Consider the following 71,819-nt stretch of genomic DNA (forward strand, 5'->3'; position numbering starts at 1 on the left):
TGAGCCCAAGGCAGATGCTTAATGACTGAGCCACCCAGGCGCCCCTAAATTGGCTTTTTAAAAGGATTTTCCTGGGACGCCTGGGTGGCTCAGTCATTGGGCGTCTGCCTTCGGCTCAGGTCATGATCCCGGGGTCCTGGGATCGAGTCCTGGATCGGGCTCCTTGCTCGGTGAGGAGCCTGCTTCTCCCTCTCCCTCTGCTGCTCCCCCTGCTTGTGCTCTCTCTCTCTCTGACAAATAAATAAATAAAAATCTTTAAATAAAAATAAATAAATAAATAAAAGGATTTTCCGTCATTATCCCCCTGGGTCTGCACCTTCCCATGAGTAAGGGTTGTTAATTATCAGGTGCCATGCACATAAGTTAGGCTTCCTGATATGCACAATTCTCTGTCCCTTAGCTATGAGCAAAACCTTCTGCTGCTGCCCTACTGTGTGACAGATCAGTATGTCCTTTCAGGCAATTCAAACTTGTTGCCTTCTTGGAATGACCATATCACTGATTAAATCTGGATACTGAAGGTTACAACAGATCACTAAGGAGATGGGAGAAAAGGCCCATTATTTGTCTCCGTAGTCAGCTAGTGGCCACTTAGTGGATACATCTCTACTCAGAATAAAAGCTTTAATTTCCTTGGATCAAATAAACTTTAAAAAATTAGCCTTTGGGGGTGCCTGGGTGGCTCAGTTGTTAAGCGTCTGCCTTCGGCTCAGGTCATGATCCCAGGGTCCCGGGATCGAGTCCCGCATCGGGCTCCCTGCTCCTTGGGAGTCTGCTTCTCCCTCTGCTTCTCTCTCTCTCTCTCTGTCTGTCATGAATAAATAAAATCTTTAAAAAAAAAAATTAGCCTTTGGTCCTAGTCTTACTATAAACCAAGTGGTGATTTAGGTGTAAACATTTGGCTCACATCAAGACAAATAACGGGAACACCAAAGCATACCCTAATTTCTTCCTTTTTTTTAAATTAATTAATTTTTTTTAAGATTTTATTTATTTGTTTGACCGAGAGAGACACAGTGAGAGAGTGAACACAAGCAGGGGGAGTGGGAGAGGGAGAAGCAGGCTCCCCGCCGAGCAGGGAGCCCAATGTGGGGCTCGATCCCAGGACCCTGGGATCATGACCTGAGCCGAAGGCAGACGCTTAACAACTGAGCCACACAGGCGCCCCCACAATAAGTATAGTCTTAATCACGCATTCCCCCCCACCTCCCCTCTGGTGACCACCAGTTTATTCTCTATATTTAAGAGTCTGGTTGGAACACCTTGGTGGCTCAGTCGATTAAACATCTCCCTTCAGCTCAGCTCATGATCCCGGGATCCTGGGATCGAGTCCCACATCAGGACTCCTTGCTCAGCCGGAAGCCTGCTTCTCCCTCTGCCTCATACTCCCCGTGGTTGTGCTTTCCCTCTCTCTCTGACAAATAAATAAATAAAATTTTTTTTAAAAAGATGTTTGGGGCGCCTGGGTGGCTCAGTTGGTTAAGCGACTGCCTTCGACTCAAGTCATGATCCTGGAGTCCTGGGATCAAGTTCCGCATCGGACACCCTGCTCAGCAGGGAGTATGCTTCTCCCTCTGACCCTACCCCTCTCATGTGCTCTCTCTCTCTCTCATTCTCTCTCTCTCTCTCAAATAAATAAATAAAATCTTTTTTAAAAAAGTTTGTTTTTTTGTCTCTTTTTATCTTTTTTTTGTTTCTTAAATTCCACATATGAGTGAAATCATATGGTTTTTGTTTTTCTCTGACTTATTTCATGTAGCATTATATCCTCTAGATCTATCCATGTTGTTGCAAATGGCAAGGTTTCTTTCTTTTTTATGGCTGAGTACTATTCCACTATTTTATATATATATATATATATATATATATATATATACACACACACACATATATATACATACACTACATCTTGTTTATAAATTCATTAATCAATGGATACTTGAACTGCTTCCATAATTTGGCTATTGTAAATAATGCTGCAATAAACACAGTGTTTTGAATCAGTGTTTTCATATTCTTTGGGTAAATAGCAAGTAGTGGAATTACTGGATCATAGCATAGTTGTATTTTTTATTTTTTTGAGGAACCTCCATACTGTTTTCCATAGTAGCTACACCAATTTGCATTCTCACCAACAGTGCACACGTGTCTCTATTTCTCCATATCCTTGTCACTTGTTGTTTCTTGTGTTTTTTATTTTAGCCATTCTGATAGATGTGAAGTGATATCTCATTGTGGTTTTGATTTGCATTTCCCTGATGATAAGTGATGTTGAGAATCTTTTCATGTGTCTGTTGGCCATATCTATGTCTTCGGCAAAATGTTTATCCAAGTTCTCTGCCCACTTCTTCATCAGATTTGTGTGTGTGTGTGTGTGTGTGTGTGTGTTGAGTTGTATAAGTTCTTTATAACATTTTTGATAATTAACCTCTTACCAGATACATCATTTGCAAATATCTTCTCCCATTCAGTAGGTTTTGTGTTGTTGATTGTTTCCTTTGCTGTGCAGAAGCTTTTTTTCGTTAAGTCATCTCCACAGCCAACATGGGGGCTTGAATTTGTGACCCTGAGATTAAGAGTCATGCACTCCACCAACTTGAGCCAACCAAGCACCCCTGTGCAATAGCTTCTTATTTTTATTTTTTATACCGCTTTTTAAAAATTTTTATTTTAATTCCAGTATAGTTAAATTAGAGTGTTTATTAGTTTCAGGTGTACAACATAGTGTTTCAACACTTCCATACAACACCTGGTGCTCCTCACAAGTGCTCCATTTAATCCCCATCACCTATTTCCCCCATCCCCCACCCACCTCCCCTCTGGTAACCATTGGTTTGTTCCCAATAGTGAAGTGTGTTTCCTGGCTTGTCTGTCTCTCTCTCTTTTGTTTTCCTTTGCTTGTTCGTTTTGTTTCTTAAATTCCACATATGAGTGAAATCATATGGTATTTGTCTTTCTCTGACAGACTCATTTCACTTAGCATGATATTTTCTAGCTGCATCCATGTTGTTCCAGATGGGAACCTTTTTATCTTGATGTAGTCCCAATAGTTTATTCTTGCTTTTGTTTCCCTTGTTTTGGAAGACATATCTAGAAAAATATTAGTATGGCCAATGTCAGAGAAATTACTGCCTGTGCTCTCTTCCAGGATGTTTATGGTTTCAGGTCTTCCAGTTAGGTCTTTAATCCATTTTGAGTTTATTTTTGTGTACGGTATAAAGAAGTGATCCAGTTTCATTCTTTTGCATGCATACCCTGGTCTCTTAATTACCTTTATGCCTTGGCTTCACCAAATATTAATATTTTGAGGAATATTAATATTTTCTCTCAACTCTGTTGTACCACAAGGTCCATGTCTACTAGATGAGAAGTTTTAACTAGCTAAAATATTCTAAGTTTTATACATCCCAAACAAGTATGGCTTTAGTGAGTAATGTCCTTTGAGTTGCATTTTTTTTCTTTAAACGTTTAAATATAATTTTCCTAATACTTTTTTTTAAGATTTTATTTATTTATTCATGAGAGACAGAGGGAGAGAGGGGCAGAGGGAGAATTTTTCCTCCTTCGTGTGGAAATTGATTTCCCATCTGTTAAACTCTCCTTTTTCAAAAGTACTCATTTCTAGTAACAAAGACAAGAATTCTATAAATAGCCACACCCTTTTTGCAAAACATTATTATGCCACAAGGAAGACTTTTTGAAAATCCACTGTAAGGAAAAATAAAATCAATTTTGGAGAGTTGCTATAAGTTTTCTTTTAATAGTTAAGGGTGAGCAGAACAAATTCTTATTATCTTCCCATATAATTGTGTCCAATTGTATAAAAGTGTAATGTGGTGCTCACTTCAGCAGCACATATATCACTCCAGCCTGCTTATTTCATGTTTATTCTGGGCTGAAAAACACTTTGCCAAAACATTAAAGACCATTCTTTTCACTAAAGAAAGAAAAAAGTATAATGTGTAACACTGTACAAGAATTGGTATTTTGAAAAATAGATTAGGGGCGCCTAGATGGCTCAGTTGGTTAAGTGTCTGACTCCTGATTTTGGCTCAGGTCATGATCTCAGGGTCGTTCCATGCTGAGTGTGGAGGCTGCTTAAGATTCTCTCTCCCTCTCTCTCTCTCTGCCTCTCTCTGCCCCTCCCAACACCCCCGTTCCCCACTCACACTCGCTCTCTCTAAAGAAAAAAAATAGATTAAATCACAGAACTTGGCTAATATGACTCTCTAAAATATTTATCATAAGTCTACATCTTGCCCTATGAAGATTTGGATTCTGTCCCTCATTCTGCCATATTCTATGAGATCTTAGCTAAGATATTTTCCCCGGGCCTTTGTTTCCACATCTGAAAAGTGAAGAATCTAAATTAGATGCCCCATTAATGGCTTATACGCCTATAACTCTATGTCAGGTAGTTCTTGGACTATTCTTCAGAAGTCTCCAATTGTTAGAAGAACAGGGCGCCTGGGTGGCTCAGTTGGTTAAGCGACTGCCTTTGGCTCAGGTCATGATCCCGGAGTCCCGGGATCGAGTCCCGCATCGGGCTCCCTGCTCGGCGAAGAGCCTGCTTCTCCCTCTGACCCTCCCCCCTCTCATGTGCTCTCTCTCTCTTATTCTCGCTCTCTCAAATAAATAGATAAATCTTTTTTAAAAAATTGTTAGAAGAACTAATTTCTGATTTACAGATGAAGAAACTGGGATTCAAACAACCTAAACAACTTGCCCGAAGTCAGAAAGCTAAACCATGGACTGGCAGATCCCTCACCCAGGTCTTTCTGATTCTAAAGCTCGTGCTTTTAGTTCTACCTCCAATGCAATTCTCCCCTTTCAGAAGTCCCAGAGGAGAAGAACCTCTGGTTTCTATAATGTTAGCATGAAATCTATACCCTGTAGAAGAGCCTCCCTGGAGAAAGTACTGGACTGCTTAAGCATCGGCCTCTATACCTTGTCCTTCAATTAACTGAGACAGTGCTTTTCACACTGGGGTCCCTGGACCAGAAGCATCAAAAATGCCAAAAATGTGAATTCTCAGGCCCCATCCTATACATCAGAGACTGAATCAGAAACTCTGGGAATGGAACCCAGCAATCTGTGTTTTAACAAGCCCTCCCAGTGATTCTGTTACACACGGCAGTTTGAGAACCACTGCACTAAGATATGACCTTGGGAAAATGCATGTAAGAACTCTGAGCTCCAGCTGCTAGCTCTGAAATCCCAGGGTCTTCCTAAGAACTAACTTCTTAATTAACAGGGGGATAGATCATATTCATACCCCTAATTTTAAGAACTGATACCCAATAAAGTGAAGGAGAAGGCAAATGAGGAAGATGAAGAGAACAGCTTTTCATATATCCCCCAATTAGCCAGAGTAGCAATTGTTGTTCTGATGATGTATGGGCAGTGATGCCTTTGACATCCCAAATTAGAACAACTCTTTTGGAGTCACTCTGGATGCAACTAGCTCTTTGGGAATTTAAAAATGTATTAGGCAACTTGGAACTTGGCTCAAAGAAAGAATCAATTAAAAATATGCATTCTGTTTCTTTAGCCCTGCTTTAAGTCATTCAGGAGAGTTTCTGGGAATGGAGTCTAATAGATCTGTTTTGCAAACTGCAGCAGAGTAATATCTCACTTCCCAGGAGTTAAGCCCCCTCCCCCCAGGAGATGACATATATCTCGGGATCCATTTCAACCAGAGATGACATAACCAGCCTTCCAGGTAGCTTCAGGAACTCATGTTTCCCAAGCTTAGCAATGACTCAGCGGATGGCAAGGGAGTATGAATGGCCTTAAGTACCATACTGGCGCCAAGGGTCATATTTTCATTATTTATTAAACATTGTTTTGGCCCATCGCCTAAGTCCCTCTGTTCTTACGTAGTGCACAACTTGGGTCAGAAATCTCTTCATTAGGCCTACTCCTGAGGCTAGAAAGATGCCATTTTTCACTTGCATGATCAAAACTATCCATTCATTATCAGAATGCCTGTCAAATGAGAGTTTACTGAAGGAGTGACATTTTATTTATTTTTTATTTTATTTTAATTTTTATTTTCTGCGGGGGAGAAGGTAGAGGGAGAGGGAAAGAGAGAATCTGAAGCAGGCTCCACACCCAGCACAGAGACCTCCACAGGGCTCAATCTCATGACCCTCAGATCATGACCTGAGCCAAAATCAAGAGTCAGATGCTTCACTGACTGAGCTACCCAGGTGCCCCTAAACTCATACATTTGTTGATTTGTTCTATCAAATATTTTAGACATATAAAATCACCTATGGATATGTCATTCATATATCTTTAATGTATATAAAATAGAAATGTCATAAAGACTATAATAAAATAAACACTCATGTATCTATAACCCAGTTCTGTGTCTTGTTTCTTCACTGTATCTTTGACCCACAAATAACCACTGTCCTGAATTTTTTGTTTAGCTTTTTCTTGCTTTTCTTCATGGCTTTATTACATATTTTTGTATATGTATATACAAAATATATTATTAACCTTGTTTTTAAACATTATATGTAAGGTATTATACTGAAAGTATTCTTCTGCAATATGCTTTTTTTTTTTTAAGTTAAGAGACATCTAGTTCTTTTTTTAAAAGATTTTATTTATTTATTCATTTGAGAGAGCAAGAATGAGAAAGAGAGAGCACATGAGGGGGGGGAGGGTCAGAGGGAGAAGCAGACTCTCTGCTGAGCAGGGAGCCCGATGCGGGACTCGATCCTGGGACTCCAGGACCATGACCTGAGCCGAAGGCAGTCGCTTAACCAACTGAGCCACCCAGGTGCCCCTGCAATATGCTTTTTTTAATTTAACATTATACTCCTGGATTTATCTATTTTGTCACATAGAGCTATAATTCATTCATTTTCTCTGCTGTATTGTGTCCCATCATATGAACATCCCATAATCTACTGCCCATTCTATCAATAGACATGTGGATTGTTTCCACTTTTTCATCATCACAGCACTACCATGAACATTCTTATACATGTCTCTTGATCACATGTATGTTTCTCTAGGTACATACTACCTAGAAGTAAATTGCTGAGTTTTAGGGTATGCACATGTTCACCTTGATAAGACAATGTTAAATTGTTTTCTGAAGAGTTTGGACCTCTTTACACTGCTACCAGCAATAGTGAAGCATTTGTATATCCCAACGTTTGATATTGTCACACTTTTTCATTTCATTTGCTAGTTTGGTGGATGGAAAACGGTAGCCTATAGTTTCAATTTGTAGCTTCTCCATAATTGATTTGGTGAATATCTTGTCATAGTTTCATTGGCTTTTCTGATTTCCTCATCTATGAAATATATCCTTGGCTCACAAATCCTCTTTATCTTTACTCTCTCAACCCTCCTATTTCCACAGTGTGAAGGAGGAATTGCAGATACATGAGAAGTGGTGAAGCAAATGAGGAGGAATGGGGCATTGTGTGTGTCCCAAGAAGAGGAGACAACCATGTTTAAAAGCCAAGAAGTCAATGAGAACGTTGTGTTCAAGAAACCAACTGAATCCCACGCAACACAATGATAAAAGGAAAGCTTTGACTTTAAGGTGAGAGAGTTCTGAAACTGAAGCCCATTTCAAGACAGACCACCCTGTAGTAATTTCCAAGTCGATATCCAGACATTGGTTATATGACTCTGGAATCCCTTAGCCACATAAGGACATAAAACAGTTGAGAGAGTGGAAACACAGGAATGATTTGTGGAGATGAGTTTTTGAAGGGAGAACTGTTTCCTTCAACTCATCCAAGGGGAAGGGTGGGTGCTACCCTTTCAGCTCAAGATTGGAGAGAAGGACTCCGGTTGGACCAGGAAGAGAATTTGATATGTATCCTGAGGGACATGGCATTTGGAGGACATGGTAGATGATGTCAAGTCATGCTTTAAAAAGTGCACAGGTGAAATGACTGTAGTTGTTCACGGTTACACACTAAGAGACCAGAAGTGGGAACAGCTTGACTTCTACATTTGATGTGGCATCTTTCCAGAACACTGGCCAGGGAAAAAAAAACTTGAATCCTCTCCTTACCTCTCTCATTGCTTCAACCGCCTGGTGGAGTCAGAGATTGAGCACAATGTAGGCAGTGGAGGAGGTGGGAGTACCGTGTGGGAGAGAAAGCACCATGGCCTCGCCCCTTCCTCCGCACAAGCAGCCAGCCCATGTGGGGCTCCAGCCTGGGGATGAGCACAATTTCATTTTAAATTGAATTTGGTGTTTTCCGTGTTATATGGGACTAGATATTTTGAAATGTTGAAGTGAGAATGTGTTTGACGCTGAAAGTTGACCATAATCTTTTCTATTACCCAGTAGGAAACCAAAAAGTCATTGCAACTGCGGATGTCTTCATCCAAGCGTGAAAAAAGAGACGGGAAAGGTTAAAGGAATAGTGGGAAACAGATACAAAGTTGTTTCCTGATAAAGTTCTACGAGTTCTGATTTTTTCTTTCTTTTTCTTCTTTTTTTAAGATTTTATTTATTTATCTGACAGACAAACACAGCGAGAGAGAGGGAACACAAGCAGGGGGAGTGGGAGAGGGAGAAGCAGGCTTCCTGCGGATCAAGGAGTGCGATGCGGGGCTCGATCCCAGGACCCTGGGACCATGACCTGAGCCAAAGGCAGACGCTTAACGACTGAGTCACCCAGGCGCCCTGAGTTGTGATTTTCCAAAATCAATGTAATTAGAGAGCAGCAAGAGAGGAGACTGTAGAGAAGGTGGCCAGATGAATGAGTCACATGGGGATTTGGGAACCAAAGCCTTGAAAGCCACTGAAGAGTTCTACGTAGGGGAATTTTGTGATCAAAATTGTGCTTAAAAAAGGGCGCCTGGGTGGCTCAGTTGGTTAAGCGACTGCCTTCAGCTCAGGTCATGATCCTGGAGTCCCGGGATCGAGTCCCACATCGGGCTCCCTGCTCAGCAGGGAGTCTGCTTCTCCCTCTGACCCTCTTCCCTCTCATGCTTCCTATCTCTCATTCTCTCTCTCTCTCAAATAAATAAATAAAATCTTAAAAAAAAAAATTGTGCTTAAAAAAAAATGCCTCTAGTTCAGGGTATATGATGATTTGAGGGGCAGTAGAGGTCGGGGTTCCCCAAAGGAGGCCCTCATTTAGGTGAAATATGATAGTGGCTCGAGTCCAGAGTAGTGGCAGTGAAGATAAAAGAAATGGAAGGTTTTGAGAGATGTGATAAGCTTGCTACTCATTGATGATGGACCTGATGTGGTAAGTTAAGACTGGTTCCTACATTTCTTTTTTTTTTTTTAAAGATTTTATTTATTTATTTGAGAGAGAGAATGAGATAGAGAGAGAGCATGAGAGGGGGGAGGGTCCGGGGGAGAAGCAGACTCCCTGCTGAGCAGGGAGCCCGATGTGGGACTCGATCCCAGGACTCCAGGATCATGACCTGAGCGGAAGACAGTCGCTTAACCAACTGAGCTACCCAGGCGCCCTGGTTCCTACATTTCTGATTTGAGCCATGAAGTAATCAGCAGTGCCATTTCCAGAGACGAGGAATTCTTTTGATCCTTAAATATTCTAGGGAGATACCCAGGGTAGACAGTAGCATCTGCATTTTACTGCTGTGGTGACTAATGCTCAAGAAAGCCAGTTAATTTGCTGAAGTCCACACAACTCATTACATGCTGGGAGCTCCTACTTCAAATGACAATGCTTGAACTATTTCCCTTTGATTCCATTTAGAAACAAATGCCCAACCATAGATGGAGTTAAGTGTGTAATTAAAGGAAGAGAGAGAGAGGCACCTGGCTGGCTCAGTCAGAAGAGTGTGCAATTCATCATCTCAGGGTCATGAGTTAAAGCCCCACTTTGTGTCTAGAGATTATTTTTTTATTTTTATTTTTTTAAAGATTTTATTTAGGGGCGCCTGGGTGGCTCAGTCGGTTAAGCGTCTGCCTTCGGCTCAGGTCATGATCCCGGGGTCCTGAGATCAAGCCCTGCATTGGGCTCGCTGCTCTGCGGGAAGCCTGCTTCTCCCTCTCCCACTCCCCCTCTCATGCTATGTTTCTCTCTGTCAAATAAATAAATAAAATATTTAAAAATAAGTAAATAAAATATTTTATTTATTTATTTGACAGAGGGGGAGGGCACACAAATAGAGCGGCAGGCAGACGGAGAGGGAGAAGCAGGCTCCCCACTGAGCAGGGAGCCCAATGTGGGGTTCGATCCCAGGACCCCGGGATCATGACCTGAGCCGAAGGCAGACGCTTAACGACTGAGCCACCCAGACGCCCCTAGAGATTTTTTTTTTTTAAAGATATACTTAAAAAAATAAATAAAGAGAGAAAGAAACTGGGTCACAATGTAGTCCTCAAGCTTAAAATATTTATACATTCAACAATTTCAGCAAAAGATAATTATGCTTCTTGGAATCATGGAAACATTCCATGAAACCCTCGATTTCAATACAGTTGAGAAAACTCTGAACTGGCCTAGGTAACCTTTTGCTTCTCTCTCAGCCACAGGATTCTTGCATTTTTTTTTTTTTTTTTTTTTAGAGCACCATTTCTCAATCCTTAATGTGCGTATGAATCACATGGGGATCTCGTTAAAATGCCAATTCTGCTTCAGTAGGTTTGGGGTGGGGCTCAAGATTCTGCATTTTTAACTGGCTCCCAGGGTATGCCCAAACTGCTAGTCTGACTTTTGGGAAAGCAAGGTTTGAGATGAGCCCAGAACTTCTCAGAGTAGTTGTGGGCACTGAGAAAGATCAAAGGGAAAGAACCCAAAGGAATCCCAGAAATGTAATTATGTTGGGGATAAACAGTGCTACACCTTGCAAAATGACAAGGCAGACAAATTTTCCCAGGCCTGTTTCCACTTTCCAAATTCCTTTCCTCATTCAGCACCTTGCCCTTGCTGTAGTCCCTTTCTGCGGATTAACTAACTAATCCTTGTCTGGGGTCAGACTGGAAAGCGGGTTTTTCCTGTTACCCTCCTGCCTACTCTGCCCAGAAGGCTGCATTTGCAACTGCACTTTCAAGTTTCAAGACCCAAAGGAATAAAATTTTAAATGTGGAACAACAGGCAAAACATGTTAAATATCTGACATAGACAAACCCTGGAAAAGAGGAGAGACTCTGCCCATTCACGTGGCTTTTCCTGTAGGGAACATTTTATCCTGCTTCATTCCCCATGCCTCCTTAAAAATCAATCTTTAAGACATGCCAAATATTAAGAAGGAAAGTATTTCTCTCCAAAGGATATCTGTTGGCATTTTTGCCTTTACTCTCCTCAGTCTGAAGTGATGTGAGGTGTAAGGTCTTTGAAAGCTCTCAGTGAGTTGAGGGATAAACGTGGAGATGGTTGGGACGACAGAATTGTTCGGATTAACCTTGCTGAGTTTAGAGCCAGCAGGAGATGTCAGACTTGGCTCTGGCTTTTGCCATTTACATCCTCTGTGACCTTGGGCAAGGCCTTTCTCAATTTTAGTTTCAGTTTTTTCACATGTAAAGTGAAACAATGAGACAAAATGCGCTCTTTCTCTCTGGCTCTAAAAACTTTGTTTCTGAATTTGTTTCAAGTGAAATTGCAAAGGGAAATTTTTAAGCGGCCAGTTTTTACAGTGGCTGGTCATCAAAATCACTTTGGAGAGCTTTAAAAAGATTACATATACAGATAGGTCTCCTTCTACCCTGTTCTGATCACTTGTGGATGCAGCCTTGGAAACTATTTTCATAAAGTTCTCCAGGTAGATTCTGCCCATCAGATAAATTTGGGAGTCACTAAGCCAAGCCACGAGGGGGCGCCTAGGAGATACCGATTGCCGTCTCAATTGTTTAAAACCATTTTGAATATTAAAATAGAAATAAAATTGATTTGTCATTTCCATATCTAATTTTGCCTCATATAACCTGAAATAGATTTGTGGTTGAAAGTATCTTTTACTCTTTGGTATTTGGGGTTTAATTTTCTTCTGCGTGAGCTAAAACCATATTTATGTAATATGTATTGTTAAATAACAAAAATTCAACAGATTAAGTTTGCAAAAGTCTAATGGGCTTCATTAAATGATTCAGGAATCAGGCAGCATCCCATCTAGCAAGTCGTCTTTTCATCGAAGGAGGGTGGGGCAAGAATGTTATTAGCAAAAGAAAAGGACTATCTGGGGCAAGCTGGCTTTCCCTTAGGGAAAAAGCAAGGGGTCTTATGCAGATTTACCTTATCTTTAGGAGATGCAGAGGGCCCTCCTGGCACTCACTGCTGCTGACTCATTGGCTACAGTTAAGGGGAGGTTGACACTAAGCTAAGGTTGACACTAAGCTAAGTAGGGAGTAAGGTCTGAGGATACCATTAAGAGGAAGAAAGATGTTTGGAAAACAAAGGTTGCCCTATTATGTAGATAAGTGTCTTAGGTAAAGAGGAATCTCTATTAATAGCTGTCTTCCTGGGGTAAGCAAGCAGTTGAGGGGGAAGTAAAGAGCTTTTCCTGAACCTGCTGGGTTTTGATTGCTTTTAACTCAAAATAATGTTCCTGCCAAAGTGGCCCCTGTTGGGGTGGTCTGCTCTTGGCCCCTATAATCTAAAGCTTTTACCAAAATGCTTAGTATATAATTAGCATCTAATATATGCCAATGATTCGTGTTGCTGTGTTATCATCATCATTCTCTTGTCTTGGGAGGACTTTTACCACTCAGTTACCCAGTCTGAAATCCCAGGTTCCACCCTTGCCTTCTCTGTTTCTCAGATACTGCCTCCAGATGGTAATACTTACTTCTCTCTTGAATCTACTCCCTCTTCCTCATCTCCATAGATGCATCCTTCATTTAATCACTCATTATTTTACTTCCAGAACCCCACAAGGTCTTCCTGAAAGTCTCTCTCCCTCCATGAGTGATTGTCTTAAAATACAAATCCGATTATGTTCTCCCTTAAAATCACATCACTGGCTTTAATGCAATTTACTCTCAAAGGGTGCTAAAAAGTGTTACGTGTGTATATAAAGAGAGAACGATAAAATGGACAAAATGGAGACAAAACATTAACAATAGACGAATCTGGGGGTGCCTGGGTAGCTCAGTTGGTTAAGCCTATGTCTAACTTTGGCTCAGGTCATGATCTCAGGGTCCTGGGATAGAGCCCTAAGGGCGGGGTCTGCACTCAGGGGGAGTCTGCTTGTCCCTCTGCCCCTCCCACAGCTCATGCATGTGCATGTGCTCTCTCTCTCTCTCTCTCTCTCTCAAATAAAAAAGAAAAAAGAATCTTAAAAAAAAAAATAGACGAACCTGGATAAACGGTATGCCAGTGTTTTACGTACTCTTTTTTTATTGTTGCAACTTCCTGTAAATTTGAAATGATTTTCAAAACAAACAGAACTCTTTACAGGCTTACCTACTTCTTCAGACACATCTACTATTTTTCCTCTTTGATGTTTAGGCTGCAGCCATAATACATGATTGTAGTTCTTTACTTTTGCACTTGTGTGTTCACTAATTTGGAATGCTATGGTCTTTACCACTTGTCTACCTGGAAAACTCCTATTTATACTTCAGTATCCAGCATATAATCCCTCCTGTATGATGCCTATGTTTTTTGACAGAATTAGTCACCTGACTCCCTTGGGCTGTGTTTCTCATTTTGACTCCTGTGCCCTTTTCTCACATAGTACAATTAGTCTCTTATACTAAACTCAGAAGACCTTGAAGAACAGAATCCCCCAAGTCTTATTCATTATTGCACCCTGGAGCCTAAAATCCCAGTTTCTGTCCTCTTGCACTCCTAGATACATTTGTATTTGCCAGGCCACGCTGGTTCCTCACCTTTTGCCATTTGCAGTGGCCACAATGACACTGAGTTTGCTGTGGCTTCCTGTTGTTCCCAGCTGAAGCTTGGTTCCTGGCTGCTCTCTCCAATGTTTTTTTTAAACTTCCTCCACATGTGGAGGAAGTGAGCCATTACTGATGAGAAGCTGAAATCCAGTGGTCATCATTGTCTTATAGACCTCCTCCAACCCCAGGGACCTCCTTCCCTTACTCTATTTTTTTTAAAGATTTTATTTATTTATTTGAGAGAGAGAGAGAGAGAGTGTGCGTGAGTGGGGGTGGGCGTGACAGAGGAAGAGGGAGAAGCAGAATCCCTGCTAAGCGGGGAGCCCGATGTGGGGCTCAGTCCAAGGACCCCCTGGGATCATGACCTGAGCCAAAGGCAGATGCTTAACTGACTGAGCCACCCAGGTGCCCCTCCTTCCCTTACTCTAATTCTCTGTTTTGGAACCAGTTACTTTACCTCTTAGAAGGCTTAGTTTCGTCATTTATAAAAAAGATACACTTTAGGGGCGCCTGGGTGGCTCAGTCGTTAAGCAGCTGCCTTTGGCTCAGGTCATGATCTCAGGGTCCTGGGATCAAGCCACGCATCAGGCTCCCTGCTCAGCGGGAAGCCTGCTTCTCCCTCTGCCATTCCCCCTGCTTGTGCTCCCTCTCTTACTGTGTCTCTCTCTGTCAAATAAAGAAAGAAAATCTTAAAAAAAATAAAAGATAACACTTTAGTTCAGTATCCTTTATAAGAGTTTTGGCTAGGGGAGGAAAAATATTTTTTCACTACTGTTCTAGGTTCCTGGCTGAGTTTTTTTTTTTTTTTTTTTTTTTTTAAGATTTCACTTATTTATTTGACAGAGAGACACACAGCGAGAAAGGGAACACAAGCAGGGGGAGTGGGAGAGGGAGAAGCAGGCTTCCCTCTGAGCAGTGAGCACAATGTGGGGCTCCATCCCAGGACCCTGTGATCATGACCTGAGCTGAAGGCAGATGCTTAACGACTGAGCCACCCAGGTGGCCCCCTGGCTGAGACTCCTGAAGAGGAATAAATATGCCACCCTAAAATATGCCTCTTTGGCATAAGCATTATCTTCAGCTGGGTATGCTTAAGAAACAACAGACGCAAGATAAACTCTGAAAACAAGTAGAAGTTACCCTTTTTTAAGGGACATTTACATTTATATATATACATATATAAGGAACATCACCATTTGTGAGGGTGTCTCCCTCTGTACCAGGGAAGGGATGACTATAAAATTCTGTAAATTTTCATCAATGGAGAAGACATCACTTAAATCTGCATAACAACCCTACCCTTGTTTACCATGCTTTTTCTGGTAACCTCCCATTACTGGCTTCCTACCTCCTACATCTTTCTTTTGTCTTAAGCTGAAGATGGTATTAAGGTTGGGCAGGGGCTGGGGGTTGGGGGGGTGGTCTCAGCCAAGAACCTAGAAGGATAAAGGGAAAATTATTTTTCCTCCCCAGTACCTCCTTGTAATATAAGACAGATGAACAAAGGAAAAACAAACGGAAGTATAATAACATATATACCTCCTGTATACATGCAGAGACCAGGAAGACTGGGTAATTCCCTGAAATGGCTCAAGCCACCACCTTAAAAACCATCATCAGCTAATGACAAAGAAAGATGTTTGGGTAGGGCAAGGAAACTAATTATGGGAGGTCACCAGGAAAAGCACAGTAAACAAAGGGTAAGGTTGTTATATAGATTTAAGTCAGAACTTCTCCACTGATAACTTTCTAGAGATTTGGATACTGTCTTCTCTTCCTGATACAGAGAGGGCGACACCCTTATAAATGGAGATATTCCTTATACATGTAAATGTCCCTCAGAAAAGGGCAATTTCTGCTTCTTTGTCTGCAGCCTCTCAAAACTAATCAGCCTAAAATAGTCTTTATGGCAAAGAGGCATATTTTGAGGTAGCATATTCTTCTGCTCCCCTTTTGTTGCATTTTCTTTTTTCTTCCTTTTGCTTTAGCTTCCTGTTGAGACAGGTCATTTCATTGAATCCTTTGTGTTAATTTGTCAAAATTCATGAAATGTTAATAGAAACTAACAAGTTATTTCTTGAGAGTTGTTTAAGTCAAAGACCAGTATGCCCCACTGGTGTATATCTCTTTGGATTCTTATGTTTTCTTTTTTCTTTTTCTTTTTTTCTTTTTTTAATTAATTTATTTTATTTATTTATTTATTTTGAGAAAGTGAGAATGAAAGAGAGAGAGAGAGAGAGTACATGAGAGGGGAGAGGGTTAGAGGGAGAAGCAGACTCCCCACTGAGCAGGGAGCCCGATGTGGGACTCGATCCCGGGACTCCAGGATCATGACCTGAGCCGAAGGCAGTTGCTTAACCAACTGAGCCACCCAGGCGCCCTTATGTTTTCTTTTTTAAATAGATTTATATTATATTTTATAAAAGATTTTATTTATTTATTTGACAGAGAGAGCACAAGTAGGGGGAGTGGCAGAGGGAGAGGGAGAAGCAGGCTCCCAGCCAAGCAGGAAGCTGGATGTGGGACTTGATCCCAGAACCCTGGGATCACAACCCGAGCCAAAGGCAGATGCCCAACCTACTGAGCCACTCAGGCACTCCTCTTATGTTTTCATTCTGTGGAGATTTTAGAGTAGGGTAAGCCTAGCACTGTGTATAGTAATAAATGACCCTTCTAAAAGTTCCAAGTTCTCATTGCTTGTTTTTACTGCCATTTAAGACCATATGTTCTGTGGCTTAAAAAATGAAGGGATCCCTTGAAGAAGAAAAATTATTGGCAGTACAACATAATTCACTTTGAAATACCACTTTCTTTTTCTTTTAAGATTATTTATTTATTTATTTAACAGAGACACGGCGAGAGAGGGAACACAAGCAGGGGGAATGAGAGAGGGAGAAGCAGACTCCCCACTGAGCAGGGAGCCTGATGCGGGGCTCGATCCCAGGACCCTGGGATCATGACCTGAGCCGGAGGCAGACACTTAACGACTGAGCCACCCAGGCGCCCCTGAAATACCACTTTCAAAGAGAACATCAACTACCTCCATCTTGACCTCAGTCTGTACTTTCTAATTGATTAAGTTCTTTCCAGCTTATCTCTTAACTCAGGCAAAAGACCCTGAGGGCAAAACATCCCGTGATGGAAACTGAAACTACCCCCTCAAGCAACAAGGACTGCCCTGAACCAGCAAGACCCTGCGTGATTGACCCCAAGACAAAGATCCACCTGACGTTTACTGCCCACCTGCACGTACCCGCTGACCTTTGTCCCACATTTTCCTTATATAAACCTAGAAGTATTTTTGGCACTTTGGAGACTCTTTGAGATGCTGGTCTACTGTCTTCCTGGTGTTGGCCTTACAGGCAGGCCAACTGTAGGCCAAAATTCTTTTCTTTCTTCATCGCCACTGTCTCTCCACCTTTGGATTTTGTCAGCAGCAAGTGGCTGAACCCTGTCTGTTTGGGGCCCCGGGTCCAGATGCTTTTGCACCCCTTGGCCCCAGCTACAACTTGAGGGGACTGAGTATTTTCTACAGTGATGAAATAGGTCACCTGCTTAAAATTTGCTTGTTGGATACATAAGAAGTGTTGAGTCTGGAATGAATGCTTCACAATAGCAGGGACCTGGTCTTTCTTATTCAATACTCCATTCCAGTGCCTCAGACAATGCCTGACCCTACTAGGAGCTCAACCCATGTTTGGTGAAAGAATAAATGAATGAGGTCAGGAAGCCTGTTTGGGGAAATGTCAGAGCTCTAAAAACCTAAATATATTAGGGGCGCCTGGGTGACTCAGTGGTTAAGTGTCTGCCTTCAGCTCAGTTCATGGTCCCAGGGTCCTGGGTCCAGCCCCGAGTTGGGCTCCCCGCTCGGTGGGAAGTCTGCTTCTCCCTCTCCCACTCCCCCTGCTTGTGTTCCCTCTCTCGCTGTCTCTCTCTCTCTCTTTCAAATAAATAAAATCGTTAAAAAAAAAAACAAAAAAACCCCCTAAATATATTAAAGCAAGTGAAAAAGGGAACCCTGTAGAGACAGGTTTTTTTAAGTCCCCAAATTTGTCATCAGGATACCAGTTGGTACTTCTACTTGATCCATAATGAAGATGTTCAGCTACACCTAGTCAAGGCCTTTCCATGGTGGATATTCACATGTTTCCGGAATTGAGAATTGTAACAGTACTTTTTGGTCCCTTTGTGTTCCACTATTATCTGCATGCTGCAGTTTTTTGAGCCCAGGGTTTTCCGGAGTAGTTTTGCCTTAAGAAAGGGCTTAAGTTACTGATAGCTGTTCCTTTTCTCATCTGCTCTCTATCAACATAGTACAGTTCCCTGTACCCATCGGTGATGGGGAAATGATAAAACTGACATTATTACATGTGAGTAACCCCAAGTTATCTTGTAGTAATCTTCCGGGTCATATCCTCTTACTTTATTCATATTTTAAATGATTTGCAGTTTTTTGGGCTTTTTTTTTTTTAAGAGATCCATTTTAATTTCTTGAGTTCCTGTTCATCTGCTTATCTCTGATATTCTGAAGACTTTGCTTTTTTTTTTTTTTTTCCTGCTCTTCTAGTCTGGGGAATTGACAAATGATAACGTTGGGGCCATAGGGGAGAGACAGGCCTTAAGATGTACTGTATAAATCATCAAAATGTGATGTGCTATACCTTCTCGGCATAAACTGGAAATTAAAAAAAAAATGCTGCAAATAGAATTGCTTCCTTTGGGCTTAAACCAGATTGGCAGCAACACAGATTCTGCTGTGGGTTGAAGTCATTTTCTACTTTGGCACTACTCAGTCCATGGGGAATGGTGGAGTCATGATTTAGCAGCAAGATTCTGGGAGTGGGCCAGCAACTACATCTGTTCTTAACTGTAAGTGGACTGGAAAAATGCTTGAAAAAAAGCCAGAGGAGGGAGGTGAAAGACAACACAAAACCTTTAACCTCAAAAAGGCCACAAAAAAATGGCTTGATCAGTCATAAGGAGATTGGATTTAGAGAGAAGTTTTTATGGAAATAAAATCTATACAACTCTTCTTTGTCTTCATCCATTAAGTCCCTCTGTCTTGTGATACAAGAATCGTAACATATAATGATATAAGAAAATCTTATTAGGAAGGACTAAAGCATCACTTACCTTACTTGGGATGAGTCAACAATTGAAGTCCAATGCCTTGGTAACACCTCTTAGACATTGAGTGCATTTTTTAGTGAATTGCATAATTTCTTTTCTCCAAATGTGTGACTATACCATCTTGTAGGAATTGGGTGGGGGGTTGTGTTGTATTGTTTTGTTTGTTGTTGTTTGTTTTATATCAAGAGGTACTCCATCAATTGAATGTCATGAAGACCATGAGTGGGCAAGAGTGTGGCTGATGTACTGGAAAGAATCTGGAAGCAGACTGGCTGGAGTTCAAATTTTGACTCAATCATCTCCTGCCTATGTGACGTCAGGCAAGTTGCTCTCTGGCGCTTAGCTTTTTTACCTTTAGAATAGTAATATCTAATTCACAGGGTTGTTGTGATGATTAGAGGAGTCTATGGGTGTATGGAAAGCATGGGATAAATGTTAAGTTTGCTTTCTCTCTATTCTCTACTGAGCGCCCTTTCCTTCTGTCTCATTGCCTTGCACACATTTGCATATCCAGAATCTTGATTTCCAGAGAAGGTATTTATCTCATTGGAGTCAATGAACCAAACCTGGTTTGTCTAAAGTTGAAAGTGTTTTTCCTAACTAGCCAAAAGTGGCTAGAAACATCGAGAGAAAACAGGCTGAATGGCATATAGAAAGGGAGATTCTAAGTTTGCTTGGAGCAATCACAATGGATTTTGCAAAGAAGCTGGGGCAAGGCTCAAGTGGGCTATCTAGGCAAAGTTCCAGATTCTTTTTGGAAAGACTTTCTGAAATGGCAGTCAGATTTCAAGAAGAAAGAAATAGAAGATTCAAAATAATAGACATCGTACAAATAATTTCCACATGACTTAGGAAATTTTTGTTTCTCAGGAAAGCACATTACATTTTCTAATTAATTATTGGCATATATAAAGAAAATAAAATAGCTCTTAGGGGTCCCAGGGCCCTGCTCAACCTCTCTGAGTCACAGTTGCTTTATGTAACATGAAAGGATTGAAATGAAATTGATTCTAAGGTCCCTTTACAAATTCTAAGATTTTGTGCTTTGTTAAACTGATATTAAAATTATTTTTACACTTTCTATATTAACAACAAATAATAATGATTCACTGAGAACTTAGTTGGCGTGGTTCAGCTCATTTACTCCCTATAATTACCCTAGGAAGCAGGTACTATTATTATTATTATTTTAAAGTAAGGAAACTGAAGCCAAATTTAAGTAATTTTTCCAGTGTCATCCTGTTAGCAAATGAGGAGGTTCAGATTTAACTAGAACTCTCTGTCTCAAGCTTTTAGCCCAAACCTACATTGTTCCCCACAATATAGTAAACACATTGTTTATTAACAATGGGCTAAGTAGCTTTATTGGCAATAGAAAAAATTCAATCTTGGTGAAAAATATTCTCTTAAATAAATGGCATAGTGAATAATTATACATATTGGAACTGAGAAATTTGTCAATGCTTTGACTGTGAGTCCTGTGGGTAGGCAATGTTTTTTTGTTGTTTTATTTTTCACCTTGGCTCTGGCTTGCTAGGTACAATGGTCACTGAATGAATTTGTATTGAATGAAATGTATTTTGTATAACTTCATTATAAATCATTATAAAGGTTTTAAAAGCTGGAAGCAACTTTATAGCTCATTTCATCTATCTATCCCCTCCCCCATCCATCCCACTATGTTCTAGAAGAAGGAACTAAAATTTAGAGAGAGGGAAAGGGAGATATAACCGGCATCCAGGACTCCTAATTCGCAACCCAGAATTCCTTCCACTTCACTATCCTATGGAATTCCTTCTGCTTCCTGACAGTGTATTTGTATTTGTAACAATTAACATGAGTTTGCTCCTTGGTAAGTGACAGATAAGAGGCTACACCAGGTGGAGTTGTCACACAAAAGAAACTTTATTTGCAGAAAAGAGGGAGATCACAGGGAATAATTTCCAAAGCCAGGACTCCCAGAGTGAGGGTGAGTGGATTTCTCTTATTTAGGGTTAAGATGAATGTTCAGAAAGGGGAGTTTTGTCATTGCAGGTAAAGGCCAGCATAAGGTTGTGCAGGAGTACTTGGGACATGTGGGGATACATCCTTCCTATACAGTATTAAGAAAGCTTGTGCTCCTCCTCAAGTGGAGATTTCAACATTACAATGAGGTAGAGGTAACTGGACACCACAGGGTCCATCCGGCCAGGTGGGAGTCGGTGGTCAAGCTCACACGGGCCTAAGCTGGCTGGAACTCTTCCTGTTGTTTGCCTCCAAAAGATAAGGGGAATCAGCAGGGGTCTTGCTGGGGAAGGCTTTAACCTCATTAACCCTGTGGGGCATGGTTTCATATTCACAGGGCTCGAAGTCCACCTCCGCACCCACGTCCCCAGTTCAGGGCCTCACTTTTTTGCACATCATCCACTAGTTTCTCAGGCTTGAATGGGCTGAGGGCATGGCGCAGCACCCTCTTGAGAGAGGACTAATTTTACCTGGCCTTGCAGAACTTGCTTGCCTTTTTTCAGCTGTGTCTGCACCAATATGGCTGAATTTACAAGGGCCAAGAGGATGTTTCACCATCTGCCTGTTAGTGGGGAATTGGCCTTTCTGCTCCTCCCACAGGGTTTTGGAAGGCGTGGTGGCTCGAGGCCAGCCCACTGAGGCGCTCCTCCTGGGATTGCGTGCTGCTGCAGGAGAGGAAACTCTTCTGAGCTCCAGAGCCAGCAGGACAAATGGTCTGCAGGCAACTGCAACAGCAAGTGTGATCAGAACACAATTGCAACACTGTTGCAAACTGTCACCTACTAAATTCCTGTCATTATCACATTTGGACAATTGAGAAAGGCCTGGATTTAAAAAAAAAAAGAAACAACTTTTTTTTAAAAGATTTTATTTTTAAGTAATTGATCTCTATGGGGCTCAAACTTAACAATCCCGCTGAGATCAAGAGTCGCATGCTTTACCGAATGAGCTAGCCAGGTGCCCCAGATTTTTTTCTTAATTACAAAAGCACTACATGTTTGTTTATTTATTTATTTATTTTAAGATTTTATTTATTTATTTGACACAGAGAAAGAGACTTCTGTGTACTTTCTAAATTTTCTACAATTAACATGTAGCGCGGGGCACCTGGGTGGCTCAGGCACCGTCTAGTAAAGTTTTAATATCCACTGCCAAATTGCCTTTGAGCAAGGTTATAGCAAGCTACGTTTCCACCAATGTAGACCATTAGCAAATTTCTCAGTGTCCTCACTACTATGGTGGGTTTGCTTTCAAAAATCTTTGATAGGGGCGCCTAGGTGGCTCAGTCGTTAAGCGCCTGCCTTCGGCTCAGGTCATGATCCCCAGGGTCCTGGAATTGAACGCTGCATCAGGCTCGCTGTTCAGCGGGAAGCCTGCTTCTCCCTCTCCCACTCCCCCTGCTTGTGTTCCCTCTCTCGCTGTGTCTCTCTCTGTCAAATAAATAAAATCTTTAATAAATAAATAAATACATCTTTAAAAAAAAATCTTTGATAATGTGATAAGTGAAAAATGTCTACCATTACACTTCAGTGTAGGTGGTTGACCACTACACCTTTCCTTACTTAATTTTTTAAAAGTTTATTTATTTATTTATTTAGTAATCTCTGCACCAAACATGGGGCTGGAACTCATGACCCTGAGATCAAGAGTCACATTCTCTTCCAACTGAGCAAAGCCAGGCACCCCACATTTCCTTAATTTAGACCAAGCTAAGATTACAAAAGCTCATAGACTGTCAGGTTTGTTCCCAGATAAAGAGAATCATACTTGGGCTATTTTTGCATACATGATCTTTTGTTTTCTTCTTAATTACACAAAAAGCCATGATGCCATCTTAAATTTACTTTCTGTTTGCAGATGATAATACTCATCCCAGAGCATGAGAAAAAAATTGGTCATCTTGCCTTTTGCAGTTATGACAAAGAACATTTCCAACAATTGTATCTTAGGTATGCCACTAGGAAAGTCAAGATAAAGTCTTCTCTGTAACAATATTTCGATAAAAAGGAAATGTATTTTGTGTTTCATAAAGTAGAGGTATTGTTGGAATAGTTTTCTTTTTAACCTGCTGGGAAAGAAAAATGTGAAACGTTTTTGGTGGAATTACTTAAAAGATGCCAGGGAAGGGGGTGCTCAGCTGGCTCAGTCGGTGGAGCGTGCAACTCTTGATCTCGGGATTGTAAGCTTGAGCTCCATGTTGGGTGTAGCGATTACTTAAAAATAAAAATCTTAAAAAAAGAGAGATGATAGTGAGGAACATGGCATTCTAGGAGTGAGCACAGCTAGATTGTTTTACTAAACTGAGGTGCTCCAGAGAATGACTTACTCATCCTTGTATTCCTAGTGCCTATAGTTGAGCTGGAAAATGCATTCTAGTCAGAATTTAGTATGTCTCACGAAGGGTTGTACTTGATCTGAGAAGAAAACCACCAATGGTAAAGGAGAAAAAATTTTTTACGTTATCTATCAAAGAAATGGAGATAAGATAAATCTCAATTTTTTAAGAAGTTCTATAGTTGTGTTTTATTTTAAATGCATCCTTTAAAAAAGATTGATTTATTTATTATTTTAGAGAGAGAAAGAGTGAGCATGAGCTGGGGGGAGGAGCAAAGGGAGAGGGAAAGAGAATCTAAAGCTGACTTCATGCCGAGCATGGAGCCCAATGCAGGGATCGATCCCACAACCTTGATATCAGGACCTGAGCCAAAACCAAGAGTCAGATGCCTAACCAACTGTGCCACCCAAGTGTTCCTGTTGTATTTTATTTAAAATAAACAAGTATAGGGGTGCCTGGCTGGCTCAGTCAATAGAGCATGTGACTTTTGATATCGAGGTTGTGAGTTTAAGCCCCACTTTGGGCACAGAGCTTACTTAAAAAGAAAATAAAATAAAGCCAATTTAAATAAATAAATAAATAAATAAAATGTTACGGTTTTTCCAGTATCCACAAGATAACTTTTATAAAAATATTTCTATATTTCTGAAATGTTTATAGTTTATCATTTAGATTAAAATGCTTACAATCAATAATACTTTAATATTAATTGTTTATTCTACATATAGACAGAAAAGTATTTCTATAATTGCAGTGGGGGAAGAAGATCCTAAGAAAGATGATTTTATTTTTGTTTTAAGATTTTGGCTTTTCTTGGAAGGAAGACCTCAATATAATGTGTATGCTAAAACAAACAAACAAACTAGGCTCAAAGTAAAAACTGAGCTCAAAGCAGTGTGCTGTAATGGACAAAGGAGGTCAGAGTTGGTGGATTTGGGTTCTGAACCCAGCTCTGTGACCAGTGGGAGAACTTTGGCTAGTGCAATACCTTCTCTCTCTCTCTCTTTTTTAAAGATTTTATTTATTTATTTATTTATTTATTTGACAGAGAGACACAGCGAGAAAGGGAACACAAGCAGGGGGAGTGGGAGAGGAAGAAGAGATTCTCCAGTTAGAAGAGCTGACACTGGAGAGAAGGAAAGGTAAGGTGGGTGTTTGCTAAGGAAGATGTTTATGATGATTTGCTTTGGGTCATGCAATGAAATTCCATGTTCTGCTGCCTCTTCAAGAGACCCAGAGGTAAGATCTGTATAACTCTTCATTGCTCTTTGGAGCAGGATTTGTCTTCCTTATAGACATGACAATGTGATGTACCTGGACATGACATGGTCCTGTTGTTTTCAGGTTCGATTTAAGATCTAGAGAAAACTACTTCAAATGCAGGCATCACTCAAAATGTTATTAAAAAACAGAAAGAGACCCTGTATTATGTATCAGCTCCCTCCCATATATTTTTCTTGAATATTTTGAACAATTCATCAATATAGATTTTTTTCCCCCATATAAAATTCTGCCTTTGGGAAGCTGGGCATTTTTATCTTGAGACATTGCAGGTCTGCTTTTAGGAGAATCTCAAATAAATACTGAACCAAATATACACAATTTTGCAAATTTGTGCAATAACATCAGCCATTGCTACCTGTTCTTTGCTAGACATGAAATTAGTTAGGTTAGTTTGAATTATGTTAACAGTAAATTTTTAAAAATATTAATATAAATATTAAAAACAAATATTAATATAATATATGTCAGCTTAATTTTTATCCTCTTTTTTTTTACCATGTTTCACATATTTAATAAAATAAGCTAATTAGAAACCCAATGTATTTCAAATGTGCCAACTAAAAATAAGTATAATATTCTTCTTCATTGTTTCCAGGTGCTTAGCAAACTTTACCAATAGTCCTTCATTGCCTTGGATTAATTTATAGATAGGAATTAATACCAATAATAAAAATATGTATTTTTTTATACATCTTAAACTGTGAAACAAGCTTGGGTTCTCTGTTTTTCAGACATCAGGAGGAGGAAGTTTCTTCTCAATGGAAAAATGTATTCATCTTATCCTGCAGGTGGATTTTTAATGCGGCACTCATCTCTTTTAATAGAAAGTTCTTCTTCTAGTACTTCCTTAATTCTCTTATGTGGCTCAGAATACAAGAATTTCTTCCCAGCCCAAATGGGGTAAGAGACCACTGCTGTGGTCCTGGGTCACTCCTGGTCAGGAAGACTCAAACACACCGATTGTGAGAATGGCACAAACTTGCTGAATGGCAAACTTAGGACTCAAAGGGCTGCTTCTGTACACTGTTTGCAAGACTCCTGGGGGCCGCCGCCGCCGGGCTCCCCGCGCGCCCCGCACCCCAGCCCGGCCGGCGGCTGAGCCTGCTCCCGGTCGCAGCCCGCCTCCGGCGCTGCCACCGCGCTCACCACCACCGCTTCATATCCTCTTTTTTTTTAAGTAACCTCTACACACCCAGTGTGGGGCTTGAACTCATGAACCCGAGACCAAGTCGGATGCTTTACCCCTGAACCGGCCAGACACCCCTGGAGTAAAATCTTTAAACATCCTATGCATTAAAAGTATGAATCTATTCTTTCAAACCAAATATTTGTATATGGAACTTGGTTCCTCCTCTTAATTTGTACAAAGCTACTCAGAAATTGGTATAACTGAGAATGGAGAAGGTCTTCTGACCCCCAGGCTTGGTCTGAATTTTGTTGAAGTGGACTGTCTCAAATACAAAGGACCCTCCTCAGTTCTTAACTCTTTGTCCATATTGCTAGCAACCACTAAAAACAATCATTCAATCATAATTACATTTTGTGTTCCCAGCTGAATCAAGGCTGAACTCAGGCTTTGCTGGGGGCTGAAATGACTAGGGGCATCGTAAAAAAGTTTGAAGTTGGGGCACCAGGGTGGCTCAGTCCGTTAAGCCTCCGACTCGAGGGGCCTGGGTGGCTCAGTTGGTTGGGCGACTCAGGTCGTGATCCTGGAGTCCTGGGATCGAGTCCCGCATCGGGCTTCCTGCTCGGCAGAGAGTCTGCTTCTCCCTCTGACCCTCCTCCCTCTCGTGCTTTCTATCTCTCATTCTCTCTCTCTCTCTCAAATAAATAAATAAAATCTTAAAAAAAAAAAAAAAGCCTCCGACTTGGTTCAGGTCATGTTCTCAGGGTTGTGAAATCGAGTCCGGCCTCAGTTCCGCTGGGCATGGAGCCAGCTTAAGATCCTCTCTCTCCCTCTGCCCCTCTACCCGCCTCTCTCCCTCTTAAGAAAAAAAAGCTTCAAGTCGCAAGGAAATGCTGTAGCAACCTACCCACCAGCTCTGATGTCCACTCATACCACACTGACTGGGTTATTTCTTCAGCGAAAAAAAAAATCAAGAGGCAGATGTACTTAATAAGCCTTTGACTCTCTCTGCCCAGTATGCATATGGTGCCCTCTAGCGGCAGAGTGGAGCATTTCCGGAAAGGGAATGGAGAATCAGCTTCTATATAGCACACGCTAAATTTTCCAGCTAGTTTTTTGTTTATGTGAGCTTTATTTGAGTTAAAGGTAGAAAATAATGTACTTTCATTTGCAATTTAAGATGCAAGTTTCCATGGCAATCTAAAATAGTTTACAGTGATTCTTTTTATATATACTCTCTCATATTATCCTTTTAGACATTTTTATATATGAGGAATAAGGTTAATCATTTAGGAAGTTTAACAATAATGAGAAAATTCTCCTCAAAAGAATTTCCTTAGTGTGCTCATAATAGCCAAGATGTTTATATTAAGGGCCTGAACCCAACTCATTAAATAAAAATAAAAGCACATTTTTTGGTGCAAAAAAGGTGATTTTATTTATTTTTTTAAAGATTTTATTTATTTATTTATTTGAGAGAGAGAGAGAGCACATGAGAAGGGGGAGGGTCAGAGGGCGAAGCAGACTCCCCACTGAGCAGCAGGGAGCCCGATGCGGGACTTGATCCCTGGACTCCAGGATCATGACCTGAGCCGAAGGCAGTCGCTCTACCAACTGAGCCACCCAGGCGCCCCCAAAAAAGGTGATTTTATTAAAGCATGGGAACAGGACCCTTGGGCAGAAAGCTGCTACCAAAAACACATTTCTTGAAAAGGTGCTAAAGAAGAAGGTGCACCAAAAATATGCACTCTACATATTTTTCAAAAGGACATAAACTGCACGTTTTGGCACTGTCTTCTCTTCAAATTTCCTTTACCAACAGTGTATAGCACGACTTTTGATGTCCAGATGGCCCTGTAGGAAGATGACTAAGGCAGTCGTGTGCAGAAAGGCTTCTGTATAATGCAGATAAAATATAAAGATGTTATTCCAAAATTAAAGTCTGCAATGATAGTCGATTAATACCTGAAAGTTTTGAAGTGTCTTCAGATAATTAAAAAACATAAATCTTTGTATATTATGCCACTCGAGTCATGTCTTGAATGGAACTTGATGTGCAGAATCTCCACCTTTAAAATGAGTTTTAGGTGGCGCCTGGGTGGCTCAGTCGTTAAGCGTCTGCCGTCTGCTTAGGCCATGGTCCCAGGGTCCTGGGATTGAGCCCCGCATCAGGCTCCTTGCTCAGCAGGAAGCCTGCTTCTCCATCTCCCATTCCCCTTGCTTGTGTTCCCTCTTTCGCTGTGTCTCTCTCTGTCAAATAAATAAAATCTTTAAAAAAAAAATGAGGTTTTTTTTAAAGATTTTATTTATTTATTCATGGGAGAGAGAGAGGGAGAGAGAGAGAGAGAGAGAGAAGCAGAGGGAGAAGAAGGCTCCCAAGGAGCAGGGAGCCCGATGCGGGACTCGATCCCAGGACCCTGGGATCATGACCTGAGCCGAAGGCAGACACTTAACCATCTGAGCCACCCAGGCGCCCCAAAAAATGAGTTTTAAAATTGTCTACACAAGCAGATATTTCATTTCTGTGCTGGTTTATAGACTAGCTACTTACAATAAAATTTATTTGTAAATAAAATATTTATAATAAACAGCTTATCAGTTGTGAGAGCCAATTACTTCTCCTAAGCCCTGGTGTAAAAATAGATGCATTTCAAATATGGAATGTTTCACGTACAGATATTGGACTTTTAAAAATGGTAATCCTGGCGCGCCTGGGTGGCTCAGTTGGTTAAGTGACTGCCTTCGGCTCAGGTCATGATCCTGGAGTCCCGGGATCGAGTCCCGCATCGGGCTCCCTGCTGCTCAGCAGGGAGTCTGCTTCTCCCTCTGACCCTCCCCCCTCTCATGTGCTCTCTCTCTCTCTCTCTCTCATTCTCGCTCTCTCAAATAAATAAATAAATAAAATCTTTAAAAAAAATGGTAATCCTGGGGCTCCTGGGAGGCTCAGATGGTTAAGCATCTGCCTTTGGTTCAGGTCATGATCTCAGGGTCCTGGGATTGACCCTCTGAGTCAGGCTCCCCGCTCAGCAGGAAATCTGCTTCTCCCTCTCCCTCTGCAGCTCCCCCTCCTCATGCTCTCTCTCTCTCTATCTCTCTGTCTCAAATGAATAAATAAAATCTTTTTTACAAAAATGGTAATCTTAAAAATTCCCCATGTTCCATTATATTACAAAGCTGAAATTCATCTACTTCTTATAAAAAGTATTTTGTTCATTCAAGCAGCATTTTGCCCCAATCTCCTTCAGTTTCCTTCTACCATACCCTATAGTGGACCTACAAGATTACTGTGCACATGCATTAAACCTTGAAGTAGTTTACAGTAGTAACTCTTAGTTCTAAAGTAGCATCTTCATCATATACAAATGTAGTTCAGAGATGATGCTGGAAAGATGACACAGTCCACACGTGGTTGACTCCTTCCATTGTTGTGCACGGGGCAAATGCCTTGTGTATGCCTATTATGAGAAGAATTACCTCCAAAAAATAGGTCTACTCAGCCAGCTTTTCTTTTCTTTTCAAACACACCACATTCTGTTTGTAAATCTGCAGTATTCCCATCGAAGATATGAGCATTTTAGGATCTATATCAATATGCTTTAAAAAGTCATTCCACGGGCTCCTGGGTGGCTCAGGCGTTAAGCGTCTGCCTTCGGCTCAGGTGGTGATCCCGGGATCCTGGGACCTAGCCCCGCATCAGGCTCCCTGCTCAGTGGGAAGCCTGCTTCTCCCTCTCCCACTCCCCCTGCTTGTGTTCCCTCTCTCGCTATCTCTCTCTGTCAAATAAATAAAATCTTTAATAAATAAATAAATAAATAAGTAAATAAAAAGTTATTCCACACCGAGGAATGGTAGCTTTCAGGACAATTGATGGGAAATTCTACATATTCATCCATGTTAAATGTCTTCACGTGTTTAAAAGAGCGGTCTCCCTTCTTGTGATGTTCTGTTAGTTGACAACTATTAGGTTTTTTTATAAGATACTAATGATGTATGTTAGTACACCTGGTAGACCAACCAGCTCTTCTGATGCTGGGGCAGCAGGAACCCCTGATAACTTTTTCAGAGCAAAAGTCATCTGATTTGTCCCACATTATTAAATACTCAACTATGTTGATTTCATTCTTTCCCCTTGGCAAGAGTTGGGAATGATCACTTACACACATCAGCTTCTGAACTTCCAATTATTAACAGAGTAACTTGGGTAAAGCTACAATTTCAGATACAGTTATTACAGGATTGGGGAGCTCAGCTGGGGAGGAGTTCCTGAGACTGCAACTTAGTGGGTTTATTTAAGCAGCAGGAGGATAGAAAGGGCTACCCCAGGCAGAAAGAGCTGCACCTGCCCTGTGTGAAGCTGGGGCTTATACACTTAGTGCTCAAGGGCCAGGGGACGTGCAGGGAGTATTAGATCATAAATGTCTTCTTCGAATTTCTACTTGTAAAACCTGCTTTTGCAGGACTTCTCTGGTGCTTATCATTCAGTTCACTATTAACTGTGTGTGAGATACATAGGCAGTCAGGAGACCCTTTAAGAATTCAGCAACCTGCTGTATTCGATCCTCAAGGGAACTATGCAGGCTATAGGTCAGCCTTCTGGGCCAAAGGTGAACATTTTTCTGCTTTTTTTTTTTCTTAAAGATTTTATTTATTAGACAGAGAGACAGCGAAAGAGGGAACAGAAGCAGGGGGAGTGGGAGAGGGAGAAGCCGGCTTCCCGCCGAGCAGGGAGCCCGATGCGGGGCTCCATCTCAGGACCCTGGGATCATGACCTGAGCCGAAGGCAGACGCTTAACGACTGAGCCACCCAGGCGCCCGCATATTCTGTTCTTCTAATTTTTTTTTTTAAAGATTCCATTTATTTGACAGAAAGAGACAGAGCGAGAGAGGGAACACAAGCAGGGGGAGTGGGAGAGGGAGAAGCAGGCTTCCCGCGGAGCAGGGAGACTGATGTGGGGCTCGATTCTAGGACCTGGGATCATGACCTGAGCTGAAGGCAGGTGCTTAACGACTGAGCCACCCAGGCGCCCCTCTGTTCTTCTTAATCACGATGATTTTCTAGCTCCTTTGTGCTGATATAGACATGTATTATTAGCATAATAGCCAAAAATAATGAGTCATTTGACAGTGAACCAGATGTGGAGAGGTAATCTGCATGTTTTTGTTAACAGAGAGTGCATCCAAATAACCATACTCACTTTGTATTTTCCTTTCATGGTGTCATTGCCGACCGAGGCCTGGAAGTATCCTGCATCCAACCACCAAGGACAACTGTGTTTTGGGACATGAAGAATCTGGCACAGGCAGCCTAACATCACAGTGCAGTATGAATTGCTTCCACCTTATTTTTATTTCCCATAAATATTATGAAACCCTTCCTTAAAAAAAAAAAAATGTTCTCTTTGTCTATGCAAAATATTCTAGTAGAAGACCTAGAATACAAGTTCAGTTTCAACACTTGAAAGTGAGGCAAGGGGGCCTCCTTTTCTCTCTAGGATCACCCCTGCCAACCTTGCTACACCACTATTGTGAATTTCCTCAAAGCAAGAGAAAACAAAAGCCTTTTCTATTGCCATGTATTTTTAAACTGATAGCTTCTTTCGCATAGTTCCATTTATTGCCTAACTAAGAAGAAAAAAGACTATTCGGACTGAGAGGAAAATTCTTTTGAAAATGCTGTTGCAAACCTTGTAAAATACAGCATATGATGAAGAAAAGTTTTCCTTTCAATGGAAAAAAACAATTAAAAACAAATTAAATCTTAATATAGGCACTCTATTAATTTTAAATGTTCCACATGAAATCTATGTATTATGTTTCAGTGAAGTGAAAAATATCCTGCAGAGTTGGAAAATACACCTTTATATTTTGGTCATGTTCTTTACAAAGGATGTGGCATCTTTGAAGACAGAACAGATAGAAAATGGAAGCATATGTTTAAAAAAATGATCTTAGGCAACTATGACCTTCACATAGGTTGAAATTTGACTTGCTCTGCTGTTATTAATGGGCTCAGGCAAATTCAAGCCCTTACAACATTTATGTATGTCACATGATAGAATAAATATTCAAAGACAAAAATTAATCATATAAATAAAAATTAAAAGCACTCTGCCTTAATTTCCTTATTTAAAAAAAATCTTCTAGAAGCTAGAGGCACATTGTTAAAAATTGTAGCCCTGAGTACAGAAACCTTGACCTTTGCCTGATAACGACTCATAAATACTGATTACAAGGAAACTGAGGCATGGTCTGTCAAACCTTTTATTAGGTTGCCAAATCAACCTGAAAAATATTTAGCAAACTTATTCACACTCGCTAATGGCATCTTTCAGAGAGATAAGCTGAAGTGGCTTACAGATCATACTGTTATTCCTCTAGATAATATTTTTCAAGTGTCACTAAATTTAGCTTTGTTCTTTCTATTTAGGTAAGGTCTGAAGGGACCTGCACTACTTCCAATCTCTATTTTAGTTTTTTTTTTAATAAATAAATGACCAAGCTTGTCATTTTAAATATTGGGTGAACTTTTAATTCTACAGTTTTAATTTTGTTTTAAGTATAGTGTTTCATATTGAGAAACTTAAGAGAGAAGGCAATTAAGTTTTTTTTTTTTTAAAGATTTTATTTATTTGATAGAGAGAGACACAGCGAGAGAGGGAACACAAGCAGGGGCAGAGGGAGAGGGAGAAGCAGGGTTCCCGCGGAGCAGGGAGCCCGATGTGGGGCTCGATCCCAGGACCCTGGAATCGTGACCTGAGCCTAAGGAAGATGCCCAACAACTGAGCCACCCAGGAGCCCCAGCAATTAACAGGTTTATTTTTATTTTTTTTAAAGAGTTTATTTATTCATTTGCGAGAGAGACAGAGAGAGAACAAGCAGGGGGAGAGGCAGAGGGAGAGGGAGAAGCAGACTCCCCACTGAGCAAGGAGCCCAATGAGGGACTCTATCCCGGGACCCTGGGATCATGACCTGAGCCGAAGGCCGACGCTTAACCATCTGAGCCACCCAGGCACCCTCAATTAACAGGTTTAAAAAGATTATGTTGAATGTAGTACTTTTCCAGATTATATATTTTTTTCTTTTCTTTTCTTTTTTTTTAAGTAAACTTTATACCCAACATGGGGCTACAACTCATGAACCCAAAATCAAGAGTCATGGTACTCTACCAAATGAGCCAGCCAGGTGTCCCTTTTTCAGAGTTTTTATTAGGGGTGCTCATTAAATGGCTGGATTATTGCTCATTAAATGGCTGGACGTATAAGTACGTCCCATCCACGTACTTCTAATTCAGTTCATTCAGCTCATTCTGGGAGGCAGGAAGCAGCACCTTTCTCTGAAAATGTTGTATGAGGCCTCACTCCAAGGTATTTAGGTAGTACCATATTATTGTTATGATGTGTGGCATTTCATAACGCATTTCCACAATTTTTAATCCATTTGACTCTTAGATTTTTTAATTTTTATTTTTAAGTCATCTCTACACCCAATGTGGGGCTCAAACTTACAACCCTGAGATCAACAGTTGCACGCTCCACCAACTAAGCCAGCCAGGCACCCTCCATTTGATTCTTTTAACAATCCTGAAGTAGTGAAAACAGACGCTGTTGTCCTATTTTCTAAGGTTCCAGAGGTAAATGAACATATCCAAGGACACCGAGCTCTAAGTGGTGGAAGCAAGCTTTGACCTCCAAATCTTTGTGACTCCAAATCTCAAGCTTTTTTTTTTACAACTTAAGGTAAAATGTTCTAGATATTTTTTGGGGAGGGGCTTTATTATTATTATTATTATTGAGGTATTATTGGCATATAACATATTAATTTCAGGTGTACAACATAATGATTTGATATTTGCATAAATTGTGAAATTCTCATCACAATAAAAACCAGATCCCTTATTTTTTTTTAATTCATTCATTTGAAGGAGAGAGGCAGAGAGAGCACAAGCAGGGGCAGAGGTAGAAGCAGGCTCCCCGCTGAGCTGGGAGCCAGATGTGGGGCTCGATCCCAGGACCTGGAGATCATGACCTGAGCCGAAGGCAGATGCTTAACCATCTGAGCCACCCAGGTGCCCCCAAAACCAGATCCTTTAATACGCAAACTCTTAACTGCTACCAGTACTCCCCACTCCTCACCAAACCCCACTACTGTGGGGCCCTAGCGGTGGCTTTCTGGGTCACAAGGAAATGTAGGAAAGATAAGCCAGTCTAAGCTTACGATGCTCACTGGCATCTTGGCAGCTAGATATGTACTGTTACAGTTTTATCTCGAAGGAGTAAACTTTAGTCAAGTTTAAATATATTAGGACCACCTGTTGCACAATTCCTTCCCATCAGCCCCTCACCTTAGCAACCCACATGCCAAATAAGCAGAAGTTTATCAGGAAAAATTACAAGAAAGTGCCAGCAAATGCAGCCTCCATTCCCAGTTCCAAAGTTATCTCCAGGTCTCGGCTGGTGCTCAGTTTCCTGCTGTCTGGCATCTTGTGACATTCAGCTCTTGCTCATGAGCACTGGAAAAGTCCCAGGTGGATCCCAACACTCCCAGCACTTGGCACCAAAGGTCCCATTTGGATCTTTCCATGACTTTCCCAATATCCAGCCCCCAGAGATAAGAATAATGCTAACATTACATAAATGCTATCGGTAAAAAAAATAAGGGAGAGAGAGAGAGGAAGGACAGAGAGAACGATGTCCGTTCTAATAGATTGCACAGATTTCAAAAAAGATTGCCAATGATCACTTAATGGCCCTTGTGATTATAGTGAGAAACAAATAAAATTAACTGAATATTTTTTTAATGCCACGCAGCGTGCCAAGAGCTTTACATGAATTATATCATGAAATCCTTATAGTTGTTTCATGAGAAAAATATTATTCTTATCCCCATTTTACAGATGAGAAAAACGGAGATCCAGAAAGTCACAGTAGTTTGCTCAAGCTCACTTCATTTGCAAATTATGGGGCGGAAATGTTCACCAAGGCTGAGAGTGGCATTTGGGTTTTAAAAGCATTGTTTAGGGAGACAAAGGAAGGACATATGGGCCAAGGGGTGATTGAAGTAACCACTGACTTCCTTCCTAAAGCCTAAACCCAATGCATTTATTTATTTATTTATTATTAATTTTTTTTAAGATTTTATTTATTTATTTGACAGAGAGAGACACAGTGAGAGAATGAACACAAGCAGGGGGAGTGGGAGAGGGAGAAGCAGGGGAGCAGGGAGCCCGATGAGGGGCTCGATCCCAGGACCCCGGGATCATGACCTGAGCCGAAGGCAGACACTTAACGACAGAGCCACCCAGGCGCCCCAACCCAATGCATTTATATAAAGCTTCTATGATTTGGTAGGAAATATGTGTGGCTGAGATGAATCATGAATGGCCCCTCATATTGTTAGGATTGGGCAGTTGATCAAAGTATTTGTTGTGCTGATATAGAAATAATGCCCCATAAGAGGATCCTTTTCTTTTTAAGATTTTATTTATTTGACAGAGACAATGAGAGAGGGAACCCCAAGCAGGGGGAGTGGGAGAGGGAGAAGCAGGCTCCCCGCTGAGCAAGGAACCCAATGCAGGGCTCGATCCCAGGACCCTGGGATCATGACCTGAGCCGAAGGCAGATGCTTAACCGACTGAGCCACCCAGGCGCCCCAAGAGGATCCTTTTCTGCTTTGCAAATCAAATGCAAGGAGCTTACAGAGACCACACCCGGGTTTAGACTGCTACAAAGTAGTTTCTCTGCACTGCAGAAGAGGATAAGAATAGATTGATTCATTATTATCTTTAGACAACGTATTTATCTTTTTTGTAGTTGTGCTTTAGTACAGTGAAGAGAGTGGATAAACACTTTTCGTGGGAGGCCTTATTTTTGGGTTAAAAGGCTCACAAATACACATGTTATTTCTTCATTTTTATGACCAGTGGTATTGACTATATTCCCTATGCTGTACTTGTTTATTTTATAACTGGAACTTTGTACCGCTGTTTCCTAGTCACCCATGCCCTCACCCGCCTTCCATTCCGGCAACCGCCAGTTTGTGCTCTGTATGTGAGTCTGTTTTTCCTGTGTCCGTCCCATCCACGTACTTTGAATGGTGAAGCGGGGGAGAAGCGTTGTGTGGTGCTGTGATTAGGTCTCAGTCTTTTGGTGAGCCTGTGCCTGTGGACTATGAGCTTCAAGGCGCTTCTCGTATTTTCCTCCTCTCCTCATGAGCACCGGAAAGGTGGGACAGGGTGGCTAGCCTGGGCTGGAGCTGGGGGCTTCTTTTCTCCCATTCGGAAAGCTAGGTGGAATTGGGTATTTCCCTAATGGACTCTGATAAACCCCAGCAGGTTAGGCTCCAGTCAAAGAGTTTCTCCTGAGGGCAGACCTTGCTAACAAGGGAATGATTTGATATATTTTATGTTTTTTTTTTAGTTAGTTTTTTTTTTTTTTAAGAGTTATTTATTTGAGAGAGAGAGCATGAGTGTGGGGAGGAGCGGAGAGACTCTCAAGCAGATTCCCTGCTTAGCGGGGAGCCTGTAGTGGGGCTCGATCTCATGACCCTGATATCATGACCTGAGCTGAAATCAAGAGTTGGACACTCAACCAGCTGAGCCACCCAAGTGCCCATTTTAGGTTTTATTTTTAATTAAGTCTCTACACCGAAGGTAGGGCTCAAACCTACAACCCTGAGATCCAGAGTTGCATGATCTCCTGACTTAGAAAATCTTAGAAGTGAGAAATACTGAGACTGAAAGCTCTTCCTTTTCTTCCTTCTGTCTGTAGACTGGGAGCAGCTATAATTATCAGTGGAAGAATTTATTCATAGAGGAATCTGTATGTATGTAAGATAATCTCAATATGAAAACATTTTACGTATGTTAGATGCTATAATTTGAGACATTACAACGTAGTAGTAAACCGCTTATACTGAGGTTCGGATACTGGCTTTTTTTTTTTTTAAGATCTTATTTATTTATTTGAGAGAGAGAGAATGAGAGATAGAGAGCATGAGAGGGAAGAGGGTCAGAGGGAGAAGCAGACTCCCTGCTGAGCAGGGAGCCCGATGCGGGACTCGATCCTGGGACTCCAGGATCATGACCTGAGCCGAAGGCAGTCACTTAACCAACTGAGCCACCCAGGCACCCTGGATACTGGCTTTACCATATATGACCAGTATGGTCTTGAGCAAGATATCAGCCTATTTGAGTTTCTTTTTTTATTTTTATTTTTTTAAAGATTTTATTTATTTATTTGACAGAGAGAGAGCACAAGCAGGGGGAGCAGCAGAGGGAGACAGAGAAGCAGGCTGTCTGCTGAGCAGGGAGCCTGATGTGGGACTCGATCCCAGGATCCCGGGATCATAACCTGAGCAGAAGGCAGACACGTAACTGACTGAGCCACCCAGGTGCCCTAAAAATATAATATAAATATTTTAAATAAATAGGTAAAAATATAAATATTTTAAATAAATATGTAAAAATATAATATAAATATTTTAAATAAATATGTAACCTAAGTAGAAAAACATAAAGTGTAAAAATATAAAATATATTTTAAGAAGGATAATAACGCCTATATGCAGAAAAGAGTTAGAAGACGTAGGATAGACAGACATAGCAGTCCTGAGATTGCCCCCCTTTGAAAGGCCTGCCTGAAAGTTTGGCAGTTTGGATTTGGGAAGGGTTCCCACCATTGTCTCATTAAGAGTTGCTTACTGGGCTGAAATGTGCAAGTGATATGGTTTATGCCAAACACCTGATTTCCTTCGGGGAGTCTGGAATTTGAGACATGCTCACAGAGTGCCTGTCGGAGCAGTCCCCCATAAAAATCTTGGGCACTGGTCTTCCAGTGAGCTCTCCCTGCTAGACAACATCTTATGTGCTGAGCGTGTGGTGGGGGGAAATGGAGCATGGCACCTTTCTGAGCCTTTGAGAAAATAATTTGCCCTACCACTTCCTCTGCTTAAAAAATGCAATGTATTAATAGCTGACAAGAACCTGTTTGAGATCAAGACATGAGGACAACAGGATGTACTCTTTTGTTTTCAAGGTAGAACTCTCATGCCTGGCTAATCAACTAGAAAGTTTGATATTTGCATGCCTCAGGAAGAAAAAAGATCCTAGATGGTTTTGGGGTTGTATTCTCTAGGTTTTATTTACCCAGGCTGGGTCCTTACATGCAAATTGAAGTATTTCTGCTGGGTCCTCCAGGTTTCAACCCCCTTCACTGTCATGTTTTTCAAAAATAGATGAAAACTTGAAGGCATATGTAGTTTTTGGTTACTGCTGCAGTTCTTATACTCAGTGACATACAAGACTGCCGGATCTGTGCAGGCCCTTGGGCAGGAAAGCACTCTGTCTCGGGTCCAGGGTGATCACTCAGGCCATGTGAGCCTGCAGCCCCCACGGTATTGGAGCTCTCAATGGTAGGAAAAGATGCTGTATAGATTTGTGGCCAGTTCCAGTGGGGGATCACGATTCAGCGCCCTTGGTATGGAGAGTAAGGCCATGCTATCTGTAGTAGAGAATCACATGCCTTTGGAAAATGACTCCTGTCATTCTGTAAAGCTCTGGTCAGGATAGAAGGCAGGCCTATCAATTGGTCACCAAGTGATCATGCAGTAAAACTTCTCATCGTGAACTGGGGCTGATCAACCAAGTCATAAATAAGTGGGTTCTATCAGCAATCCATCATAAAATGAAGGTGCTACATCCAGAATTGAGAATAAGCAGGACCAGAGTGTACAAGTAAGCTGCATGAGAGCAGGATCTCAGATTCCGCCCACCCCGTGGTCCCTCCAGCTCATGCTCATGGTTGTATGGGCATTCTGCAATTCTGCATGACCAACCAAAGAATGAGAAAAGGGTCAAGTTTGATTGGCAGATGGGTCCACCCCGCATGTGAGTGCAAGCTAAAAATGGATGGTATCTTCTTTTTTTTTTTCTAATATTTTATTTATTTATTTGACAGAGAGAAAGAGGGAGCACAAGCAGGGTGAGCGGCAGAGGGAGAGGGAGAGGCAGGCTCCTCGCCGTGTAAGGAGCCCGATGTGGGGCTCAATCCCAGGACCCTGGGATCATGACCTGAGCCGAAGGCAGACATTTAACCGACTGAGCCACCCAGGTACCCAGGATGGTATCTTTCCTAGAGCCCTCTCCGCAGCCTTAAAAGACAACAGCAAGGGAAAATCCTCCCAGTGGATAGAACTCTGAGTGGTGTACTCTGCGGAAGAGACGTAGCCTGAGGTTAGAATATATAAGAACTCATGGGCAGTGGCAGATGGCCTGGCCGGTTGAACAGGGGTCTGGAAGGAAAAAGGAGATTGGAAGGCTACAGACAAGGAGGTCTGGCATAGGGATATATGAATAGAAATACAGGAGTAGGCATGAAACGTCTCAAATACTAACATCTCTCAGAGAGCATCTACAGAAGAGGCAGTAAACAACCAAGTAGACAAAATGGCCTGGTCAGTTGAATGACGGCCAGCCCCTGTCATTGGCCATTTTATTGCTGGCATGATAGACAAGTGAATCAAGTGTCCATGGTAGTGGGGACAGAGACTATGCAGGGAACAAGCGTTATTGATTTCCACTTACCAAGACAGCCACCGATGAATGTCCAGCTGCCAGCCACAGATCTTAGGGAAGAAGTTGCGTATATTGGGTCCCGTTTATCTTGGAAGGGCCAGCTGTTTATTCTCAGGAATAGACACATCTCCTGAGCCTGGGTTTGCCTTTCCCTGCATTCTGAGCCTCAGCCAGCACCACTCTCTGAGGGCTTACGCCCCCTGATGTGGGACTCGATCCCAGGACCCTGGGATCATGACCTGGGCCGAAGGCAGCCACTTAACTGACTGAGCCACCCAGGCGTCCCTGGAAAGATATATTTTTAAAAAATTCTTTATTTAAATTCAATTTAGTTAACATATAATGTATTATTAGTTTCAAGGGTAGAATTAAGTGATTCATCAGTTGCATATAACACCCAGTGCTCATTACATCAAGTGCCCTCCTTAACTGCCCATCACCCAGTTACCCCATCCCTCTACCCCTTCCCCTCCAGCAGCCCTCAGTTTGTTCCCTATATAGTTAGGAGTCTCTTATGGTTTGCTTCCCTCTGTTTTTATCTTATCTTATTTTTCCTTCCCTTTCCCTATGTTCATCTGTTTTGTTTCTTAAATTCCACACATGAGTGATATCAAATGGTATTTGTCTTTCTCTGACTGACTGGCTTCGCTTAGCATATTACCCTCTAGTTCCATCCATGTTGTTGCAAATGGCAATATTTCATTCTTTTTGCTGGCTTATGGAAAGACATCTTGACACTATTCCAGACTGGAGGATGAAAGAGACTTCAACTGTTATCTCATTACCTTTTCAGAGTGGGGTATTATTGGTTTAGACCTCCAGGGCCGAGACTTGTCTCAGAAGTCAAGCTAGATTATCATCTGTGCTTACAACTGATATTGCTGGGTACCAGTGTCCAACAGCAACATGGTGTCTAGGAATATCTATTGACAGGTCCTCTGCAGTCTATTTGCCTGAGGCCATATTAATCTCTATCTAAGGTGCTACATCTGGCCTGGCAGCAATGATCAGGCTACTACTCAGTTGAGTTTGAGTCTACAATCATCCCACCAGATTCATTCTACAGGTGCCAGACTGGTGAATTATTGGAAGTATGATGGAGACCAAATGCCTAAATCCTTTAGATGCTAGGATACAATGTTATTCGTTGCTTAACAAGGAGGTATGGGCCACACCTGCAGCCTCACACACCACCAAGCCATTTTCAGATACCAGTAGGGTGTCCTACAAGTCAAATCAATTCTGACACTATCTACTTAGAGGTAGTGTCATATTCCACAGGTTAAAGGCTCAGTCCTACAAGACTGCCCCTTACCTCCCCACATTAGATACCAATCACAAGTCAGCTTGTCACGTAGGCTTCAGACTGGCCAGCTATAGATGGGACGTTCCCAAGACCCTCAACTTAGGTTTGATTAATTTGCTAGAGGGGATCACAGAACTCAAAGAAACATCTTACTTACTAGATTACTGGTTGATTATAAAAGAATATAACTCAGGAGCAGCTAGATGCAAGAGATGCAGAGGGCAAGGTATGGGGCAAGGGAGGACGTGGAGCTTCCATGCTCTCTCTAGAGCAAGCCACTCTCCCCAAATCTCCATGTGTTCACCAACCTGGAAGCTCTCTGAACCCTGTCCTCTTGGGTTTTCATGGAGGCTTCATTACATAGGAATGATTGATTAAATTACTGGCCACTGGGGATTGATTCAACATCCGACCCCTCTCCTTTCCCCAGAGATCAGGAGGATGGATGGGACTGAAAGTTCCAACCCTCTAGTCATGTGGTTGCTTCCCCAGGTAACCAGCCTCCATCCTTAGGTTCAGTCTTAAAGATGACTTATTAATACAACCAGAGGCACTGTTGTCACTCTCATCACTTAGGAAATTCTAAGGGTTTTAGAAGCTCTGTGACAGGGGTGTATCGGTGGCTCAGTTGGTTAAGCATCTGCCTTTAGCTCAGGTCGGGTCTCAGGGTCCTAGGATCGAGACCCACATCAGGCTCCCTGCTCAGTGGCAAGTCTGCTTTTCCCTCTCCCTCTGTGATCCCTCTCACTCTCTTTCAAATAAATAAATAAAAATCTTAAAAAAAAAAAGCTCTGTGCTAGAAATGGGGACAAAGACCAAACATATATTATTATAAATCACAATATCACAGCTAACATTAGGTGGGAGACTGCTGTCTCATTTCCAGGGCCCATCAACCGGATGTTGGTGACATACTGGTAGAACGAACTGGTCTGAAGCATTCGGTTTGATCCAGTAATTTTTATATCTATGTTCTCTTTCCTGGGGCCACCAAAAATCACCAGTACCATGTGGAAAGGGAAAAATACACATTCTCTTTTCTCTTCTCTGCTTTCGTATTTACCCTCCTTCTGTCTCTTTTCCACATAGCAGCTAGAATGACCCATCATAAAATACAAGTCAGATGGTGATACTGCCCTTCTGAAAAGCCTCCTTCTGGTGGGTTCCCATGACTCTTAGAAGACAATTCAAAACCCCTCCTGTGGCCTCCAAGCCTTTACGTGGTTTGACACCAGCTAACGTCCTGGACTTCGCTCCACCATCTCCCCTGATCACCTCCCTCACCCACAGTGGCCTCCTAGCTGTTTCTAACACATGGAGCACATTCCCTCTCCAGGGCTTTTGCATTTCCTGTTCTGTTTTCCTGGAAAACTCTTTCCCCAGATGCTTGCATGACTCGCTCCTTCACTTCATTCTGGTGTCTGTTCAAGTGCTTTTTCTCAGCCAAGCCTTCCCTAACTCTCCTCTGTCATAAAAGCTCCCCATTGCTCTTTTTCTCTTTCCCCTACTGCATTTTTCTTTCTGGCACTTGTTACATGGTGACATTATATCAAATAATTGCTTGTTTACCTGTTTATTGTCTTCCTCCCCCACCTCAACAAGAAAGCTCATTCCACGTGGCTGGCTTTGTTTTGTTCCTTGTTATGTCTCCAGCTCCTGGAACAAGGCCTGGCATACAGTGAAAACTCAATATAGATTTGTTGAATAAATAAATGCACCCTCAGTTGTCTTTCTTTTCCTTCGTGAGGAATCATGGACTCTTTTTTTTTTTAAAGATTTTATTTATTTATTTGACACAGAGAGACACAGCGAGAGAGGGAACACAAGCAGGGGGAGTAGGAGAGGGAGAAGCAGGCTTCCCATGGAGCAGGGAGCACAACGTGGGGCTCGATCCCAGGACCCTGGGATCATGACCTGAGCCGAAGGCAGACGCTTAACGACTGAGCCACCCAGGCACACCTCCTTCCTAATTTTAAGTGCCTATTTGCTGCAGCTATATTCAAGGAAGATCCCCTTGTCAAATAGAAATACAAGGGCTTGAACTTTAAAGCTTTTATGGTCCGTTCTGCCTGTCACTGCCAGGTCCAGTCCTTCTTTTTTTTTTTTTTTTTTTTAAGATTTTATTTATTTATTTGACAGAGAGAGCGAAAGAGCACAAGCAGGGGGAGCAGCAGAGGGAGAGGAGGAAGCAGGCCCCCTTCTGAGCAGGGAGCCCGATGCGGGACTCGATCCCAGGACCCTGGGATCATGACCTGAGCCGAAAGCTCAGCTTAACCATCTGAGCCACCCAGGTGCCCAGGTCCAGTCCTTCTTGCTACAGGTTACCTTGGGAGTTCTTAACACGGACTTGGTGAACTTCAGTGAAATTAATGGGTGGGATTCTGGGGGCTCAAGAATCTCCTGAAATAGAGCCAGAATTGGGTGTTCATATTTCTGGATTTTGCAGGGGCCCCACACCACCTCCAGAGGTTAAAAATTCCTCAAATAGTGGTGGTTATTGCTCTTCACCATGCTTTCATCCACTCTTTGTTGCCATATATTGGGCAGAGATTGGAGGAGTAGCAGAGGCCTGAACTTCTCCCTTCTCTTCCTTAGGAGGGTGTAATAACATGAAAAAAGTACAGTCACTGTGAAAGTTGACCATAAATACTAAAGAATGAAAACCTAGATCAATCTAGCTGTTCAACCCTCTTCCCAGCTGCCTCCAGTTCTTTATGGAATGGTATGCCATGCACATTCACACATATTGAAGTCCGTTCATCCATCCATCTGCCTGTCCATCCATCTATCCATCCATCCATCCATCCATCCTTCTACTCATTCATCCAAAAAATTTCCCGCAGCATGTCATTCTCAAATGAGTGAGACATACTCTGTTTTTGTTTTTTTTTCCACATTCTGATCCCAGTGACATAATTCCTCTTTCAGATAGGCTTTCTTCCCTGTTATCTTTACTGCAATTCTGATCTTGGATATTAAGAATAATGTCTTGGGGTGCCTGGGTGGCTCAGTCATTAAGTGGCTGCTTTTGGCTCAGGTCATGATCCCGGGGTCCTGGGATCGAGCCCCACGTTGTGCTCCCTGCTCCATGGGAAGCCTGCTTCTCCCTCTCCCACTCCCCCTGCTTGTGTTCCCTCTCTCACTGTGTCTCTCTCTGTCAAATAAATAAATAAATAAAATCTTAAAAAAAAAAAGAATAATGTCTTCAGCCCATAACGATTCCATAGCATTGTTCCACATGCTTTGGGACATGGTTAATACTCACTGGTTGGAGTAAAAATGAAAAAAAGATACTTGCTTCTTCTTGCAATGAAAATAACTTTATTTTTCCTGTTTAATGAAATAATGCTATAAAATTCACACTTTACTAAAGATAAAATAGTCAATTGAAATTAATTCTAGTCTTGCCTGGAGGCCATCCATCACTAGTGATATTTTGGTATATTTATTTTCAGATTTTTTTCAGTTCCCACACATACCTGTACGCATTTACTTTATTTTTTTTTTTTAAAGATTTTATTTATTTATTTGACAGAGAGAGACAGCGAGAGAAGGGACACAGCAGGGGGAGTGTGAGAGGGAGAAGCAGGCTTCCCGCCGAGCAGGGAGCCCCATGAGGGGCTCGATGCGTGACTCGATCCCAGGACCCTGGGATCATGACCTGAGCCGAAGGCAGATGCTTAACGACTGAGCCACCCAGGCACTCCTGTACACATTTACTTTAAAAAGGGGGGATTATACTTAAGATGATATTTTAGAGTTTGCTTTACCGTTTCATGTATAATAGACATGTTTCATGAAATATACATTTGTGTTATTATTTAATGGCTATAGAGTCTAATATATTGACAAAACATTTTTTAAAAACTCATAATAAAAACTTATTTTTAAAACTTTGTTTTTATTATTTTTTATTAAAGATTTTATTTATTTATTTGACAGAGAGAGACCTAGAGAGAAAGGGAACACAATCAGGGGGGCTGAGCAGGAAGCCCGATGCGGGGCTCGATCCCAGGACTCTGGGATCATGACCTGAGTTGAAGGCAGACGCTTAACAACTGAGCCACCCAAGTGCCCCTATTTTTATTATTTTTTAAAGTAGGCTCCACGCCCAACGTGGGGTTTGAACTCATGACCCTGACATCAGGCCTTGTATCCTCTACTGACTGAGCCAGTCAGGCAACCCCCCCAAAATTTTTAAAAATAACTTCTGAAAAATTTGCCTATTGAAAAAAAAAACCCTCCCATTGATGGGCATTGAGATCATTTCCTTCCTCCCACCATTATTATAAACAGTACTGGGGGAATATCCATGTACAAACACCCATGTACACTTGTCTGAGTATGTCTGTAGGATACAGTCTGGGTTTTGGTGTTTCTTTTTTTTCTGTAAAATATCAGTTGCTTAGATAATCTCTAAGGTTCCTTCTATCTCAGAATCCACATTATGGAAGGTATCTTAAGTTGTAATTTGATTTTCTTATTTTTGTATAAACATACTTTAGACATCCCAGATTAAGAAAAAAAAGTATGCTATTTTTTAAGGCTTTTGTTTGTTTGCTGTTTTTTGTTTTGTTTTGTTTTTTAAAATACCCTCCATGCCCAATGTGGTGCTTGAACTCATGACCCTGAGATCAAGAGTCACATGCTCTATGAACTGAGCCAGCCAGGCACCCCTGTTTGATATTTATTTATTTATTTAAAGATTTTATTTATTTACTTGAGATAGAGAGGGAGCATGAATAGGGGGAGAGGCAGAGGGAGAGAGAAAGGGAGAAGCAAATTCTCTACTGAGCAGCGAGCCTGATGTGGGGCTTGATCCCAGGCTCCTGGGATCATGACCTGAGCTGAAGGTAGACGTTTAACCAACTGAGCCACCCAGGTGCCCCTTTTGTAAAGTAAAAAATAAAATAAAAAAAAAATTAATTAAAATAAAAGAAACCCAAACTTTTAGAGATCACTAGAGATTCACTTTGTAGTATGTTTTATTGCCAAATTATTAGTCACCAGTTAATCTTTTCACTTAGTTTAAATCTGATATTATCATGTAAATTTATTTAACTAATTTCATTCACCAGTGAGGTCTCTCTGAATCTCCTCTGGGAGAATAATGTTCTTTATATATATTTTCAAGTTTTAACAGTTCAATTTTTCTCTTCTCCTGTAAGTGTAATTATAGCTCTTGAAGAAGAGAGAGGTTGAATTGGTAAATTCTTGGAATTATAATTAAAGAGTGTTAGTAGGTTTTCTGCCTAAATTAAGGGAAATTATACACAACAACTGGACTGTACTCTTCATTCTTCATGTCTTGAAAGACAGAGGAAGGCTAACAGGCTGTTCCAGATTAAGAGGAACTAAAAAGAGGCACCAACCAAAGGCAATGCACAAAGGTTTGATCCTGAATTCTGGATTTGGGTAAGATACTACAAAGGACGTTGTTGGGCCAATTGGCAGTTTGAATAGGAACTGTGTATGCTAAAAATTCCTAAATTTGATAATTGTGTTGTTATGTAAAAAAGTCCCCATTCCCATGAGATCCATACTGAAGTAGTCAGTGGTAAAAGGGAATGATGTCTGCTGTTTACTTTCAAATGGTCCAGAAAAAATACATATAACTGTGTGGATAGACAGAGTGCTGAGCAAATATGACCGAGTGTTAACAATAGATGTATCTGGGTGAAGGGTCCACAGGAGTCCTCAGACTATTCTTTTTTTTTTGATTTTTTATTGTTATGTTAATCACCATATATTACATAATTTGTTTTGGTGTAGTGTTCCATGATTCATTGTTTGTGCATAACACCCAGTGCTCCACGCAGAACGTGCCCTCTTTAATACCCATCACCAGGCTAACCCATCCCCCTACCCTCCTCCCCTCTAGAACCCTCAGTTTGTTTTTCAGAGTCCATCGTCTCTCATGGTTCGTCTCCCCCTCTGACTTACTCCCCTTCATTCTTCCTCTCCTGCTATCTTCTTCTTTTTCTTTTTTCTTAAAATATGTTGCGTTATTTGTTTCAGAAGTACCGATCTGTGATTCAACAGTCTTGCACAACTCACAGCGCTCACCGTAGCACATCCCCTCCCCGATGTCCATCACCCAGCCACCCCTCATACTATTCTCGCAAGTTCTGTAAGTTTGAATGGTTTCAAAATGAGAAGCAAAAAGGAAAAAAAAATCCTTCAGAGCACCATTTTCTTTTCTTTAACGAGGAATTTTTTCACATTCTATGTATTAGGCTCCCATTTGTAATCTGTAGGGTCTGATCAAAGACAATTATAGCTGTAGAATTTCAGTCAAATGTAACGTGAGGCCTCTTCCCCCATTTATGTTTCACACTAAATTTTCTTTTTTTTTTTTTTTAAGTTTATTGATTTAAGTAATCTCTACCCCTGATGTGGGACTCCTCCAACTGAGCCAGCCAGGCGCCCCACCCACCACATTTTCTGTACACTGAAAGGTAGTCAAGGAAAATGTCAAAATACAAAAAAATTAAAAAGACAAAGGCGCTTAACTGGCAAAGGAAGAATGAGTCACTGTTTTTCTCAGCAGTTTTTTTACCTCATTATGAAAAATTTAAACCTCAAGAAAAATAGAATAGTAAAATAAACAGCTATATGTATATCCGTAACCTAGAGTTAACAATTGTCAGTATATTGTCACATATGCTTATTATTTTTTGCTCATATATTTCATTTTATTTATTATTTATGAATTAGTTTTTTGCTAACATTTTATTTTATTTTTTAGACTTTACTTATTTGTCAGAGAGAGAGAGAGAGAGCACAAGCAGGGGGAGCGGCAGGCAGAGGGAGAAGCAGGCTCCCTGCTGAGCAAAGATTCCCAATGTGGGACTAGATCCCACGATCCTGGGCTCATGACCTGAGTGGAAGGCGGACACTAACCCCCACTGAGCCTCTCAGGCATCCCGCTAACATATTTTAAAGATGTCACAGGGAAGCTCTAAAAACAAGAACATTTTTCTTTATAACTACAATACCATCATCATCCCTGACAAAAATTAACAATAATTCCTTAATGTTACCTAATTCCTAGTCTATATTCAAAATTTCGCATTTGATCCCAAATATACCTTTCATTGATTCATTCAAATGAGGATTGGGTCAAGAACCACACTTAGTGCACTTAGTGTGTATTTTAAGTCTCTTTTCATCTAGAACTGTCTTCTTCCTTGCTCTGGGTTATAACTTTTTTCCTCTTGTGACCAGCAAATATATTGGCAGGGGGTGGGGGGTGGGAAGGAGATGATGAATAAGGAGTTTGAATAATGCCGAGTCTTTATATATTACATGGGCTCACTATACAAAGTATTTAATTTAAAAACCAGGGATTTTTTATTTTTTTTAAATCTCTTGGAGACAAAGTGAATACCGTTTTGAGCCCTGTTTACCGTCTCCTCGAACCTCACCGTTCCCATCTGTATAATGGGGATGCTAACCCTTGTCCTATTTCACAGGTGTGTTAGGAGGATCAAACACGACAGTTTGTGAGAGCATTCTCTTCAATAATATGCACATGTAAGTCAGCACGGCTTTATTATCTTCTCCAGCCCACTGAGTTAGCCTGAGACGTTAAATCTAAATGCAGTTCAAGGCAGAGAGAAACAAACGAAGAAAAGTCCTGTTATGTTCCCCTTCCCCCTCAAAGTCCAAACCCCAAGCCTAAGTCCGCGGCAATAACCTTTAAAACCAAAGTTGGAGCTCCGGGCGGTGCATTGCCCGCCCTCGGAGCCGCTGCGGGGCAAGGAAGCGCGGGGCGCGGGGAGGCGGGGCGGCGGGGCGGGGCACGGCTGCAGGGCGCCGCGGGCACAAACAGCCGGGCTCGCGGCTCTCGCACCCACACCCTTTCCGCCCTCCGTGCGTCAGCGCCCCAGCTCCGCGCCGCTGACAGTGTTACTTCCTGTGGCAAGCCGCGTGCAGAGGACGGATGGAGGAGTGGCCGTGCTGTCACAGTGGTGACACCTAGGGTCTGGCTCCGGGAAACGCCTTCGCTTCGCGGCCCGGCCTTGGCCTGCCAGGTGTCCTGTGGGTCAGAGCAGCCCCTGTCCGAGGGGCGCTCTCGGAGCGTGGGACGCGCTGCGCCTGGGGCCGCCCCCCGTGCGGGCATCTACTGCTTCTCCTTTGAGCTCTTCTGTCCGTCGTGGTCGAAGCCCTTTAGCTGTTCAACTAGGCAGAGATTATGGGCGCGTGGGATCTCTGTGCTGGAAGGAACGTCAAGGTCATGGACTCCAGCACACAACCACTAAGAGCGAAATGTCCTTCATGCTATTGCTTACAGGCAGTTAGTGAAGTGGTTAAGAGCGAAATTTCTGGCACCTGCTCGTGGTATCATCTCACACAAACCACTTAGCTACTCCCTAGTTCCCTCATCTGTAAAGTGTGGGTAACAGTCGTATCTACCTCATAGGGTTGGGAAGATCAGCAGAATCGTAAATATCTATAAATCACACACAGCAGTTCCTGGCACGTAGGAAGCATTATGTAAGTGTTGCTGTTTACATGTAGCTGCTAGCCTGTGCATAAACACCTCCAGAGATGGAGAACTCCCTCGCTCATGAAGCAAGCCATTTAAGCCTTGGTCATTCTCAGCTGTCATAAGCAGCTCCTTATATTGTACAGGCTGCGGGGGAGTGGGGGGGGGAGTGCCAAAATATACTGGGTCCTGTGGGAGACGTTTTGCATCTAGTGTGTTCTATCTGTGTGGAATTATTTATCTCCAATTTTGTTGATTTACATGTGACAAAACTGAAGACCAGAGGATGTGGGAAGCTTGCCTAGAGTGAAACAATGATTAAATGTTCCGGTCAGAATTTGAACTTGGTCTCTCTGGCTCCAGTACCTCCAAAAATTGGAAGATAACTCATTTTTCCATTGAGACTTCGGTTTCTCACAGTGCTTGGCACATCATAAATCTTCAAATGGTAGGAATTATCATTAATTTCTATTAAAACTTTATATGTTGCCAATGCCCTTTTGAACCATCCCTTCTTTCTTTCTTTTTTTTCTTGCCAAGGCATGCTGCTTACAGATTTTTTCCTTTACTTGTTTTTACCTGTATAAAAATATCACTAGAGTGGTCTTGCCTCTTGAAACCTGTGTCCCACAAAAACAACGAGAAGCATTTGACGAGGGTCCCCTTTGAAGTTACTTTCACCTGTTGTACAGAAACTTTTAAAGCCAGAATTCAGTCCCTGAGTGGTTCTGAGAAGAACTTCTCTACTGCATATTCTCTAGGATCATTTTTCTTCCTGAAGACTCAGATAGCATAGTTGTACGTCAGTATCATTTCTTCCAGCTTTCCATCAGGTGCTTAGCTATAGCCTCTTCTTATGCTGGGATGGAGTGCTCCTGAGGCCCTCTGTGCCATTCGGAAAGGTCTTCATTTATACATTCATTCAGCAAATATTTTTTGAGAGCTGTTGCCAAGCACTGGGCTAGGAACTGGAGCTACATTGGAAAGTATAAACAGCAACTTCTTCATAAGGTCGAACCAAATTCTACATCCCTTGATTTTTCTACCCATTGATAGCGCTTCTGCCCCCGGAGCAACAGAGTAACGTTAATTTCTGGTCCTCACCATAACCCTTCCTATACTTGAAGGTGGTTTCTGGTTGCTTGTGTAAGATATATATATTTTTTTTCTACAAGCTTTCCTTGTAAAGATACTACTTTCTTTAATATTGGGAGATGACCCAAAGGTGATGAAAAAAGTGGATCTTATTTCCTTTTCCTGAGCCTCAGTTTCTTTACTGTGAAATAAGGATAATTGTATACAACAGTGGTTGAAAATCTGAGATACTGTTACTTGTCTGAAATAGACTAAGTATGTGTGTATATTAGTGTGTACTAATAACATCAAATAACTTTATTTTTCTTTTTTAAAGATATTTATTTATTTGAGAGAGAGCATGAGTGGGGGAGGAGCAGAGGGAGAGAGACAAGCCGACTCCCCGCTGAGCATGGAGCCTGAGGTGGGGCTCGATCCCATGACCCTGAGATCATGACCTGAGCTGAAATCAAAAGTCAGATGCTGGGGCGCCTGGGTGGCTCAGTTGGTTAAGCGACTGCTTTTGGCTCAGGTCACGACCCCAGGGTCCTGGGATCGAGCCCCGCATCGGGCTCCCTGCTCAGCAGAGAGCCTGCTTCTCCCTTTCCCTCTGCCTGCCCCTCTGCCTACCTGTGTTCTCTGTCTCTCTGTCAAATAAATAAAAAATATCTTTAAAAAAGAAAAGTCAGATGCCTAACCGACTGAGCCACCCAGGTGCCCCAATAACATTAGATAACTTTAACCATATGCATATACGTACCAGGTACTCTTCTAAATGCTTCACATTTATTAACTCATTTACTGTCATAATAACTCTGTAGGGGTGGGTACTACGGTTAGTCGCATTTTACAGATAAGGAAATGGAGGCCCAGAGAGCTGAAGTAAGTCACCCAAAGTCACACAGCAAGTAGGGGGTATGCTGACTTGATCTGAAACAGTGTGGCTCCAGAACCCTGCTTATTATGTGTCTCTCGTTGGTAGCCCTTTCCTTTCTTTCTTTCTTTTTTTTTTATCAGCAAGACTGAGAGGGACAAGACTCCAACGGTTCAAAAGGTAAAGGGGAGCTTACAGACTGAACTTAGAGCCTGATCTTTGACCTGTGGTATCATCCACTGCTTTAAATAATTTCCTACAGTTTGAAATTCAGTCTCTCAGGTTCACAGTCTGGCCTCAGAGGGGGCTTTCTCTTCCCTGACAATGACACCCCGTCTCTTCAGCCCCCTACACACTGCTCTTTCTGCCCCTCGTTGTGTGGTTTTTGCCAGCAGATACTAGTTTTCTTTCTTCAACACATCCCTTGTTAGTCTCTGACACTGGTTCAAGCTGTAGTTTACCAACATGTTTTTTCATTTAAGTGTGGTTGTCTTAGTATAGTTTGTTTTCTAGCTATTTACCACCCTGCATCAGTCTGCGAAACTGGGAAATCATACTTTCAACTCAAATCACAAACAAAGGGATAATTGCCTTAACATATATAGAGCTTTTACAAATCAATGACAAATAAGGACAACAGCCCAGTAGAAAAAGGAGCAAAGGGTATGAATAGACAAGTCACAGCAGAGGAACTACACACGACTCTTGTATATGTGAAAGGACCCTCATCCTTGATTATGATTACACAGATACATGCCAGAGTGATGGTATTTTTCCTATGACAAAAATAGGTGCAGGGCGCCTGGGTGGCTCAGTTGGTTAAGCGACTGCCTTCTCAGTAGTTAGATCTACATATCCATGTGCATGGTGATAAATGCTGCTGGTGAGAGATATTCTCATAATTGCTCTGGGGAAAATACATGGGCAGAGCCTCTATGAAAGACTGACAATTACTTACCAAAGCCATAAATACATATACCCTTCATGTAGATCCACATTTCTCATCCATGGCACTATTGACATCTTGGGCCAAATAATTCTTTGTCTTGTGCATTGTAGGATGTTATTTTTTAAAAAATTTATTTATTTGAGAGAGAGTACGAACACAAGCGGGGGTGCTGGGGGGAGCAGTGGCAGAGGGAGAAGCCGACTCCCCACGGAGCAGGGAGCCCGACATGGGGCTCGATCCCAGGACCCTGGGATCATGACCTGAGCCGAAGGCAGACGCTTAACGACTGAGCCACCCAGGCGCCCACCTTGTATGATGTTGAGCAGCATTCCTGACATCTATCCACTTGATGCCGCTAGTACCTGTACCCATAGTATGACAACCAAAATGGCTTCTAGACGTTGCCAAATATCCTCTGGGGGGCCAAAATCACACCCATTCAAGAACCAATGGTTGAGGTGTTTTTTTTTTTTTTTTTTTTTATTGCTGCACAGCATCCCCCCCAAACTCAGTGGCTTCAAGTAACAACTATTTCACTGGCTTGTGATTCTGAAGTCTGGATTTTGAAATCAGCTGGGCAGTTCTCCTGCTGGTCTCACCAGTGGGTCACTCATATGCCTGCATTTATTTGGTGGGGCAGGTGGGGCTGAACTCAACAGGGATACTGAGATGGCTGGGTCTTCCTTCTCACTATGTGTCGGGTCCTCTTTCCCCATACATGGTCTCTCAGTTTGAGAAAGCGAAGGCACAACACTCTCTACAAGTGGTTTTTCTGGCAGGGTAGCCAGATTTTAATATGGTAACTCAGGGCTTCCAAAGACATAAAAGTGAAAGCTGCTTGGCCTTCTTAAAACTGTTGCTTATTGGGGCACCTGGGGGGCTCAGTCGGTTAAGCCTCCAACCCTTGTTTTTGGCTCAGGTCATAATCTCATGTGTCCTGGGATTGAGCTGGGAGGGGCTCTGTGCTCAGCAGGGAGTCAGCTTGAAGATTCTCTCCCTCTGACCCTCCCCTCCACATGTGCGTGCACACTCTCTAAAATAAATAAATAAATCTTTAAAAAAATCTGTTGCTTATTTTCAGCTAAGCAATATTTTAAATATTTCTCTATAAAGCAAGGAATCTGTCCAGAAAATTCTTAAACCTTTATGACTTCTTCTTATGATTTATTTAGTATCCAGATAAGGCCAGTCCAAGCAGAAATCATGCAAAAAGTTCACCATCGGTCTCTCCTGGGTCCACAATATTCCAAGCCTGGATTCCCCATCCTCAGGGTTTCCCCTACCTTGGTCCCTTCTTTTTCACCATTATACTGTATCTTCCTTTTCAAAGTTTTGTTCTCAGGGTTCATATCTTTAGATCTTTTTTTTTTTTAAAGATTTTATTTATTTGAGAGAGAGAGAGAATGAGAGATAGAGAGCATGAGAGGGAAGAGGGTCAGAGGGAGAAGCAGATTCCCTGCTGAGCAGGGAGCCTGATGCGGGACTCAATGCCGGGACTCGAGGATCATGACCTGAGCCGAAGGCAGTCGCTTAACCAACTGAGCCACCCAGGCGCCCCATATCCTTTAGATCTTAACTACCACTATCTTTGTATTCCCTGACCATGTGATCTTAAATACCCCTTCCCCCACCTCAACCCCAACCACTTGTGCAAATGCTTTTGAAGCCTCTGCTTACATCACCCCACCACTGTTGCATTGGCCAAAGCAAGTCACACAGCCAAGTCCAGAGCTAGTATGGGAGCATGAATACTGGGAGCGTGGGTCATTGAGGGCCATCAATGTCTTCTGTCCCACTCATCATTCATAATTCTGCTTATGTCCTTTAGAGAGTTTATCACAATCTGTATTTTCATTTGCTTACTGGTTTACTTGTCAGTTTCCTTCGATGAGAGAGAGGAACTCCCAAACAGGAGTGCATTAGTTGTGCTGTCTTACCGCCAAAATCTGTCAGTGTTTGGCATGTTGGCCAACAATAAATATCTGTTGTATAAATAACTGAGCTCTGAGTTTCCTAAGCTGTATTCAGCTCATCCACACAAGAAAACCTGTGTTGATGTGATCATGGAAAGGGCTGAAATTCCTTTTTCCATTTTTAAGCACCTTGTAGTACATTTTTATTTATTTATTAATTTTTAGACTAATCTCTACACCCAACGTGGGGTTTGAACTCATGACCCCAAGATCAAGAGCCACAGGCTCCATCGACTGAGCCCGCCAGCACCCTCCTTAGTAGTGCATTTTAACAGTTTTCTGAAAACAATGCCTCCGTTTAAAGTTGCAGTAAATTCTTACATCCAAATGGAACATAAAATCAGATTTTTCTATTTTTGTCATTTTTCCAATTGTAGTCTTAGAAACTTGGGGAAATATTTGATGACTTTTGTTAGTTTATAATATTTCAAGATGTAATCTTTTTTTCTGTGACAACATAAAATTGACCATTTTAGCTATTTTTAAGTGTAAGGTTCAGTGGTATTAAATATATTCCTATTGCGCAACCACTACCACCATCATCTTTGCAACTTTTTCATGTTCCCAAACTGAAACTCTGTATCTGTTAAATAGTAACAATGCCCCTCTCCTCTAGCCCCTGGCAAGCACCACTCTACTTTCTGTCTTTATGAATTTGATTACTCTAGGCACCTCATATAAGTGGAATCATATGGTATTTGTCGTTTGTCTCAAGTAATCTTGATTATCTTTCAAAAGAGTTTCACGTTCATTTTTTTAAAAAGATTTTATTTATTTATTTGACAGAGAGAGACAGCCAGAGAGGGAACACAAGCAGAGGGAGTGGGAGAGGGAGAAGCAGGCTTCCCGCCGAGCAGGGAGCCTGATGTGGGGCTCGATCCCAGGACCCTGGGATCATGACCTGAACTGAAGGCAGACGCTTAACGACTGAGCCAGCCACCCAGGCACCCCTTGCGTTCATTTCTTTAGAGAGGAATGTGGACATATCACAAAGATTTGTGGAATTGAGGTAGACTAAGAGGAACTTCTGACAAGTTGTTCACTGTGGATTTTCAAATCATTGGTGACTTCAAGTTTCCTGAAGAGCTGTTTTGTCATCCAGATGGCCCTGAGACTGTGGGGATCTATTATTTTTTTCTTGTATGTTAGTTTTTAATTGTAACTATGGAACATTCAGAGAGCTTTTTTTTTCCAGTAGGCTCTACGTCCAACGTGGAGTCCAATCTGGGGTCTGAACTCATGACCTTGAGATCAAGACTTGAGCTGAGATCCAGAGCTGGACATTTAACCGACTGAGCCACTGAGGTGCCCCTGCAGAGAGCTTTTGTACAGTATACTTTAGGGAATTTGACAGCTATGAATTTATGCAGGTAAGGTGCTGCTAATCTTGCTTCTCCTTTCTAATTCTGCTTCTTTGACGAGTACACAAGATTCTTAATCTTTCAGAGTACAGTGAGCTTATGCTTCTTTACTGGTAGCCTGGAAGGAAGGAACAGGAAGGAAGGGATAAAACCATACATGATTTCAGGATGTTGGTATTATTTATTTATTTTATTAAAAAATTTTTTTAGGGCGCCTGGGCGGCTCAGTCGTTGGGCGTCTGCCTTCGGCTCGGGTCACGATTCCAGGTCCTGGGATCGAGCCCTGCGTCGGGCTCCCTGCTCGGCGGGAAGCCTGCTTCTCCCTCTCCCACTCCCACTGCTTGTGTTCCCTCTCTCGCTGTGTCTCTGTCTGTCAAATAAATAAATAAAATCTTAAAAAAAATTTTTTTTTTAATTTTTATTTTTTAGGAGACACTGTGCCCAACATGGGTCTTGAACTTACAACCCCTAGATCAAGAGTCACATGCTCTACCCACTGAGCCGGCCAGGTGCCCCAGGGTTGTTGGTATTACTTTAAATTATGTACTTTATGCATAATCAGCTTTCTTAATTCTTATGCTAATTCACTATTTAAAATCTTTCAGTACACATCCGTTTGTGAATATAACAAAAAGATGGTACATTTCTCATGTGTATTTATTTCTTCAGTTTACATATATCATCTAATCCTCAAACAGCAAACCTATAAGATAATGGCAGCGATGCTGCATATAACTTAGACATGGTAAAAGAAAATCTTAATACAAAGTATGTTACAGTAGCAACTTTATTCTAGCTCAGTGACCTCAGGCAACTTATTTCCCTTCTCAGGGACAGTGTCTTCAACTGTGAAGACGTTCTAGATATTGGTTCCGGGCGCCAACAACAAAGCAGAACCACTTATATAGAGATAACATACAACTTAAAATGATTTTGTGCATATTTTGAATATATTGCATAGGACTCAGGACAGAATATCACTTTTTTCACAGTAGAAGGCTGTGTTTTCAAATGAGAAAAAGAAAAGAGGTTTCATTCCGACTTACCCAACAGATTTTGGAGGCTGATAAATAAATAAATGTTTTTCCTCTCTCTGAAAAGACTGTGTCAGAGTTTTAGCTATAGCAGAATTGCTTACATCGTAGTTTAAAGCAAAGATCCAGAGAGTTTAACTGGAAACACACAGTCTTCATGACAAGCTGATGAAGTGTGAAAATGAGGTTAGTTGGATGCAAGGACATAAAGAAAGAAAAGATGGTTTTGTAGACACTCGGTGGTACCCCCGTGGAGAAAGGTCACACTAACATTCCGTAATGTTATTGCATTCGGTCAATGGGGGAGAAAATTCTTCTAAGACTTTTAATTAAGGTGAGGATGGCAAACAGCATATCAACACCTTCCCGGAGAAGCATTAGTCACCTGGGGAATCATGTCCATACCCAGACGCTAAATGTAGCCAGGAACAAGTATGAACAGAAAAACGAGATTTGAAAACGATCGTTCAGGCCCTCATAGAATGAAACACTGTAGGGATTAAGTTCTAGTAGCCTGGTGGTGGCAGGGCGGCACAGGGAAGCAGAGAGGGGAAGAGCGGCTGGTAGTCAAGGGAGGTTCTGCCTTCAAAAGGTTTGGAGCTGGGACATACAAAGCAAGCAGCGGCACTAAAATGCCGAATTCGGAGGTGTACAAGCTCTTTCCAGATCCGGTGTTCGATCCTCTCCCCGTCCTGCAGGGCTCTGCGAACTCCTCTGCCGTCCACACAGCACGAAGTGTCACTCTTGAAATACTGTGCTAGACTCTTAGGATTTAAAAACGAATGGGGTTTCGGGCGCCTGACTGGCTCAGTCAGAAGAACATGTGAGCTTGATCTCAGGGTGGTGAGTTCGAGTCCCACATTGGGTGTAGAGATTACAAAATAAATGAATAAATAAACTTTAGTAAATAAATAAATAAATACGAGGTTTTATTTGACAGAGAGAGAGAGAGACACGGCGAGAGAGGGAACACATTCAGGGGGAGTGGGAGAGGGAGAAGCAGGCTTCCCGCGGAGCAGGGAGCCCAATGCGGGGCTCGATCCTAGGACCCCAGGATCATGACCTGAGCCGAAGGCAGACGCTTAATGACTGAGCCACCCAGGCGCCCCGAGGAGGTTCCGTCTTAAATCTGATTCTTCAGGTGTCCAGTTCACTAGCTGTAAGGAAGGGGGCAGGATGGGGATGGCTGGGGTAGAATGTACTTAAGCAACATGGTGCGGTGCTGGCAGGGATGTCATGATGTGTATATAGAGCCATCGGAGTTGAGGGGAGGCCCTGATGGGCCCCAGAATGTTCACAAAGAGGGTCACATTTGATCTAGTTCTCAGGAGGTAAAGGGACAGTGGTAAGCACAGTAAGGGACGGGCTGGCCAGGGTACGGATTGGGAGAACTGGCATTGCCGAGAGATGGGGTAGGGATGTGCATACAGAGCCAGAGAGCTTGAAAGAATAAGGCGTGTTTGGAGTGTAGCTGTTGTTTCTCACCATTAAAAAGAAAGTTCCAGCTTCCTTTAGATCATGTTCATCGTATTTTTCTCATGGCCTTCACCTCCAGCCTGGATCTTAGAGCACTCAGTTTCCAATCCCCACCAAAAAAGTCATTGTGAGTGTAACCTGATATAAGATTCTAACTTAGCCAATCATGGAAGGCTAAAGAAGGGATGGCCAGAGGCACTGATGACACAGTATGCTGAGCACTTATGAGGTGTGTGGGTAAGCCCCTTATAGTGTCATGATAGTTAACCCTCATAACAACTGCATGGACTAGCTACTATCATTCTTTCATTCATTCATCCATTCAAAGTAAGCTCTATGCCAAATGTGGGGCTCGAACTTACAACCCTGACATCAAGAATCACATGCTCTATTCATTGAGCCAGCCAGGTGCCCCCATTCCCATTTTTTAAAAAAGATTTTATTTATTTGAGGGGCACCTGGGTGGCTCAGTCATTAAGCGTCTGCCTTCGGCTCAGATCATGATCCCAGCGTCCTGGGATCGAGCCCTGCATCTGGCTCCCTGCTCCGCGGGAAGCCTGCTTCTCCCTCTCCCACTCCCCCTGCTTGTGTTCCCTCTCTCGCTGTGTCTCTCTCTGTCAAATAAATAAATATAATCTAAAAAAATTAAGATTTTATTTATTTGAGAGAGAGTGTGAGCATGCAAGTAGGGGGAGCAGAAGAGAGGGAAGTAGAGGGAGAAGCAGACTCCCCGCTGAGCAGGGAGCTTGATGCGGGGTTTGATCTCAGGACCCTGAGATCATGACCTGAGCCAAAGGCAGACACTTCACCGATCGAGCAGGCCAGGCGCCCAGCCCCTATTCCCATTTTTAAATGAAGACGTAGGCACAGAGAGGCTGGGCATCTTTGTCTGAAGTTGTCTTGCAGGGAGCTATGGACTACGGTTCTAACCCAGGCAACGTGACTGAAGGACCTCCACTCTTAGCTCATTTGCTGTCCTTCGTCAAGACTGTGAGCACTACCACCACCAGGACAACAAACAAGAGGCATCATATGAACATCTCACTCATCCTGGGTCTTTCCCTCCTCATGTGGAAAGGACAAAACACCAGTGAGGGACTAGGTGACTACCTACTGGTGCTAGGCTACCAGATCTGGTTTCAAGGGAGGACTGATAATTGAGGGGTAGCCATAGCCAGCCCTCTCCAGGTCTGCCTGGGTCTGCCTGGGCTGCTGAGCTGCCTTGCCCAAGGTCATGACCCTTCCCAGGATGCACCATATCCAATGATTAATTCAGGAGGCTATGTAAAGTTCCGGCATCTAGGGACAATAATTTGGAGGTTGGCTGAGCCCGTTGCTGGGTTCACATGGCAGCTCAACTTTTCCCTCTGTCCCATCCTGCTTCCTGTCCCTCCGTCCAAAGGTGTTGACCTCATGGACATTTTTTAATGAACATCTTGCCACTCTGTCTCAGAGCCTGCTTCCCTGGGAACCCGATCCGTGACAACATCAATTCCATTGACCAGAGAAGTCCGTGGCCTCTCACTTTGTGTCCAGTGTAACTTCCATTCACATTACAGATCTTCCTCAGCTCGTGATGGGGTTACATCCGGATAGACCCACGATAAGTTGAAAATATCTTCAGTCAAAAATGCATTTAGTACACCTAGCCTACCGAACATCATAGCTTAGCCTAGCCCAGCTTAAACGTGCTCAGAACACCCACATTACCCTACAGTTGGGCCAAATCATCTAACACAAAGCCCATTTTATAATGAAGTGTTGAATATCTCATGTCATGTATTGAGTACTGTGCTCAAAGTGAAAAACAGAATGGTTGTCTGGGTACAGAATGGTTGTGAGTGTATCGGTTGTTGACCCTCGTGATCTCTGGGCTGACTGGGGGCCTCGGCTCCCTGTCTCTGCCTGGCATCATGAAAGAGTCTCATACCACTTCTGGCTGGACCAGAAAAAGATCCAAATTCGAAATCTGAAGTATAGTTTCTACTGAACGCATTTCACATTCGCACCATCGTAAAGCTGAACGATTAAGTCAGACCATCGGAACTTGGTGACCATCTGTAGTTTCAAAACCATCTGCCTTATTTTAAGAACCTTTGATTTTTTTATGTTTCCTGATAAATACCCAAGAACTTAAATTTATAAAATTCTCAAAGGTCAGCCATACAAGGACACAATGCCCCCTTTTGTGTCAATAGACTTTTTTATTTAAAAAAATTTTTTTAAAGATTTTATTTTTAAGTAATCCCTACACCCAACGTGGGGCTTGAACTTACAAGCCTGGTATCAAGAGTCTCATGCTCTACTGACTGAGCCGGCCAGGTTCCCTCAGTAGGCTTTATTTAGAGAAGTTTTAGGTTCACACCAATATTTAGCGGAAGGTATGGAGTCTCCTACACCGCCTGCCCACCCCATCCTCCAGGCACAGCATCCCCAGATATCCATGTCCATTTCCTTTGGTTTCGGCAATAGGTATAGGTTATGCAAGTAGACTTCTTTAAACCCAAAACTTTCATTAAAATAGTTTATGTGATTTTTTTAATTGTTATTTTTAATGTTTGAATGGTTGGCAGACTTGATTTCAATAGGCTCTTACTCGGCAACTCGCTAGACTTTTTGAGTCCCAGTGTCCTCGTGTGTACAATTGGAATAACAGTTTTGGGGAGGATTAAATTAGATAACATATTCAAACTCCAAGCTAAGTGCCTGGCATTTAATATTCAGAAAATGGGCATTTTTTGGGGGAAGATTTTATTTATTTGTGTGTGAGAGAGAGAGAGCACTAGCAGGGGGAGTGGCAGGCAGAGGAAGAAGCAGGCTCCCCTCTGAGCAAGGAGCCCAACCCAATCCGAGGACCCTGGGATCATGACCTGAGCTGAATGAAGGCAGACGCTTAACCGACTGCGCCACCCAGGCGACTCGAAAACAGGCATTTTAATGTAAACTTGGCACTGCGTAGGCCATAGCATGTATGTGTTTTCCATGGCTCCTATAACACATTACCACAAACTTGGTGGCTTAAAACAGCAGAAACGTATTCTTTCATGCTCCTGGAGGCTGGAGGTTCTAGGGGAGAGTCCTTCCTGGCCTCTTCCAGCCTCTGGTGGAGGCTGACACTGCTTTACTGTGCTGCATCAGCTTGCATGCTCACATTGTCTTCTGTCTGCCTCCCTTTTATAAGGATACGTGTGATTGCACTTAAGGCCCACCCTGATAACCCAGGATAATCTCCCCAACTCAAGATCTTTAATTTAATCCCGTCTGCAAAGACCCTGTTTCCATATAAAGGAACACTTCCAAGTTCTAGTGATTAGGATCTGAAATCTTTGCTTACCACAGTTTACCATACAGGGTGACACATTTCCTATCCTGCCTTTATAAGGCATGGTCCTAAACATTGCACCTTTGATCACTAAAATAGTTCTTTGCCCCTTCTAGTTTGTCATTCAAAACCATCTGCTTTATTTATTTTTTATTTATTTATTTTTTTATTGAGAGAGAGAGAGAGAATGATAGAGAGCATGAGAGGGAGGAGGGTCAGAGGGAGAAGCAGACTCCCTGCTAAGCAGGGAGCCCGATGCGGACTTGATCCCGGGACTCCAGGATCATGACCTGAGCTGAAGGCAGCCACTTAACCGACTGAGCCCCCCCAGGTGCCCCTGCTTTTTTTTTTTTTTTTTTTTTTAAGATTTTATTTATTTATTTGAGAGAGAGAAGGAGCAGGTAGGAGGAGCATACTCCGCACTGAGCAGGGAGCCCCTTGTGGGGCTGCATCCCAGGAGCCTGAGCTCAGGACCCCAGCTGAAGGCAGATGCTTAACCAATTGAGCGACCGGGGCACCTGCATCTGCCTTATTTCAAGAAACTTCTTCCCTCTCCTAGAGGGACAGGGGCTCCCAAAGTTGGGTAGTTTCATTAAGGTCTCAGCACTGGGCCATGTTGCTATTGTGGAGGCATCTTTCCAAGGTTTTAATTAATTCGAGGATGTAGCACCATTTCTCAAACTTACATATCCCAGGCATCTGTGTTTCAGTAGGTCGTGTGAAGTTTGGGAATCCGAATTTTTCAAAGCTCCCCAGGGGAAGCTTATCATCAGCCAAGATTTGGCTACTTTTTGATTTCTACAAACTCCTGCACCAAACTCGTGGATATAGGGAATTCCCTTTCCCGCCTGCTGGGTTACATGGTCATGGTTACATGACTAAGGTTTTATTAAAAGGGTGGAGTGGGGGGAGGGGAGGAAGAGCAACCCTGAAAAATGAACACTCCTATCTGTACAGTATTCACTGAAAGAGTTCCCTTTCGGGACAACTTCCAATTCCGAATTAAACAGAGGATGACGACTGCCTGGATTTGGCAGTCCTGCCGCTGTCACTAGCTGGGGACCTCGTGGGTCTAACTGATCAAGCCCCGGCCGCGCCCTCGGCGGGAGCCAAGCCTCTTCCTCGGTGGGAGCAACTCCAGCGAGGGGCGGGGTGGTGGCGGCTGGGCTACTCCAGCCCGCGTGCGGGAGTCCGTAGACCGGTCGGTAGGCATTGGGGTGGGCGGGCAGCCACTCCAAAGTGACGCGGGCAGGGGGCGTGGGGAAGCGTCGTTGTATTTATTCTGGACGGAGAGCCGGGTGCCGGGGCCGCTCTGCGTTGCCGGAGGAGCTGTCCCGAGTCAGAGAGCCGGCTGGTTCTTCGGGAAGCGCGAAGAACCCAGCGCCCGCGGTTGGCCAGGTGGGGGCGGCCGTGGTGCGCCGGCCCGACGCACAGAATATTTTCGGGAGTTATGGAAGTCCCTTTGGGGATGATGCGGCTCAGAGTCTGGCTCTGGCGGGAGCGATGAGGGCGCAGTGTCCAGCTCAGCCGTGAGGTGTTGGGGCGCAGTCAGGCTCAGCCGGGAGGAGGTGGGGGTGCAGGGTACAGCTCAGCCTTGGAGTGATGGGGTCGCAGTGTCAGGCTCAGCCAGGACAGGATTGGGGGGGCTGGCTCCCCCGGGGGTAATGGGGGCTCATTGTCAGGTTCAGCCGGGGGTGATGGGGGCTCATGGTCAGGTTCAGCCGGGGGTGATGGGGGCTTATTGTCAGGCTCGGCCGCGAGGTGCGGGGGGCACCGGCTCAGGTTCACACTGGCCGGGTAGGAGTTTGCAGCCGCAGCCGGGGGCGCGGTTCCCGGGCGCAGCAGCGGGAGGCGCTGAGCGCCGGGGTCCGGAGCTCCCGCGGAGCCAGGCGGCGGGAGGAGCCCAGCGCGGCCACCGCCTCCTCCGGCCGCAGGCTCCTCCTCTCCCCCCGCCTCCTCCGTCTCGTCCGCCCGCCCGCCCAATCGGCAGCCCTCGGCCCAGCACAACCGGGCCGCTTGTCTGGCCGGCGGAGGCTGAGCGCGACCTTCGCGAGCCGTGGCGCCCGCCGACCTGGGGCAAGCGGGACTCCTGGGACCCCGCTCTGCCCCGCGTTGCCGCTGCCTCCCTTCGTGGCGGGGACGCTGGGGCGCGCGCCGCCGGGGCCGAGGCTCCCTTCCTCCCGGAGGGGAAGGAGCGGAGAAAGCCGAGCGGCTGCTCCCGGAGCAAGCGAGCCGAGGCCCCTGCCCGCGAGGCTCGGGGCTGGAGGAGGCGGAGGCGGAGGCGGAGGGAAGTGCGCGTCATTCCCGGGAGGAGAGCGTTTCACCTCCAGGCAGAGAGAGGCTGCGGCTGCCAGTTGCATAAAAGCGGCGGCGGCGGCGGTGGCGGGCGCGGGGCTCCCGGGGCTCTCTGGCAATGGAGAGAAGATCCGGACCCGGGGACGCTAGGAGCTCGGCTCCATCTCTTTGGACCGCGGTGTAGGCACCTGGAGTAACCGACGCTAAGTGGGGGAGGGGAAGGTAAGCAGCGGAGGGCTTCCCCCCCCCCCGCCCCGCCTCCCCAGCTGCGCGCAGGGGCCACCGCGAGGTCGCCGCCCGCGGCCCCGCGCACCGTCCCGGCTCCCGGCTCCCGGCGGCCTGGCATTTAGGCATTTCTGCTGAAATGGCAAACATCCTCCCGCCCTCCCCCCGCGCTCCGCGATTCCCGGTCTCTCCTCTCTGGATCCGGAGTAACCGGACTCCCCCGGAGTAAATCCTCTCCGTAAGAAGGGGTCTGGGGAACCGCGTCTCGGTTTCTTTCTCTCCGTCTCTCTTTTCATTACGTTTACGGAGAAGGAAACAATGGACCTTTGAAAGTCGGTGTGAACAGCCTCAAACTTTCCGGAGAGGGTTGGGGTGGGGGGGAATAAACCCCACAGGAAGCACAGTGAAAGGCTGGTGGAATGTGCATTGCAGAGTCTCGACTTCGGTGCGCGCGCGGACGCGTTTGGGGGTGACCATTGTCTCTTTACTATTCCCCTGGGTTGGTGAACCGAGCCCTCACCCCTTACCCCGCTTTGTGTTAATAAAAGTAAGGGGGGGACTTAAAAACCACTCGCAGCTTTCTTTACAGCTGGGGATAGCCTTAGCACTGGACCCCACTCCCAGCTTTACTCTGCAGAGTTGGGAGGTCTTGGCAAGGGAGGTGGTCCTGCTCTGTGAGGAGTTCAGTAGTTAATGCCAGTTGCTATATCCTTTGCAATAAAACCAAGGTCCCGATGTCCCTGGATGCTCTCTGCCGAGGATTGTCACCAGACCTCGCTGTGAAGCAGAAACCACTCACTCAAATTCTCTGCCTAAGGTTAGGAAAACAGACTTTGATATACGTCTCCTTTCATCAACAGTCGGGGCTAAGGATGGAGTGTTTAATAATTTTAAGAACTTTCATTCCGCTCGGGAGCCACTCACTGGCTTGTGGCCACTCTCCTGGTCTCAGAGTGACAGTGTGATGCGGTGTTGCATAATTGCACGTGTTGAGGGTGTGCAGATGTTGTTTTCGGGAGCGCTTCCCGGGACAGAATGAGAATTTAGAGGCAGTGGGCTGGTGGGAGATTTCACCTCAGCTGAGGGAGGCCTCCGCCCTCCGGGCAGACATAGACATACCTGTTGGCAGGGGCTCTGTTTTAAGAAATGCATTTCAAGTATTTGGCCTTAGGGTTCTTTGGTGGGCAAAAAGGAGGTATTAATCTTGAAGGAAACTTGCTATTTTCAGAATTGGTCTGGGCATCATGCTCTGGTTTGTGCGCCTTTGATTAGCTATTCAAAGGGCTCTTTGGGGCTTGCATTTTTGGGCAAAGCAGAAGAAAGCAGTAGGCACTGGTGCTTAGTAGACACTAGGTAGTACCTTCTGGTGTTGTGTCCTTTACCTTAAAGTTACTCCCCTGACTTTCTGCATACCTGCACTCCAGGGTCAGTGTGTGGGGTGGAACTAGAAGTCTGCCCCTGGGTTTCAGTTCATTCCACCTGATGCTGTTTTATCTGATGAATGGGTGTTTAAGCTCAGAAAATTAAGGTTAGAAGGGAATTTTGAATCCTCACCTACCTGTCCGGCTTTAACAGCCTGTGAACGAAGCCGAGGCATGTGTGGACAGGGAGGTCGGATCAGTACATTCTTCTCCTGTGCTTGTTTAGGTTTTCTTGGTCACTGCGAATTGTTTGAGTCCAGGCTCCTTTGTTGATCTAACCTGTAACCTACAGATTTTCTGAAGTCTCAGATTTCACAACAGGAAACCAGAATGGGACAACACCTCCTTCGTGTTCTAATGAACCTAATTTAGCCTGTTCCCAAGCTACCTTGGGAATGGTGGGAAGACAGACTAGAAAGTAAAGTAGCGGTGGGCCATTTCCGAAGTCGAAAGGCTACCACTAACCTACCAGCTCTGCACCTCTGGGCCCTGAATTTGAGAATGATACGACGAGCCACGCTGCAGAAAGAGAACATTGGAATGCTTATTATTAAGTACAGTTTTAGACTCCCATGGGATATTGGATGTAAGGGTGTACTTTGTAAAGTGCTATAAAATAGGATCTTGCATCATCCACCCACCCACCAACCATGCATTCAACTAACAATTATTATTCACCTACTGTGTGTCAGGCACTTGGGAAGCACTCTGAATGCCCACTGTGTGCTTGTCGGTAGGGAGAGGGAGTTGGATGGAGTGGTTCAAGCTTGGAAGTCACAGGGAGCCAAGATCATCTGTGTGGTGGCTTCCGTCTGTAAGGAAAGAGGAGCTGGTCTCTGCTGTTGAAAGGAATGAGTCTAGGCTGGGGGAAAAGGAAATGAACAATTAGAGAAAGCCCAGTACGTGTGTATGAGTGTTTGGAGCATCATGCATAGAATGCTTTAAGAATCCAGAAGAGGACCAGATTGGGGGGCGGGGGGGATGGTGATGAGGAAGCAATTTAGTGAAAAATAAAGTTTTCAAAAATCAGACAAAAATAACAGGGGCTGAACGCTGGTGTCAGGGGTACCCTTTTAAAACGTAAAGATTGGAGTACTTGAAGTCAGAATTGAGTTTAAAACGAGGCTCTGACATTTGTTAACCATTTGCTGCCGGCCAAATGCCCTACTTCACGTTTGTTCATCTGTAAAATTAGTTTAAGAATACTTTATTGAATTCTTTGAGGATTAACTTTTATTTAATTCGCTGTGTATATAATAAAGTGCCCTTTCCAGAGTGTTCTGAATCGCAGCTTGAGTGCAGTTTTTCAGACGGTTGTGCTGGATATTGTCATAAGGCATTCCTCAACGTGTCCAGGCATCTTCCCATCCCAGCCACAGGAAACCTTTTCATTGCCTTTGGGTTGTGAGCACTAATTAGAAGGATGGGCTGGCTCGTACCGTACCTCAATTGAGAGGGGCTTGTCTCGGTCTGTACAGTAACTGCCACGTTCTCCCTCCACCCCCCCGCCGCCCCATCTCCCAAGTCAAGCTAGCCCTTCTGCTTTTCTCTCTCCCAACAAGATGAATAGGGAAAAGGGAAAAGGAAGGAAAAGCCATGCATCTGCATTTTTGAGACCCTGACAGTGACCCTGACTAGTTTTCTTAGTTTGTAAAGAGGTGGAATTTTCAACAATGCTATTAAAAAAAAGGCTGTTCCCCCAGTAAGAATAGTTGCTGTCTGGGTGAAAGTGAATCTGGAAGCACTATTTGTTTTAACCTACTTGCCTTATTCTCCACTTGAAATGGACCTAAGCTCATCTGACATTTTAATAAGTTGCCTTTGACAGAAATCCATACTCACATATTTAAAACTATCATGTTCAGTGTGATTGGGGGGGGGGAGTACGAATGTAAATCACTTTTCAGGACATGGTGAATCTTAGCATGTAGTTTGAAAGGGCTTTAAAAATAATATTAAAATGAGGAAGTTGAGACCCAGAGAGCCTAACTAATTAGGTAAGGTCATATAATAAATTAATGGCTGAGCAGGGACAAGAACCCCTTTGTCCTTATTTCCAGTCAGCGTTTCCCCCCCCCTCTAATATACTCTTAATTTGTTCCTGTTTGGTTTTGTTAGCAGTTTAGTTATTTTAATGTTTTAATGGGGAAGTAATTTGCACTTGGGCTTAGAAACCCATTGCACCCAAGTTTAAAGCAGACACTCTACCTTTTTTGTTTGGGAGGATTTACACGTGATATGATGTACGCAGTGGGGTGATGTTACTTGTAAGAAATTTCTGGCAAATAGGGAACTAAGTGTAAAAATAATGTTAGCTTTACTTGCATTTTTCACAAATAGTACATGAATGTAAAATATTGTAGAAGTGCACATTTTTTAAAAAGCAAGTTCCTGGAAACATTATTCAGATTTGTGTTGTGAATCATAGGATAAAAGTGTATTAGAAATATGTTGGCATGGTCTTTTGTTTTCCCTGTACTTGCTTTGGGAAGCCATTAATGTTGGTTGTCAGGAACTATGTTTGGCAAATATTTTATTGCATTCCTAAGATGTGCAAGGCTCTGTGCTGGTTGCTGTGAGCAGTACCAAGATGAATGAAGCATAGGGTCTTTATTAAAATGCCTCTTTAAAAAAAATGGCACAGACTGGGATGCTGTGTATGACTTAAAGCTCAGAATTGCTATCTCCCATCAAATCAGTCCTTTGATCGATTAGGCAAATCTGCCTTGAAATTGTTATTATTAGTCTAACCTTGTAGCCAGATTTGTAACATGACATTTATTTTCATTACATGGTCACAAGTGATCAACCTTTGATATTTATCTTATCAGGACTCCATCTTAGTTTGGACAATAAGTAAAAAGTTGACAGCATTTGGAGACTTTATATTATGAAAAGTTTGCCTCAGAGAGCTTGTAGCAGTCTTAGCTTTAATATAGTTTTTAAAATGGTCTTAACACAGCACAGAAGTGGGATTGGAACATTGTTGCCTGAAAGGATTGCAATTTAAGATGGTCCATGTTGAGCCACTGAGAAAAGAATTGTCCTCATTGACTCTAAGTTTGATATAAGTATCTTAAAACATAGGAGTATCCGCAACAAGCCAGATGTCTTGGTCATATCTAATTATGAAGTCTCTCCGAAGAGTGAAATTGTTACTGATTTGGGGGCTTCTGCCTAATTATTGGCTCGTGCTTGGATACTGCCCATCTCCTATTCTTATGATGGTCCTTACTGATGGTGACTCGCTTCCCTGAAGAATGAGTAATTTTTTTTGCATACAATGAGGTTGGAAAATTAATTACTAACATTTTAGGGAGTGGAAAGATTAAGTTGAGCACAAGGACAGATGCCTGATCCCTGCTTCAGAAGGAATGAGAAAAATGAGTCATTTTGGTTTTTACTACTGCCAGTGGTACCCTTAAAGTCCACTTCGTATGGGGATTTATAAAATTCTCTTTCCTTAATGCCAAAGATGTGGCTTTAATTGTGCAATGGGTACTTGATGACAGCCATTCCCCAGCCACCCTAGGACATGCTCCGATAGAAACGAAGTGCTAGTAATACTGAGAAGCTAGCAGTTTGGTAGCAAGTGGGCTGTGTATGGGGATAGAGCTGAAAAGGCCAAATGGAAGATGAATTGGCTTTTCAGCACAGTTAATGACGTCTTTTGATGAATGTTAATAGCTGCTTTCCCAAGTGCTTGTGCTGATTTAGACACTGCCTGTCCTCTCCATATGGTCACGCTTCACAGTGTATGGTCAGCTCATGGATAACTGCCCCCCTCCGCCCCGCTGCTGAGTTACCATGTGGTCTGAGCTTGGCTTTAACCTTCAAGTACCTTCAAGTATTTCTTCTTGCTCCCTATTTGTGCTTAAGGCCCTTGAGCCCATCATGCAGCCCCTGTTTGCCTGTCTCACTGCTGCTGGCCAGAACCTGTCCCTGCTCAGCTATGCAAAGTCTAAGACCCTTTGTTGGTCTTCCCTGCTGACTGTCTGGCACTACTGAGTTTTGATGAACTTTGAGACTGGAGGAGGTGTAATATGGTCTCTTCCGTAGCCTAGGTTTCAGACGCCCCAGGAGATCAGGCACTGTTTTTGTTTTGGCCAGGGACTCACCTGCAGCCTTCCAGAAAATACAAGAGACTTCTGTTGTTTCCTCCCATATTGGTCATCGTTGGACAGTATGTTGTCATGGTAGTGGCTGGGTTCCGTGGTAGACTTTAGTTTATACGTGCAAAGGAAGCTATTCGTAGTGGTCTGGTGGCATGCATTTGGGTAAGTCAGTTTGCTAGGGCTTTTAAAAATTATTCCATTTGTAGAGATCTAATAAACTCAGGTGACCACCTCTTCAGACCCACCAGCCCAGTGTCTTTGCCATGACATGCATTGTACTTACTTGTTTCCTTGGGTCCTCTCCTGACCCCCCCAACACTGAGCTCTGAGCTCCTGGAAGGTAGAGATTTGTTTGTACACCACTGGGTCCCCATCATCTAGCAGAGCCCTTGTCTCATAAGAGATGTTCAAGCCTAAATGTGTTCCCTGTCGGGCAAGCCTTTACTCCCAGAGGTGAACATTGTATTCAAAAGAGACTATGTGTTGGGGCGCCTGGGTGGCTCAGTTGGTTAAGCGACTGCCTTCGGCTCAGGTCATGATCCTGGAGTCCCGGGATCGAGTCCTGCATCAGGCTCCCTGCTCAGCGGGGAGTCTGCTTCTCCCTCTTCCCTCCCCCATCACATGTGCTCTCTCTCTCAAATAAATAAATAAAATCTTTAAAAAAAAATAGGCTATGTGTTGTAGGTAAAAGAAATAGTACATTTGGATTCCAGTCCCGGCCCTGCCATTTAGAGATTTTGCTTTGATGCTGGATTGAGTGGCCCCAGATCAGTTCAATCTGGGCATCTCATTATTCATCTGGAATATTTCTTAGTTTGAAAGGCATGTCCAAACATTCTCGTTACCTGTTTTCTACTGTCATTGCATTTTGAGGTCTGTATCTCAAGAGATCGTGGACTTTTGGTCCATCTCTGCTTCTTTATCAAACAAATCTCTGTTGCCTTTTCTTTTTTCCTACTTTCAACACTTTAACCAACATAACTTTCTTGGCTCTTTCTTCTTGAGAAGTATTTTCAGGCTTTGTCCCAGGCGCTCGGCAGAGAATGCAGCCCACAGGCGGCTCTGCCCTTTGCTGTAACCTTAATTAAATCAGCCTCCCTCAGGTCAGATGTTGGCTTTGGTTCTTTCTTTCGAAGGCCAGCTGCAAGGCTGATGACACGCCTGCATCCGCCATTGTGTGCCTGACAGCCATCCGTCACTGTCAGCAGGCTGGGGGCCTGTGTCCTCCCAGCCTGTGGGGAACAAGGGCGAAGGGGGGTGGTCTAAGGAGCATTGGGAAGGAGGGGAGAAAGAGGGCAGCTTTTCACTAGAAAGCATTAAGGAGAAAAAGGAAGCTGAGGAATAATAATCGGGAAAGGGAAATAGGAGTGAAGAGCGGAAGACTGGTAGGTAAAAGGACCCACCCTCTCCTTTCTCCAGTTTTCCAAGTTGAAGATTGTTCTGCCTTCAATTTTGTTTGTCCTTTGGTTCTTTCCTTCTACCCAGGGGCCCACCTACTTTGCTTTTTTTTTTTAAATTTATTTTTGACCTGGTAAGGAGTGTTAGATATTCTCTCCTTGTCAGCCTTTCTCCCCTGTTGGTCTGTATGGTCTGTTTCCTTTTTCCTTTTGCTTCTCTTTTGTTGCCCATGGTAATGTTCTTCGGCCTTTTCGCTCTGTCAGCCATCTTGGCTTTGGGGTCAAGCACTGCTTTTCATGGAGACGCTTAACAGATTTGAGAAAGACAGGATTAATGAGTATGTTTGGTGTCAGGAAAATCAGACATCTGCCTCCTGTACCCTGCATAAATGAGAGGACTATAAGAAAGAACTAAAAATATTTCTTAAAAGGTCGCCTATATAACTTTAAGACGGGAAAGTGTTCACTTGGTTTACTTTGGGCATTAGATATTATAAATACAGACTCTTTGTTCAGAAGGATCCATATTTAACGGGAGATTCCAACAGAATTTTCGAGGCTATATCCACTTTAGTGAAATTGTAGCTGATTTGCTCATCTGAATTCCTTCACTGCAGACCCATAAACTCAGCGTTTGTTGCTTCGTTGTTTTCAACATAATCCAACTCTTAGTATTTTTAGTTAATTTTTGTTTTCCAGGGGTTTATTATTTCCCGACTATGGTTTTCTGGCAAAGAGCTTAACAGTAGAGCTTAACAAAAAGTGAATTGCTAAGCAGGAAAAAACAAATGTCTTCTGGCTTTCAATAATACTTATTCTGACTCAAATGCTTAGTGACAAAAAATAATTTCTAGTCAATTTAGCCTTTTTAGGAGATTATAGGCTTGAAAAATTCCTTGTCATTTCTCTGTATTATATTTTAACAGAGTTAGCATGTACCGGGAGAGTGGTTTCCTTTTGAGGGAGGAGGTAATGTGAACGATGATCCATGGTGCTAGACTTCAAGTCTGGGTGTATTGGTGTTTATACGTAATAGTAGCTCTACTGTGGGGAGTATCATTCATCATATGTGTCTAAATTGACCAAGTGGAAAAAGAAGGTAGTGGAATAAAAATGAAGATTTCTCAGCCCCGTATCCTTCGCCTGCATAGGGAGAGGTTTTTAATGGAGGGTTGGTGCTTCCCCTCTGCCTCTGCAACATTGGCCCGGGTACAATCAGCTTAGTAATAGTGAACCAGAATGAATGTAAATAA

General features: G+C 43.0%; 1 protein-coding gene, 2 long non-coding RNA genes and 1 pseudogene across 9 annotated transcripts in view; 3 read left to right on the forward strand and 1 right to left on the reverse strand.

The window, feature by feature from the left end:
• Window positions 1-28,945: 28,945 nt before the first annotated feature.
• Window positions 28,946-30,995, reverse strand: LOC112838578 (glucosamine-6-phosphate deaminase 2 pseudogene; annotated as a pseudogene).
• Window positions 30,996-32,344: 1,349 nt separating this feature from the next.
• LOC141370210 (uncharacterized) lies at window positions 32,345-42,270 on the forward strand. Of its 2 annotated transcripts, none has more exons than XR_012374078.1 (3): window positions 32,345-32,494; window positions 33,305-33,419; window positions 41,649-42,270. It is a non-coding gene; the product is annotated as an uncharacterized lncRNA (long non-coding RNA). The 2 variants fall into 2 exon arrangements; XR_012374077.1 differs by lacking the exon at window positions 41,649-42,270 and adding an exon at window positions 35,175-35,415.
• A 5,762-nt stretch (window positions 42,271-48,032) lies between these two features.
• LOC141370211 (uncharacterized) lies at window positions 48,033-55,651 on the forward strand. The gene is made up of 4 exons (XR_012374079.1): window positions 48,033-48,095; window positions 49,329-49,498; window positions 55,116-55,290; window positions 55,492-55,651. It is a non-coding gene; the product is annotated as an uncharacterized lncRNA (long non-coding RNA).
• A 6,721-nt stretch (window positions 55,652-62,372) lies between these two features.
• The window catches only part of CEMIP2 (cell migration inducing hyaluronidase 2), a 101,585-nt gene continuing 92,138 nt past the window's right edge, over window positions 62,373-71,819 (forward strand). For 3 of the 6 annotated variants that reach the window (XM_073878084.1, XM_025891547.2, XM_073878086.1), the window contains exon 1: window positions 63,109-63,630. The gene's annotated coding sequence lies outside the window, so the exon portion shown is untranslated. Of the gene's footprint in view, window positions 62,512-63,107; window positions 63,631-71,819 lie in introns of those variants that run through there. The other 3 variants (XM_025891548.2, XR_012374035.1, XM_073878087.1) reach the window with 3 other exon arrangements.

Source organism: Callorhinus ursinus, unplaced genomic scaffold (genome assembly GCF_003265705.2).
Source record: "Callorhinus ursinus isolate GAN/ISIS: 27379988/994484 unplaced genomic scaffold, GSC_fseal_2.0 scaffold28, whole genome shotgun sequence".
NCBI lineage: Eukaryota > Metazoa > Chordata > Mammalia > Carnivora > Otariidae > Callorhinus > Callorhinus ursinus.